The sequence below is a fragment of the Cyprinus carpio genome, chromosome B13 (assembly GCF_018340385.1).
Source record: "Cyprinus carpio isolate SPL01 chromosome B13, ASM1834038v1, whole genome shotgun sequence".
Classification (NCBI taxonomy): Eukaryota; Metazoa; Chordata; class Actinopteri; order Cypriniformes; family Cyprinidae; genus Cyprinus; species Cyprinus carpio.
In genome coordinates this window covers 6,067,218-6,128,165 of record NC_056609.1, presented here as the reverse complement: position 1 = coordinate 6,128,165, position 60,948 = coordinate 6,067,218, and the positions used below count along the sequence as shown (strand labels likewise).

Genomic DNA, 60,948 nt, shown 5'->3' with positions numbered 1-60,948 from the left:
GTAGCTGTGACCTCTGCAAAACCTAGTATTTTAGCCAGCCCCTATTTCAATAAACAGAAGTTTTTTTTATTCTACCTCCAGAGCTAAATATTTAAAATTGACATACCAGTCCTTGGCACTGCTACAACTGTTCTGCACCTTAGTCCCTGTGCTTTTGAGCATAGCTGAAATATTTCCCATTCTTTAAATTCGTCAGCAAAAAACAAAAAACAAGGACACTTTAAAAAAAAAAAAAACCTACTTCCTCTCAGATAGCTCTGGAAATTTTCTATTAACTCAAAACACAACTCACAACAGGAAAACTAATTAATTTTTTTTTTATCAACAAAAAAAAACAATCAAACTTGAAAGGCTTCACATACATAAGGGAAACTTACTTAGAAGGTCCATGACTTCTCGTGTGACCAACCGCAACAGCTGCTCTTCCACCACCTCCTGAGTCACATGGTTTTCTTCATATGCCTCATCCTCCTCCTGAGCACTAAAATATGAATAACAAGAATAAAATAAAATAAAATATACCTGCAAGCAGCAATTAAGGGGCCAAGCACAACAGAGGCAAACCAGGGAGGTAAGCAAAAATGGCAGTGTGCATCCGACCAATTAAAACAAATACTATCACGTGTAACGTCCATTTGCTTATCACTTATCACTACCACCAAAATTATCTGGTGTGGTCGTTGTTGGGTGAGAGTGACACAAGATCCAGTTGGGCATCACGCAATCAACTTAATGATAATTTGAAACTATTCCTTTAATATCTAAACTTTCCTCTATCTGAGTGCCAAATTTCACAACTCTTAACTAGTGGCTGCCATATAGGCTTGGTTTAGCCCCTTAGTCACCGTCCCACCTTGGTGCTCTTTTGTTGTTGTCCTATCTTTTAGTAATCATCATAAATTATATATAATTTGAAAGCTTAGAAAGCCCAAGATTCATCATGTGAAAACCATTTTGAAATCGGACACTGCATTACCATGGAAATGGTACTTTAAATTCTTATGGCGGTCTCCTCCCCCTTAGTGGGCAGTGTCAAGTGTCATATTACAAAAAGCATTACGGTGTTTTAGAATCAAAACTTTTTATAATCTTGGCAACAAACATATCATTGGAAAGGTCTGAGTCTCAGGATTCCATATTTGGTGGTTTTGAGATAGAAGTAAAATTGACAGAGAAATCTAGAGAAAAATTCATTATACAAAATTCAAAGGTGTTTTGATGGCTCCCAGTGGCTGTTTGTGGTATGACACCCTAAATAAAATCTCACAGGAACCTCTTTTTTTTCATATCAACTTCAAATTTGGAACATAACTTATTTAGACACAAGGCTTTAATTTTATACCAATTTTAGAGTAAAACCTGTTATGTAAAATATTTATAATAAATAAAATAAAATAAAATTAATATAGCGCATTTTATTTACAGTACATTTAAACTTTTATAACTTTTTGATACTTTAATTTTTTGAAAAAAAAAAATAATAATAAATTCCACTTTTGCCAAAATCTGCTAATTTTCTTCTTTAAAAAGAGACCAACCTCAGGTCTATATTCCAAAGTGTTCATAAATTACAACAATTTAAGTTGGGATAGTGCACTTTAATGCCTATTGTAAAAAATGGGGGGTGACAGCTAAAGGGATAGACATAGAAGAAGAAATTAACAAATATATTAGATGGCTTTGCACCTTCTGTGCTTGGCACATAATTTATAATATATAGCTGCAGTTTTTTTGTTTGAGTTTGTGTTCAGTGCCGTATGGACAATCCAGCTGTTCTCCACCTCCTGCTGGAGCAATGGGGAGTGCTCCCTTGAGGACCATACACAGGATTTCTTGGACCTCGCCAACTGCACTCATTTGCCAGATGATTGCCCGATGACATTTTATTTCATCGGAATTAACACCACTACGAAGGTGAAATCCAGGGAAGGTCCTCGAGGGACCCTCGCTGCTTTTGTGGAATGGGTGCTGGTGAACTCACACACGTCTTCAACACCAGTGAGGAAGAACTGACCAGTCCCACTCACAAATCAGAGCCCAGCCAGCCTTCTACCAGCAAGACAGAGCTATAGCTTGAGTTCACAGCAGACGCAAACAATACAAACAATACAAAGAATAATACAACACAAACAATACAAAGCCAATAAAATAAGAGACAAAGTAATCACATAAATCCCATAAAAAAGTAAATTTTAAGGGACGATTTCAAAAACACAGGGATTCTGTATTCCCAATCTCAGAGGGTAGGGAATTCCTCAATTTAGGAGCCACTGAAGGGAAAGCCTGATCACCCATGGTTTTTAGCAGAGTTGTATGAAGTGTCAAGAAACCCTAAAACACATTTTTTTGGGATGTTAACACAAATGTACAGGTTGCACATCAGTGAAAACAATCATAACACTAATTATGTCTATTAAATATATATTATGGTAAAAGATTTTTTGTAGCAATTTTGTTATATGCGTTGATTTGCAGTGGTGATTGGCTGCCGTGGCTGGAGAGTTCGCATCTACGTCAGAAATTTTCGGAGCTTTGCTCAGTATTATTCATGAGAATGAAGTCTTATGATCCAATCACTGAGCTGTATTTTGCATGAGGCTGTATTACAGCGGAGAATTCAAATCTCATTAAAAAAAAAAAAAACCTTCCGCGCTGTCGTTTCACCTTAAACACAACTGTAACAATATTTATTTTTGACAACATGTGAAGCACGCAAGAGAGAGCAGTTTCAGAGCAAATGTGTTTCATTCATATTTCATATTCTCTCATGCTCCAAACATGAACCAGCACCACATACGCGCACATATCACGTCTTCTTCAAATGAAATATGCATGAATAGGGGCGCTGATACAGCTATTCGTCTGATTATGAACGTGATGACACACGATAGGTTATTGTGATACACAGCAAACAATGATATATAGACTGAAAATTCAAAGAAGAGTACACAAAGTGACTGCCTTTATTCTTTCTGTTTTAAAGATATTTTAATATTCATTTGTCTGTATAATGAGTGTTGTAGTTCTGTTTTATTGGTTGTTTTCTCCCCTCTTCCCACCGGGTGAGGTGAAGCAATGATCGTCATTTCAGTCTTGTCACAGTTTAGACAGAGAAAATTTTCAGACATCCATTTTTTAATCTCAGTAAAACACTGAGAAAGAAAAGACACAGGCATATTGACATCAGGTTTTGAATGTATGTAGATCTGAGTTTCATTGGCATGAAAGTGAAAGTTAAGAGCAACTGTTCTTAAAAGTTGGCCCAGTGGAAAAATGTAAATACTAAAAAGTAAAGGGCCCAAAACTGATCCCTGGGGAACACCAGAGTGCACCACACCGACCTCAGGCCTGCAACTGCCCATCACAACAAACTGCTTGCGATCAGAGAGGTAGGACTTAAATCACTTCAATGCAGAATCAGAAACTCAAAAAAAAAGTATCTAAACGGGTGATTAAAATAGAGTGATCTATAGTGTCAAAAGAGGCAGTAAGATCAAGAAGAATCAGTATAGACAGATGGCCAGAATCAGAAGCCATTAACAAGTCATTAGTGACCTTAACTAACACTAGTTTCAGTGCTGTGGAGTTTACGGAATCCAGATTGAAGTGGCTCAAAAAGATCATTATAAGAAAGATGAGAAAGCAATTGAGAAGCCACTGTTTGTTCAAACATTTTGGCGAGGAATGGAAGATTAGAGATGGGATGAATATTATTCAGGTTATTAAAGAAAGTGTTGTTAGTTTTTGGTACAGCGGTGACAGCAGCGATTTTAAGTGCTGCTGGCACCACACAAGTGCACAGAGATTCATTGATGATACTCAAAACAACAGGACACAGAGAATCAAAACTTGATTTGAACAGACAAGATGGTACAGGATCAACTCTGAAAGTGATAGCTTTCATTTTCACAACCATATTACGGAGAGACTGGGAAACATATACAGCAAAGTTGGAGAGAGAAATTCCAGAAAAAGCAGAAATATTTAAGGAAGAAGCAGCCGAAGTATAGTATTGATAATGTGGTTACGTATATTATCAATTTTGGTACTAAAAATCTCCAAAAAATATATTAAAAAGGTTGAAGGAGTTGAAGCAGGAACATTAGAGAGGCTGTGATTTTTAAGCAGCCTGTTGATTGAGTGAAACAGTATGATGATGTCGTTGTAGGGAAAAAATCCTGGCCATTTGTGATTCTATTAGCATCAGTGATCTATACAGTATAAAATGACTGGATTGCTCACTGCGTTCTAAATTGCCTTAAGGCAGTGAAGCCACCAGAAGTGTTTAAGCCGCCATCTTTATTATTATTAGCATTATTTAATAATAATAATTCATTTTATTTAATGGCTCCTTTCTAAACACCCAAAGTCACATTTACAGCAAGCAAACTGGTAAAAACAGTAACTATAAATAAACAAGTCCTGCCAGCATTACAAAATTCAAAAGCACAACTGCATACATACATCATAAATACAATAAAGGCTTTATAAGAAAAAAATCATAAGAAAGCCTAGATAGAAAGATAAGTCTTAAGACGAGATTTAAAAGTATGAAGGCTGTTACTGTTACATATATTGGGGGGAAGAGAGTTCCATAGGTGAGGGGTGCAAAACTAAAAGTTCTTGCTCCTATGGTGCTTAAACGTAATACACGACGACACAAGAGATTGAGTGTGAATATCTGAGAGTGCGAGGAGTATAGATGTGGAGAAGGTCAGTAAGATACAGTGGAGCAAGGTTGTGAAGTGCCTTAAATGTGAGAAGCAAAAATTTTAAATGGTGTAAATGTTGAAGAACTGGAGAAATGTGCTTGATTGATGAAGTCTTAGAAAGAACACAAGCTGCCGAGTTCTTAACCAATAGGGGTTTATAAAGAAGTTTAGAAGGAAGACCAGTAAGGAGAGCATTACAATAGTCGATACGTGAGGTAACCAGTGAATGAATAAGAATTGCAGTATTATTCATTGTGAGAGAGGGATGGAGGCGATTAATATTACGCAGGTGAAAATATGCAGTATGCGTAATATTATTGACATGAGTTTCAAAAAAGTGTGCTATCCAGAATGACACCCAAATGCCTGACCTGCTGAGAAGGACAAATTGCATTATTATCGATAACCATAGTAAAACAATTAGATTTAGTCAAATAAAAATTTTGTACCAATAAGTAAGACCTCAGTTTTATTACTGTTGAGTTTTAGAAAGTTGGCTGAAAGCCAGTTATTATTTTTAGCTAAACATCTGTACAACAAAAAAATATCAACAAGAGGAAGGGTTTGGAAGACAATTAGAGCTGGGTGTTGTTTGGCATAGCAGTGAAAATGGATACCATATTTCCTGAAAATATGGCCAAGGGGAAGTAAAAAGATGATTAATAAGATCGGGGCCAAAACAGAACCCTGAGGGACACCAGTAGTAACTGTAGATGGTCTTGATTTAAAATTTTTAATTTGAAAATACTGAGTGCGAATGGTAAGATAAGACCTAAACCAGTACTAGGGGTGCCAGTGATCTCTATAGAAAATAACCTGTCCATTTGTATCTTGTGCGAGATCGTGGCAAAGGCTGCACTCAGATCAAGAAGAACAAGTATTGTTAATAAACCAGAATCAGCTGCCAATAACAAATCATTAGTAATTTTCACAAGAGCAGTCTCTGTAGTATGCTGGGGACGGAAACCGGATTGGATTTGCTCAAACAATTTATTATTGGAGAGATGATTGTGAACTTGAGCTGCAAAGCATTTTTCCAAGATTTTAGAAATGAATGGAAAATTAGAAATTGGTCAATATTTTTCTAAATTTAATGGATCAGTCCCTGATTTCTTTAGAATAGGGGTAATAATAACAGTTTTAAGAGAAGAAAGAACAGAACCAGAAACAAGTCAAGAGTGAATAATTTAGTAATTAATGAAGACAGCGATGGTTGACAGGCTTCAACTAAGCGAGTAGACAGTGGGTCAAGCTGATGTGGTAGTTTTAGATTTCCGAATGACACAATATCTCTGCAGCAGTTGGTAAAATAATAGTAAACGTAGAGTGCACAGTCACTTGGGAGACTTGATAACTGGAATCGTAATCTAATTTGCTTTAAAGTAATTGCTGTTCGATCTTTTTAATCTTAGACTCAAAGAAAGTCATAAAACCGTTGCAAAGTTCTGTTGAACACAAGCTTGATGGCAGAGTGTCGGATAGACAGAAAATATTTCAACACAGGCGGGAAAAAAAGAAATCTAGAGTTCCCTTCGCTAGCTCCAATTATATTAGAATAGTAGTCAGATTTTGCTTTAGACAATGCTTCTATATAATGATGGATATGAATCAGCGAGAGTTTCTTTATATACAGTAAGACCGGATTTAGCATATAAATGCTCTAGCCTATGGCCTTTAGATGTAAATCAGAGGTAAACCAGTAAGCAGAGAGAGTAAAAGAAACAGTCTGATGTTGACAGGTGCAAAAGATGCAAAGAACTCAGTTAATCCATTATTACATTAAGAAACCCAGAGCATCTGCAGTGGGAGAAATCAGCTTAAATTAGCACATCAATGTTCTTAATGTTGCTAAGGTTCGGAATGTGATAGAATGACAACGTGTTTAACTTGAACTGCCAACTGAGCACAAAAGGACATCAGAAAATGGTCTGATATAAGTCAGAAACAGTGCAATTATAAGGAGTTTTACCAGAACAACAAATTAGATCAAGGGTATGTCCTTTAGAGTAAGTAGGAAAGTTTGAAAGTTGCTGCAAACCAAAGCTGTCCAAACAAGATAAAAATTCACTTGTACTTGCGTTGCTGTCCCGTGACGAGTGGGGCGGGGCTGAAAGCCGTGGGGAACAGAGCGAGGCCGGTGGAGTAATTGGAAATGAGCGACACCTGCGCCCACTCACTGGTCTCGAGTCCCACAGAGGAGCTCCGGAAGGATAAAGGGAGGAGTTACGACAGCGAAGGACGAGAGAAGACCAGGCCTGGGTTTTATTTTGTGTTTTGGTTTTGTTTGTGTGTGGCAGTCGTCCGCGAGGGCCTGTCGTGCTGTTTTGTGTTTATTTTGTTATTAAAGTTTTATGTAAATGTTCGGCGGTTCCCGCCTCCTCCTTCCTGACATACAAATGTTGTATTGTTACACTGTCATTGTCAATATGAATATTAAAATCACCCAGCATATCTATGATCTGAGACATACAGTAGAACACAGGTCAGTTAAAAACTTTGGGTATTTTTTTGGGGGGGGGGGGGGGGTGTAGATAGTAGTGAGAATAGTAGGTATTGCCCCGTTTAAGGCACTGCTTTCAAAAGAAGACTGAAGACACGGTTAACCTAGATACTTTCCATTTCTCCTTATAGAGTATCACTAGATCCCCTCCCCGACCAGTAGCGCAGGATTTACAAAATGAAGGTATATCCCGGAGGAACAGACTGGTTAAGAGATGAAAGTAGTCATGTTTCTGCCAGGTATCAGTTAAACACAGGAAATCCAACTTACGGTCAGACAGCACATCATGCAACAGGGGTCCTTTATTAGAGAGCGAGCATATACTGAATAATCCAAAAAATAGATAATTTTTAGCATAGTAGCCAGCAGATTTGGCCAGATTGGAGAGTACATGTGACGAGTCAGCTGCCTCCCCGCTAATTATCATCATCACCCTGTCCTTTAATTGCTGCCTTTTACCAGGCTCCCGACAGAAGTGGGTCAATAGTCCATGCAGACCTCCATGCTGGACGAGGGATGGATGACCAGAATGACCGTTTTGGGCATGAATCATTGATGTTGTACGTCCGCTGGAATCCATGGTGAGTGTATTTCCGACATGGCTGGTAAACAATGCCTGGATGAAAACGTAAAGTTGACGGAGGCGAAGCTGGAGAAGTTCCTTCGCCGAGCATTGAAGCATCGACACCACAGGATGGTATAAAGCAGAGAGGATGACCCAAATATAGGTGATCTGAACAAGCAGCTCAGCAATTTTCATAGTTATTGTATTCTGTGCCAGAGGCACGGCACATGGAAAGTCAGAAATTAGTAGCTGGCAAACAAACTGAAAGCCACGAGAAGCATCACACAGGGAGGTATATAATAGGTCACCTTTAAATAATTTGTTTGTGAGAAAGTTGAGGCTACTTTTATTGCACTAATATTTTTTATAAGATTTTCAGTTTGCTGTATAAATGTCTATTTGTTTGTTTATAATTTATATTTCCCATCATTTATCATTTCATCATTTTCCATCATTCCTTTAAAAATAAACATTCCTCGCTTAATTTTGACTTATACTAAAAGGTGTTTTATTTATATTTAAAACATTATTTGTGTTGGTGTTACAAGTTTGAAAGTTGTATGAGGTAACATATGATACTTCATATTTATTAACATTAATACAATTTTATATTATTTAAATTTAAAATATTCAGCCAGTCTCCTTGTTTTTCTGACACATTTTAAATGATCACTTTTGGTGGGCAGTGTCACTGCAGCTCGCTTTATGAATGCTTGAGTGGATTTAACATATAATTAACATTATAACATTCTTTCCCAGGCCTGAAACTCATAGCAGTATATATTTAAATTAATTAATAAAAAAAATAAACTACTATACTACTAGACTAATTAAATAAATGGAGACATACATAACTAATATACACAAAAAAAAAAATGAAGATAGCAATAGAGCTTATATTCTGTATTGTGATGTACACCTGGGTGTAACAGATATCTGTGTTTTCAGCATGACCCAATGAATATTTATAGACCAGTTTCATCACAATAGGCTAATGCAGCGGTTCCCAAACTTTTTTTTCCTGCGCACCCCCTTCTATGTCCCAACCGGGTTGGCGCACCCCCAATCCCCACTAAGTAAAGATGTCAAACAAAATGTCTAGACATATGGCAAAATAAAACCCGTTTTTTGCCATGCATTGGTCATAGAGCTCATTGTTGCGGTGCCTCAGGTGCTGAAATATATTTATTGGCCAAGGATCACACGTACTCCGTCTGCAGTGCGTGTACAGTATGTGTATGCAGTTCAGAAGCAGCAGCGAGATCGCGTTATTGTAACGCGAAAGAACATTAAAATAATGCGCTACGAGCGCGAAAGACTTCCCCGCTTGCACGCAGATTTCCTTTGCTTTGTCACAAAACCCAGACACACGCCTGTGCGCAGATACACGCTGCTCTCTCATCCGGAGAGAGTGCGCGCAATAATTAAAACATGTCTCCTCTCACTCACTCACTCACAAACCCTCTTTATGCTCATGCGCTGAATTCATTCTTTTCGAACCTTTCGATTTCTCACCTTTCCTGTTCACATCTTTTACCGCGTGCCAGTGTGAACGCTCTGATCCCATTAACATGGGCTCGGAAAAAAATACGCATCACAGACAGAGTTGTGTGAAACCTGGAGTTAAGCATATGCCCAGTCTGTTCTGTTCTCGCACTAGGCGCGTTGCATTCTGATTAGATCGGATGGCATACTGCGGGAGGTCGGGACCGCGTAAAACTCATGCTATAAAGCGATTTAGAGAATTCGCGCATGCTCAAATCTTGATTTTATTACGATTTCGATTAATCGCACAGCCCTAGCCTACACACGATCCACAACATAATTAAGTAACAAAGTGCATAGGCTCATGGCAGATATGAAGCCCGTAATGCGTCTTTCGTAGACCCAACGCATGAATGAAACGGAATTTTTTTTTTTTTTTTTTTTGTGGCTTTTTCTGCAACTCCCTCCACCTTTGCTTTAAAAAAAATGTAATGGGTCTTTTGACTTAAATTGCCATGTTTCGTGTGCAGGTGACGACGGAGATAAGACGGCTTCAGACAGCTGTTTGCTAGAACTTCACTGCACAACACACACTGAGCCTGAGGCTTCTGGCAATCTGTATCGCCGATCCAAGTGAAGCCCAGACCTAGATAATTGTCATCATATTTCCTTCTTTTTTTCCCCGTCTGGTGTTCACCCTCATCACCTCTTTTTTTTGCCATCTCCTTACCTCCCTCACCCTCTCTTGATCCTCTCTCTCCTTCGGGACAAACAACTTTATCAAAAGACGTCCACTTGACAGTTTCCCCCTAATTTCAGCCAGTTTAAGCGTATTTATAATATATATATATATATAATATATATATATTATATATATATTATATAGGGAATGAATGAAACAAGTTGGCACACATATAGCCTAGCCTGCAGCGCATAAAAGAAGAGCAGTGCGTAGAAGACAGCAGCTGTCTTCTTTTTCTATCAAAATGAAAACTAATAAATTATAGTTTTTTTATTTAAAATTAAAGCGATTACAAAGGAAATGTTTACTGTTCATGTTTTTTTTAATGGTATGGAAAAATCCCACTTAAAAAAACAGACCGCCATTACACTTTTCCTCTCGCGCACCCCTTGGTGGCAGCTCGCGTACCCCTGGGGGTGCACGTACCACACTTTGGGAATCCCTGGGCTAATGCAATAAAAAGTTATTCGAATTTATGGAAATTTCATTATTATTGAATAGTGAATGGTTTATTACCAATAGGTGGCGCTGTTACCAAATTAATTTGGCATGGCCAGTGTGAGAGGACAATGGCACATACAAAGTTTGGTGTCGATATGTCAAAGCTTTGCAGAAATACAGCCTCAGATATAGCCTGGCATTTTTCCACCAAGTTCACTGATGCATTAAACAAATATCGTTTTGTGTATCAACACGAAATCCATTACTTTTTGCCAGCATGGTCTGAAGATGTTCCAGGTCAAATGTGGTGAAAATCAGACCAATGGTCTTGGAGGATTTAGAAAAAGTAGGTCTTCAACATTAATCAAAATGGCAGACAGGAAGATCGGCCAATGTTGGCATAATAGGTATTGACGATATCTGCATGATCCAAGGACTCTATCAACATCAGTCTCATTACAATAGGCTAACGTAACCAAAAGTTATTATAATTTTTAGAAATTTCATTATAACTTTTGACCACAAGATGGCTCTGCCCCCAACCTTTTTGATTACCATTAGGGCACGGTGTCAAAGAAGCATACCAAGTTTCGTAATGATGCTTCAATGCGTTCGTAAAATTTGTGCATTTGCAGTTAGCCTCAGGTCATGCTTGTTATAACAGACACTAAATTTGTTCTCAATGGACCTTTATCACAGCGAAACTGATTACTGGAAGTGCCCGTAGAAGCAGTGTATCAATTCTTCCTGTTATGTATATTTTTCAGGTGAGTCACACCAAACATGCAAAAGACAAAACACTCAAAAATCCTAATGCCATCTCTACACTGGATGCATCAAAACGCATTTTCTATATCCGTTTGTCAACTTGTTGGTAGCACAAATGGGTGGAGCGCGGCAGCCATTAAAGCGCCACCCGGCAGCCACATTTATGTAGCACTCACGCTCAGATACTGAACCACTGATTATAATCTGGATCTGTGTGCTTTGACGCAACGTGGTCGCAATGTTCACGCCTGGTGTAGTAGTGTTAGTTAGTGCCACTAGTTTACACCAATACTACCGCTTAGACTTGTGCCGGTATTCGGTAATGCGATATATCGCGGTAATGAATATGCACGGTATTTTATCTAAGGTTAACTAGAGGTCTTATTGTAAAGTGATACACATATGTCTCTAAAAATCTCTTTCACACTAAAATGTGTAAAATGTTTAACTTTAAATATATTTTTTGTATTGCTTTATTGTATTTAAATGTTCAGTTATTTTTGAAGAAAAAAAAAGTTATTTAACCTGTTATACTGTATTATGACCACTTTTTTTAAAAACTTAATTTCAATACCGTGATAATACCGCATACCGTGGTAAAACATGATCAATTAATCGCAACATGAAAATTTAATACCGCCATATCCCTACTACCGCTTCTAAACTATCATTTCCATAGCTTTAGCGCAGCTGCCAGACATCCTGTGAAAAACAATAGCAAACATTTAGACACGATAACGCACAGTATGCTTTTTCTTGTTTAGAAAAATTTATATGAATGCTTTTTGTTTGCTGATTGGCTGTGGTTGGTTTGAATGCCAAATTTCAAGATTCAACTCTTAAAAATATAGCCTAATTTATATTTGTGTGCCTTTTTTGCTGCTTGGGAACTAATGAAATAGATAAATCAGGACAACACTAAAATATTAACGATTTTGAAAATGAGTAGCATACAGGTATGTATCCTATCTTCATCTACTTAGTTTTATTTTATACTCTTTTAAGTATTTGTAAGCAAACATTTAAATATTCTCACAAAATCATGAAATATAGTAATGGAGGGTTTACTTTTTTTTTCCATTTGACATGTATAAATGTGGTATATTTACTGACCACAATTACCATGTCCACTATCTCAGAAAAAAAAATCAGGAAATTCAATATTATTCTCAAAACTGGTATCTTCTAAAATTAAGAGATCAATATTATTATTTTTCCATGAGAGCTAATTGAAAACATCCAAACATATCACAAACAGTAAAAAGGAGTGTTCAAGAGTTCCAAGAACCAGAGTATGTGTAGCGGCAACAATTTCTCCTTTGCACTCCAAGCATTCAATAATCACTCCGTTCCAGCTCCGTTCTGGGTTCACTATTTCCCGCTCCTCACTCAACTGATCAGAAATGCCGCTCCACGGCTAAAGTATTTCAGTGTTTTGAAATTCTGTTCTATTAAATGAAGAATAAATACACAATACTAGAAGATTAGTTTAATATTAAATTACTGCTTACACTCACTTGCATGTGGAGCAAATATGACATGAATATGAAGAATATGCTGTAACTTTTCCATCTTTAAGCTGATAAATCACAGCACAGTGTGTTGACAATTTTTTGCAACTTGAAACTGTTTCTGTGTGCACAATCTGTACGTTGTTGCACGAGCTTGTGTGTTATGTGCGTGCATGCAGTTTGTAATTAACTTCCTGTACAATAAAACGTTTAAAACATGAATTCATTGAAACAAACAATTGAGTATCCACAATGCTACAACAAACTTTACATGCTTGAGAATATAACTCCCAACACTTGTCCACCGCCATCATTATAACCTTCACCTTCTTTCTGATTTGAGTGATCCACAGATCTGTCAAAATAGCTAATGATGTTTAATGCTTGAGTTCTTGATAAAATGCAGTTGTATTATGGACTGTTGGCATTAATTGTGCTTGATTTTCAATGGAGCGGTAATAGAGTGCTCTTGGAGCGACTGAAAACTACAATGCTCTGACTTTCAAATCCAATACTCGCACCAGTCAAAAATCACGCCACTACACTCACTCTGCCAGGAACAGAAGAACAAACTAAAATCTCTACTGTAAATATGCCCCTGTGGATATATTTTGTAAACAGGAATTTTTATCAAGTCTTTTTAAATTTGGGCAACATCATCACCAAATCTGTAGCAATGAAAATCACCAACATGCTTAAAAACTCTGTAAATAAATGTTACTGCACTTATTTTCAAATAATTTATTTTAAAATGTATTTCACTGTCATTTCATTTTTTTTTTCATCAATTTAATGGATCCTTGAATTAAAGTAATTTCTTAAAAAAAAAAAGTAATGACCCCATAAATTTGAATGCTACTGTAAATATAATAACAGTCCTCATTATAAACACAAAATAATAATCAATTTCAATAGTCAGTGAAGACAATAAGATTATGTTTTATTTGATGGGGGCAGTGAAAGACCTGAATACTGGGTAGGGGGGCACTGGCCTACAAAAGGTTGAGAACCACTGACCTAGTTGAATAAAAGCCTGTTAAAATGAGCATCTGCAGGATGATTTCAAAATCTGGACATTTTTTGGAGACAGTTAAAAGAGTTATTCTGATGATTACTGTGCACAGAATTTTCCAAACTCAACAGAACTTGTAGTTTTAATCCAACATAACGTTATCGATTTCACCACACTGTGTCAGCGCTTGTTTAAATAGTGACTGCGATGCTGTATTGTGTGCGAGACCTGATGAATAAGATCAGAATTAACATTGATTAATTTGTATTAAATTTTAGTAATTTTTCATTGACCGTTATTTCACTGTTTGTAATACGTATGCCAACAATCTTAATTAATATTCAAGTAATCAGTATGAGAAAAACATTGTTAATGAGAAGACGAACTTGACTTAAGCAGGTTAGTTGGGAAATAAATGTATTTATTCAGAATGCACATTTGGAAGGGAAATATATTAATAGGAACATTTCAGCAGGTTATACGAGATGTAACCCTAAACATCCTCAGTTTTGAAATGCATACTCCATGTGAACATGCTCCTGTTTAATATATTTAGAAGGACCTTAATTCATCCCACCACATCTAATCCATGTTGTGTCAGGAAATCTTGAAAACTGAGGCAGTGTGTCGTTGTTTAGTATAAAAGCAGTCAGGTACGCTGCAGTAACATGGGTGAAAGAAAGGAAAAAGAGGATTCTCCCATTAGTTCTGACTGTGTTGCGATGGGGCCTGAAGTGGCGAAACACTGCTTCACTTACCAGATATAGGAAGTGCGATAAAGGTCCATACGCCAAACCATTGCAGATATAGCCTCATTCTTTTTGTGTGCTTTTCGTAGAATTAGTCTGCATGTTATTCAAGAACAGTTTGACTAAACTTCAATTCCATAACTTTCTGCCAGCATGGTATGAAGATGATCTAAGCCAATTTTGATGAAAATCAGACAAAGTCCGTCTAGTATGAGTTCGAAAAAGTGGGTTTTTCGAACAATTCAAAATAGCGAAAACCTTATGATTCTTAAACTTTGGACTTCATTCGACTCGGAATGAGCCAAGGATTAGAAGAAAATTAGTTTTCCTTCTATGCCTTATGGTTCAAAGTTATTAACATAAACATTACTGCCAAATTACAACTTTCCCACAAGCGGTTCCAATGGGCTGCCATAGACTCAAGAGCAGAAGAAAAAATAGAAGAATAATAATAATAACGCCAACGGATACAATAGGTGCTTTCGCACCTTTGGTGCTCTGCCCCTGATAAAATGGTTAACATGCGCAGCATAGGCAGTTTCTATTTATAACACGTTTTCCGCGTTGAGCAATGCAGAGAATCACAGACATATCTGTTGATTTCAGGAATGCAATGGCCAATCAGAGGTGTTTAAGTTAGAATCCACTCACTGCTCAAAAGTTTTTGAGCAGTGCTGAAAATTGCACGCTTATGAATCTTCTCATTTTAACACACAAAGTGTAGACATTATGGAAGATTCATTGTGCATATATTCATTGTAAACCTTGCACGCAGCACTCCATGCTTACTTTTCTGCTAAAAATGACAGTGAACAGTGGTTTGTGAATGTTGATGCTTAGTCTAAATAATTTTTGCTGGAGTGTTCATGTGAGAGATGCAGCAGTCTTTTGTCCCATCCCAAATGCTCTCATTGGTTGAGATGCGTGATGACGCCCATCCCAAGCCAGTACTGATCAACAGTGAGCAGTCAAAATCAAAACTAATAATAATAATAAACTGCGTAATGTGCTATAAAAGAATTGTCTGCGTTAATTAATGCATTAACTCGATAACGCATTAACTTGCTGAGCCCTAATATATATATATATATATATATATATATATATATATATATATATAGTATATATATACACACACACACACACACTGGATAAGGGCTGGTAATTAATTACATGACGTGGGTGATTAATTAATCTAATTAATTGCACATCAAATTTGGCTGAGAAATTCCTCTGTCGTATTCCTCCCAAAAGATAATTTAAAGTCATTGTTGTGTAAAGCATCAAACAGACATTACAAAAGTAGCTTCAGCAAGTGTTTTGTTTGAATAATAACAAATATTTTTGATACTTTTTTTAGAACGATAAGCTTTGTACAAATCTATGCATTTCAAAAATGCAGGGCATAGAGGAGCAACAATAATGTACATTATATGGAGAATAATGTTTTTTTTTTTTTTTTTTTTAACCTTAAACCACATAAACACATTGCATTACACCGAATACACAAAGTAGTCTTCTTTTTAGCCACGTCATATGACCCCTTTTATGGAATGATACTCTAAATAATAAACTAAAACTGCCAGTAGGTGGTGGTAAATGCCTTAATGATTAAGTCATAGAGTTATTTATTCATTCATTTTATTCGTTCAAATGGCTGATTCATTCAGGAATTAAGTGAATGGTTCTTTATGAATGGTCCATTGAATTATTAGTCTTGTTCGACTTGAAGTGGATCATCACCATCAGACTGATCGGTGTGTGACATCAAAGTACGGCAAGAGTTATAGAGAGCAGAGACTCTGCATGCTTTTGAATCGCTCTCAGCGGTACTTTGATGTCATACATCGATTGGTCTGTGCAGTGCCGCTTCAAATCCGACGCACCTATGGCCAATGGTTCAACGTGCCAAATGGTTTACCCAATTTATTCCAAGCATTAAGAAATTAAATGCTGCTGTGTAGGCCCTTTTGGGATGGGCCTAAGACTGCAGCAGTGCACACATGAAGTGCTCACGACTTCATAAGTGGAAAATAGGAAGTTTCCGATAGCATGTGAAGACAGCAGAGAAGCGTTCTCGCTCAGCACAGTGAAGTGCACCATTTTGTTAACTCGCCCGCATTCACCCATCAAGTGTTGTTCTGTGCCGCACTCTGTTGCGTTGGGTCCCCTGAACTCTGAACTCTACTCAAAAGGTGCCTGTTATAATGTTATGATTGAGGCTCTGGACTCTTAGCATAACTTGTTTTTCTATAACAAACTATAAAATATTTTCTATAAAAACGTTAATGCCCTGGCAGTGGCAAATAGCTTTGGTTTTATATTTAATTAAATTACATAAATTAAATAATATAAGATTAAAAATAAAATAAATAAACTAACATCAATTAAAAAAAATAATACTGCAAAAAAAAAAACAAAAAAAAATCCATCACTTTTTTTATTTAAAGCAGTGGTCGCCAACCCATCGATCGCGATCGACTGGTAGATCTTTATCACTGTCCTAGTAGATCCTGAAAATAACAGTAAAACAAGTACAAAAAGCATTAGATTTCACCATTCTCCGTACTGTATTTTTTGTACTTATTTTTCTGTTATTTTCAGGATCTACTTAGACAGTGATAACGAAAAATTTCCTCCAAAAAAAAAAAAAAAAAAAAACGAAATTGGAGGGGGACAATAAACAAAGCGCAAATTTTTGAAGGTGACACAAAAATACAGCTAAAATTGTACTTGTGAGGATATGTATACACATATGTAAGCCTTACTACTATAATTGCAGCAGGGAGACCGTGGCAAATTAGACAACTTAAAGCTGTTGTGGTCGCGCCGCGAAAGTGCTCGTGTATCTGTCACATAAAGATTTTTTGTTTCATGCAAATGTTTTATGTAACAAAAAAAAGGCTCAAGTCAGACCATTCTGTTCTTGCTTTAAATCCTGAAATTGTACAATCTAATTCAAATCAAAAACACATGCTTATGCAACGTGTGTAGCATCATCTTTTACGAGATATGAAGCAGTGGTTATATTGCCTCTATTTTCAAATGCCTACAGATATTTTAGTTTAATGCCAGTTTGCTTGTTATAAAGCAAATAGCCAATAAATAAATTTGCTTTAAAAATAAAAAAATAAAAAATTCAGCAACCAGTATCAGAATCAACCAATTTCCTAATTAAAATAAAAATAAAAAATCTGATCTGAATCGGCCATGATTGGTGCATCACAAATTAAAACACTAAATAAAAGGGCCTCAAATTAGAAGTACAATCTGGGATGTCTTTTCCTATCAATTCTTCAACACACCGAACCCCCAACTGCTCCCCGGGCTCTGATGTGTGCACTTGGATGGGTTAAATGCAGAGCAGACCTGCCAACCTTGGAAATTTTTTTTGAGTACCATCAGTATGGCAGGCGTGCGGGCTGGGGGTGTTTGGTGGGTGGAGTGGGGGTAAACAGTTTACGTTTTTTTTTTTTTTTTTTTTTTTTTTTTTTACTGTTTACCATAACTGTGCAGTTAATTTTTGATATTTAGTTTTTTTTTTTATGCCATTAAAAAAAAATAAAAAAATACTCCAGTACACATCTGTAAAAGGCTGGGTGACATGAGCAAAAATATATATCTCTGTATGTTTTGGCTGATTTGCGGTATACGGCAGCCTATATATCTCGGTATTTTGTATTTGGATTAAGCATATATTATGTGCAAAAAAAAAAGGGTTAAAATCACCATTCAGTAACATTGCAATCTAAAACAAAAATAATCATTTTAAAGCAGAAGTTAGTTAATAAACCAAAAATTAAAATAACAAAAAACACAGACTAATTGAGTAAAAAGGCTATTTTGATTACCCCTTACTTTTTACAGTTAGTGCTATCATACAAATACACTTGCTTGTAGGTTTAAAATTCTACATACAGTAGGTGGCCAACCAAAACGGTGGTTCTACCGCCGCCACGTCTGCAAAGTGCAAGTTATCAAACAAGCGCATCAAAGCACATTTTCGCAAATAGACGTCAGTTTTGCCTCGCTGATGTGTTACATTTGACGGCTGCAGTCAGGGAAAATGAAAGAAAAACACTGTAGTTAAAATATTTAATATTCACAGATGAAAGTTTGGTACTTATGAAGTTATGTGCATTTCTTAGAACAAATTCAAGCAGGATAAATGTCAAGCCTATGCCTGAGCTTATATTTTCTCTAAGCTACATGGTATTAAACCATACTTTAGATTTGACACATTTAATAGGTGTGCAGTATTATTTATATAATATGAATTATGTGTTATATTATTCAAAAGAAATTGTGGTTTACTTTGCATCGGAGCCTTAAAAGTGGTAGCCTATTTTAGTGAGCTGGGCTACATGGATTAATATGCAAAATGTCAATATTCTCATATATAAGGCCTATATTTTAATTTATATTTTAAAATTCCTTTAATAAAACAACATGCATTTTTTTTTTATTCGTTACCTGTCATTTATTTTGACAGATAACTTCTTGGGGAAAAATATATTTGCCTGCACACTGATTAAGAAATTGTTGCATGTTTTATGAATTATTTCCTTTATTTTAGTAAAACATGAGGCACTCTATAATTTCGCTCCCATTATTTAGGCCTAATTAAAACAAGAAACGAATAAACCTGCACAATTTAGCTAAATCATTGAAACTAAAGAATGGACGGATTAATAAATCGTCCTCATGTTTAAACTCAAGATCTCTCATTATAATCAACAAAATACACACAATGTAAAAAAGAGCTTCATTAATTGACAACTTCAGTGATTTTAAAAGGGGCCTTCTTTACTTGCTTTCATATAATTTAAGTAAAAAAATAAAATTGCAGCCGCATTTAAATGCAGGTGTGTAAAATGTCAGAGTGCAAGATTTGCTCTGCGCGCATGATGCTGAGTGCAACGTGCAGCATTTATTCTTATTTGTTTTATCTTCATTGCAAATCTTGTTTGGTTTTATTTTGGATAATTGCATGTAAAAAAAATAATTTACGTTGTAATGCATATGCAAAATGTGAATTAATATTCATATTCAAGTGTTTGTGCGAAAATTATTAATGCTCATTCATGACAGGGAGGCGCCCTCTCGATCACTTGAATTTTTTCCTGATAATGAATTAACTTATAATTGGGGTGTCTCACATACATGATAAATATATCTACAGAAAGCTTGAAATGTCTTTTAAACGAATCAATTCAAAACAAAAGCATTATGTAATCTGTGGAGGTTTCATTTCTCTCTAAAGGCGCGTCCATGTGGAGAGAATCAGCACTGTGAATTTCCTCTTGCAGACGACAAGAAAACATATGTTTATTAATAAATAATTAAAATGTCTCCTTTTTCACAATTATTAGGCTACTTCTGCCTGTGCTTTGTGGCAAACTTAATGCATGCGCTTCAGCGTGGAATATATTAAGGCTCATTATGGATTATAGATGTAAATTTTTAATAAACCTGCGATTAGTTGAATAATGACAAATGAACTACTAGTAACTAGAAAAATCTTACGTGGGGGGCAGACCTATTAAATACCCTCTAGACATCTCTGTTAAAGTTTTAAAGCATTTTATATGCGTTTGCATAAATTCTGCTTTGCGTTTGCATAAATTCTGTCTGTAATGGAGAGATATACCTTAACATTGATTTTTCCTCTGAAACACAAAAACAAAAATTGAAATAAAATTGATATTTTATGTTTGAGAAACAGCCAACCCTTCTCTGCAGATATTCTTGCTTCTGGTTTGTGCATTGTAAATACAACAAAAACAAACAAACTATATATTATAATGTCTCCAAAAACTCCAAAATTTTTTTAGTCACGTCTGTAAAGCATGTGTATTTCCCAAATCTAAAATAGCCTATAAAACATGTTCATAGACGGATACTTTACTGATGTCTGGACTCTGTTTGGGATTTAGAAAAACATAAAGAGATGTTCAATATATTGGTTATGAATAGGCTACATTTTTATGTTTCATAGTCTAAAAATATTGTTTAGACGAAACAAAATAAAATTAATGCAACAGTTTGCATCTTTTTTTTTTGAGTTAAGGCAACTTCCTCTGAAATTTAATATAATAACTAATAATAACTAATAAACTATATTGCGCTATACAGTAATCAACATTTGAAGTGGATCAAAACCTTCGTTCAAATTTGTCCTAAAACCAAAATGACGAGTCCTATCTAAACCTGCTCAGCAACTTTGAAACCCTCATAAAACACTGTGCATATGAAAGACCAAGAGATTCACACATTTATATCAACCCCGACAAGCTATACAGAACTACCCCCCAACCCCCTCCAGCTGAACTGAATTTGGTCTGTTTTTGGGCTGTGAGGAACGGTGTGTTGCCATGTTACTGGGTTGAAACATGCCTGCACTCACAGCAGCTGTACTTCTTTTTATTCCTTATTTTCTCGCTAGTAGCCGCATTTCCACTGTCGGGCCAGTGCGAGCCAGGGCTTAAAACGGGCCGGGCGGGGCTAATAGCCTCGGGCCAGTAGCACGAGGCCAGAATAGTGCAGCGTTTCCACAGTCGGGCCAGAAGCTCCGCTGCGCGTCACTAAAACCCGCCCTTTACACGCCTCTCAGGAACAACGTCATGCAACCCCATCAACAAAGAGAAGTTATCAGAAAACTAATGAGAAATAAGTCACTGGAACTAGCGCGATCACAAAACGAACACGATAACAGCGCCCTTTTGTTTGCATGCTTTGTTAAATATTTAAATTCAAAAGCATCAATGTTTTACTATAAGTGATACATTGATCATAATGATTCAATTATCAGGACTCAAAATTAATCACACAGAAATAAATGTATTTCTATTTTTTATTTTTAACGCTTATGAAAATGAGCCTGCTTATTCAGTCGAGTCTGTTTCTGTTTATTTGTAGCCACAGTAGCCTATATACGTCACATTTAGAATGAATGATAATAACTCTATTTTTATAAAAGCTCCCAAACAAAAAACATTATTATATTTTGATGTCATGCTATGCAGAGCTAAACTCTCGAGACGAGACTTATGACAGATAAAATATGTTACTAAATAAATACACAATTGTGATACAGAATAAGATGCTGATGTCTGATTTCTCCAAGTGGTTGCATTTACCATTTATTCATGTATGACATGACATCAAAGCAACGAGAGATCAACGAGATCTCGTGCCTCGCGGTATACCAAAGCGCACTTCAGAGCGCATCTTTTCCAAAGGCCGGCTTCATTGTGAACAAAGTCGAGAAGCTCCCTTCTTCCCAACAATGTGGACAAGCTGGTGTTCCTCTCACATAATATTAAAAAAAATAAAATCGAACTGAAAGCTTAGGTAAGAATGCTTAATTTCCTTTTTGTAGTGTTTTTCTGTTTGCTATCTGTTAGGCTATATTAAAAAAAACCCGGGTATTTTTATAACGGGTAAGCTATAGGCTGGTTTTTTCTTCTGTAAGAAAAATTAGTCTGATGTTTGCAATTTGTTGTTTCAGGTCAAGACTCATCCGTCGTCTTAATGGCAGTTTGCGGCTTTGCTCTGATATTTTTGATTTGTATTAGTGTTCTTTAAATTATTTGTTCCACATTTTGTCTTAAATATAGTTGTTCTAAACAATTTAATCAAATACTTAGGTTGTTGATTTGTTTGCCGCCTTTCTTTTTTTATTCTAAGTTTTGGCGTTGTGCGATGTGCCATGTGCATTTATTAAATTTTTTTGTTAATTTTCCTTAACTGTATACTTTAAACGCTTTACTATTCTGTTTTAAGCGCTTCATTTTCATTTTGAACGCGCTAATATCATGCTTTAGCATTTTCTGTCATATAGAAGTGTTAAAACTTCAACTTGGACTATACCTTTCCTTGTATATACGCAAGTTTTTATATTAATATCATAAATGAACGATTATTCGACTAATCGCTAAAATGCAGGAGTGCTAGTCGACTAGGAATATCTTTTAGTCGGGGGCAGCCCTATAAAATAGGCTTTGTAGTTCATGCGAGTTTCAGTATCGACGGGAAAAAAAATCATAATTAGCAATATGCCAAAGTGGGCCGCTGCTGGCGCCGTATGGCACGGTGAACGACTGTTTCCAATGAATATGTGCGCGTGAGGCTCCAGGTGATCAAACAGCTTGAAACAGAAAATACTCAATTTTTGGATCACACAGTAAAGGCACAATTCAAAAATGCTAAGTCTTAGCAGTTTGAAAGATCAAGAATAATAACAGAGTTAATAATAATTATTGCTAAATGCTGGACCATTTTCTTTTCGCTCTGCATATGAAACCTGAAGATTTTTTTTAAACCAAGAATGAACCGAAATGAAAACATTTAATGCTTTAATGCTTTTAATCTGTGTGTGTATACAGTATACATACATACATACATACATACATATATACATACATATATACATATACATATATATATATATATATATATATATATATAATATATATATATATATATATATGTAGGCCTTATATTTAATGACTGTTTATGTGCTCTTAAATAACTGCATTATTAACATTATTTTGATGGACACTGTTACAGTTCATTTTAATGACACGTTTCTAAATGAAGATCACTGCAGACCAAGGCTGCAGACAGCGCACCTTGTTTGTTTTCTTTATATTGTAAATGCACAAAGTTTTGTTGTTATTATGTGTGTATACAAATAAAAGTAGACCCTTTACAGATTCGATTGATGTATTTCTCTTATCTGTACGATCAAAACTGAAAGTGTAATTTAAGTTATTTTCGGGGTTATCAGGAGAAGATGCCTCAACATGTGTATATGCTTGAATCAACTCCAGAGGGTTAACAGTAACGCTGCCAATCAGTAGGTGTAATCGCCTACTGTGATGTCAAGTGCTCTTTATAAGATTAATCTGTAAACACATTCATGGATTTATTCTGTATTCTACACAGCTCTGTCCCTTCTCTGATAAGCGCTCAGATGATTTCATGGTTTTATGTACCTAATTTTAGAAAATAATATTAATAGCAATAACACTCAAAATTACTTTATATTGTAATTATACATAACTCCGTGTCAGCTTTGCGGTTTCTTATATGGTATGTTTCTAATTTGTTTTGTAATGCTTTTATGTTCATAATCATTAAATACTATTAAAAAGAACAAAAATAAACAGACATTAACACGTTCATAATTTTATGTATTTATTATTTTTAGTATCTTGACACTGTCCCCGAACAGTGTTTTGAGCTCATATAAAAATATTAAGTGGTAGAGCGCCCTCAGCCGACCGTTAATTTTACATATTTTAATTATATACCAAATTATCATCATTTTTTGTAAGTTAACAACGATGCCACAGTTATTGCCTAAATAAACACATTTTAATATAAATAATTGTATGAAATAACCGTTAAAACAGAAATAATAAAGATGTAAACGGCATCTTTCATTCAAACTCGCTCTCGCTTCCAACTCATCGGTTCTCCGCATTGGATTGCTGGAAAATAGTGCTTCAGCGAGTATACATCAGTTGTACCCTCAAAATCAGAATGAATTGTGGGTAAAAAGTAGTGGACGAATGTAGGGAATGAAGTCCTTCACTCAGAATTCGGACATCACTACAAAATGGCTGACACCCGATATAGTGCATTATATAGTAGATAGGGAGAGGTTTCGGACACAGCTCTAGGTTTTTTTTTTTTGTGCTAACATGATGTATACCTAGTGCAGCTTTAGGTTTCCAGGTAAAGCACGATATTACAGTTTTACTGAAATAGTTCTGATAATTCGCTGTGAACCCACTATATGAAGCTCCTCCCTCAGAAATAGGCAATGGGCTCAGATTGGTTAGCTGGCCTAGTGTGCTGTGATTCGCTAAACCACCTAGTGCGTGGGCAGAAACTTCACACCCCTCACCTCAGTGGCATTTGCTCCGGTGTTTTATTTTAAACAATGGCGTCGTCAATATTGCTTTTCAATTTGAGCCCAACTGAGACCCAAAGAATATTAGTGAATAAGAGAATCACACAAAACCTGTGCAAGCACAGCTTTTACAGGATGTTTCAGAATGTTATATTTCTTTGTCTGTGTCATCTCATACTTTTAGATACGTTGCTATTTGTAAATGCTATTGCTTATGTTAGCTTCTAATATCAGTTCTATAATCAGGATTAAGAACTGCTGCTTTACAACATTGATTCTGAAACTTGTGAATGCATTAGTATCCTTAGAAGACAGAATCACGATTCATATATGAATAGATTTTTTCGAGCACACCTAGTTTTGATGGCAGGCAGCAACTCTTCTCTAAAGCAGTGCAACATAGCCTTGCCCCCTTTGTTATATGTTCCCGGGGGTGGGGTTTATGTAAATGTATACACAATAAATGTGAAAAGTTGTTTGTCAACTTGAAAACAATATATACATTTTCAACTATAAACAACACAGTATACATACAAATATTGATAGCATTATCATAAACACTAAAATGTCTTACCACAGACTGGTCCGTTGGTTGATGATCTGCCACCGAAAGTTCAGTCTCTGTTTTCAACAAAGTAAAAAAAATAGGAGATAACATTAGACAAATCCTGTACTGCAGTCAATAGTGACAACTGCATTCTACAACCAGACTTACTTCCAAAAAATTCAGGTAGTCACACCAGCATATACAACAATTCTATGCAGTGTGCACAGAACTGAACTGAACAACCAGTTATTAATGACATATCAGAGTAGTGTCTCTCTTTTGTTTGTGTGGTGCAAAAAATCATAAAGAACAAGGTATGTCTTAATATTAGCCTTTAGATGTCTTCACCAAACTTACCAAACATGTGAAGTTTGGTGCAGATTGGACATAGCATGTTTAAGTTACTGTAAAACAAGTCATTTCCTATTGCCAGCAGGGTGGCGCTATGACTATAACTGAATCTTGGCATGTAGATGTGTTCAGGCCAGGTCTCTCAGCAAACATGTTAAGTTTGGGGGCAGATTTAGACACTGCATGCTACATAAAGTTACATAAACTTCCTGTTTCACAGCTTTTTGATAGACTGCTAGGAGTCCATAACAGTGTTAAACATGTCACTTCCTGTTACCATTAGGTGGGGCTATGACTATAAGCGAATATGGGCATGTAGATGTGTTTCAGGACAGGACTCTTATTAAACTTGTTTAAATTTGGGACAGATTGGACACTGCATGCCGAGTTACATAAACTTCCTGTTTCACTGCATTAACAGCATGTTTTAGCGTGTTTCTAGCATGTTGCCTGCCTATTTAACACTTGTTAATGCTTTTTAATATGTTCCTAGGAGTCCATGACACTTCCTGTTGCCAGAAGGTAGCGCTGACTATAACAGAACATGGGCATCGACGTGTTCAGGACAGAACAACCATCAAACGTGTGAAGTTTGTCCGAAATCACTCACTCGTTCACTCATTCACTAATCCCTATATAGTGTATGGCAGTTGAGTGGACTATATCAGGAAGGAGTGAACAAATAAGTGAACGGATTCGGACGGTGACGTATACACTGCGCGTGAGACTTGGAGTGGTTGCAAAAACATTGTCTTATGTTATTTTATATTATATGTACCTAATTTTAGAAAACAATATTAATAGCAATAACACTCAAAATTACTTTATATTGTAATTATACATAACTCCGTGTCAGCTTTGCGGTTTCTTATATGGTATGTTTCTAATTTGTTTTGTAATGCTTTTATGTTCATAATCATTAAATACTATTAAAAAGAACAAAAATAAACAGACATTATCACGTTCATAATTTTATGTATTTATTATTTTTAGTATCTTGACACTGTCCCGAACAGTGTTTTTGAGCTCATATAAAATATTAAGTGGTAGAGCGCCCTCAGCCGACCGTTAATTTTACATATTTTAATTATATACCAAATTATCATCATTTTTGTAAGTTAACAACGATGCCACAGTTATTGCCTAAATAACACATTTTAATATAAATAATTGTATGAAATAACCGTTAAAACAGAAATAATAAAGATGTAAACGGCATCTCTCATTCAAACTCGCTCTCGCTTCCAACTCATCGGTTACCCCGCATTGGATTGCTGGAAATAGTGCTTCAGCGAGTATACATCAGTTGTACCCTCAAAATCAGAATGAATTGTGGGTAAAAAGTAGTGGACGAATGTAGGGAATGAAGTCCTTCACTCAGAATTCGGACATCACTACAAAATGGCTGACACCCGATATAGTGCATTATATAGTAGATAGGGAGAGGTTTCGGACACAGCTCTAGGTTTTGTGATGTAATGTTATAGGCTAGTGCAGCTTTAGGTTTCCATTGCGGTTTACCGAAATAGTTCTGATAATTCGCTGTGAACCCACTAACGTATTTTCTAGGAATGTGTCGATTAATGTAGACTGTCATTGTCTAATTACTTTGTGTAATAATAAAGAACGTAGTGTAGTGCACAGACTTTATAATTATTGTGAAAGTGCTGTTTATGTAGTTATAGGGTTAATGCAGGGAGTAAAAGGACCTGGTAGAGAGAGATGAGTTAGTTAGGCTGGTGCGCATGAGATACAGCTTTTCTGTGTTATAATTAAAGGTTTCAAGACACGGAGCGTCTTTTGTCTGTCATTCTTCAGACATTACAGTAGACATACTTTGGTTTTCCAACTGTATTGTTTACATTAGTTAGTCTCGTAGCACTTAGCTAACGAATCCACCATTATGATGTTTTTTAAAAGTTTACAGTTTAGCAGCTAAACTTTAGCTGGGGCACGATTCACTTGCATAGGTGTTAAAAATGTTTGTATGTCATTATTTTAAGAACAGATTGGAGCACTTTAATATTGTTTTATGAAAAAAGGTGCATGTCTACACTGCATTGATCCGGATCAAACACACACAAGGCTGCTGGCCCGGACGGCATTCCTGGACGTGTGCTAAGGGCATGTTCAGAGCAGCTTGCAGGGGTCTTCACAGACATTTTCAACCTGTCCCTCACCCAAGCAACTGTGCAAACATGCTTTAAGTCCACATCCACTGTGCCAGTACCAAAACACTCATCGCCAATGTGCCTGAATGACTATCGCCCCGTAGCACTCACACCCTCATTATGAAGTGCTTTGAGGACCCACACCTAGCACACCTCAAAGACTGCCTCCCACCCACACTGGACCCACACCAATTTGGCCTACTATAGAAATAGGAGCACAGAGGATGCAGTATGCCACAGTGCTGCACTCTGCACTCACACACACTGGACAATAACAACAACATATGTTAGGATGTTGTTTGTTGACTTCAGTTCAGCATTTAACACCGTCATTCCCTCCAAGCTGACCACAAAACCTTGGAGACCTGGGCATTAACACCTCCCTCTGCAACTGGATCATGGACTTTCTGACCACAGGCCTCAGCATGTTAGGTCAGGCCACACCTGCTCCACCACCATCAAACTTAGCACCGGCGTACCACAGGCTGTGTGCTGAGTCCATTCCTCTACTCCCTCTACACCCATGACTGCAAGCCTGTGCATGGATCCAACTCCATCATTAACTTTGCAGACGACACCACAGTGATTGGCCTCATCAGTGACAACTATGATACTGCCTACAGGGAAGAGGTACAGCACCTGGCCACATGGTGCGCTGACAATAAACCTGCTCCTTAACAGCAGTAAGACAAAGGAGCTCATTGTGGACTTCAGGAAGAAGAAAGGAAGCACGCATGACCCCATCCACATTAACGGGGATGGTTGTTGAACGTGTCTCCAGCTTCAAGTTCCTGGGAACGCACCATCTCGGCAGGACCTGTCCTGGACCACAAAAAACCTCCAGCCTGGGTCAAGAAGGCTCACCAGCGCCTCTTCTTCCTCAGAACACTGAAGAAGAACCAACTAGTCTTCAGCCATAGTGGTGAACTTTTACCGGTGTGCGATCAAGAGCATCCTGACCAGTTGTATTATGAAAACGCTGTCTACGTCGAGCTCGCAGCATTCTTAAGGACCTCCTCTCACCCTGACCATGGACCTGTTTAACCACCTTCCCTCCGGGAGGCACTTTAGGAGCCTCCGGACAAAGACCAGCAGATCTAGGAATAGCTTTTTCCCTACAGCTGTCTCCTTGTTGAACTCTGCCCTCTGACACCCCCACACCATACACACAGACTCTTCCCCACTTCATCACTACACATCTGACCGATTTATTATTTATTTATTTACAACAAGCAAAAAAACAGTAACTCGCTATTACTTGCACTACTGTCTGTTCATCCAGACACACTGGAATAATCCATTTTGCACACTGAAATATTTTCTATGCACTTTACTGACCATTGCAATAGTGTAAATTACGTTCATATGTTCATAGTTCTGCCTATAGTAGTGTACATACACTTTCACATAATCCATCTATATAGTATGTTCATAGTACACCTATCTGTATATCATGCTGATAGTATTTAAAATCTGTAAATTATGTCCATAATACTTATCTGTATAGTTATTGTACATATTGTAGACCTTGTATATTCTTGTATTTTTCTGCTGATGGCCCGCTAGCCCCCTGCAATACTGTGCGCCCCACAGAACCACTGCTTTAAAAAGGACTTTAAATAAATAAAAAAGAATATATATATATATATATATTACCTTATTTTTACCTTATACTGAAGACTTCGACCTTAAAATAATATATGTGTGTATGTGTATATATATAATATATATATATATATATATATATATATATATATATATATATATATATATATATATATATATATATACACACATACACCCATATATTATTTAAGGTCGAAGTCTTCAGTAATGCAATCACCGTAACACTTACTGCTTAAGTAATTTCAATATGCCGTTTTGAAGTACGTTCATATCATATACTCTTTCAAACATTTCCGCATGTAGCATGCCAGGGTGCACAACAAAACCCGCCCCAAATTGATGACAATCATGTCATCAAAGTACCATGAGAGCTATAAGAGAGCGGACGTCTCATGCTTTGTCCTCGATCAATCTTCAAGTCCAGTCGAACACACCTCTTTACTCTCACGTGTCACATAACCAAACGTAATTGAAAAATCACTTTTTTTTTCATATCGCGATATTATCACAAATGCATTTAATCATTCAGCCCTACCTTAGATGCCTTTAAACCTGTTGTAGGGGACTCCAACACAATATTAGGACACTTAAAAAAAAACACATGACCTGCTCTTTAAAGCAAAAAAAAAAATTAAATTCTGAACCTGGACTTTTTTCTAGGGGTTGCGGGTGCAGACACATACACAGGGTTATTTGGCAAACAAAAAAAAGAAATTTATTGCCTTGAAACTAACTAGTAACGTATCTGCCATTGCCATTAGCCCTTGACAGTCTCAGACGACAGATTATGGTGGATATATTTGAAAATGGCAATACCAAGAAAGGTTACTCACTACAATATGGTGCAAACACATGTACCATTTAGGATGCTTTTGATATCAAGTTTTGCTGGTTAGCTTTGTCCTTTTCAGAGTACAAGATTGACCTACAATCTAAACATGAAATTTAAATACTAGGAAATTAATATAAAATAGGAAATACCACAAAGCCAGTTTAACTACAGAAATCTACAGTTCAGTTCAATTAACACAGCAAAAACATAATATGGTCCAAGAACTGGTAAACTTAAACAAGGTTCATACAGATACTGCAAAATAAAAATCCAGGACTTTCAAGGATTTGCACTACTTTTTTGGTTTTCAAGGACTAAAATCAGATCTCACTTATCAAGCAATATTGTTATTATCTTTCAAATTATAATAAATAAACTAAGAAAAGAAAATGGTACAAATAAAGTGCAGCACATGCAATGACCATGGCAACTTTAACATTTGAAAGGATACTATGCCAAATTTATCGCTTTTTCAGACAGATTTTTTCTTCATGAATATATGATTGACCTGAAGATTGAAAGCTATGTCATACATGTGGAAATTATGAGCATTATCACACTCATAGACACTAGGGGTGTGACAATACACTTAGCTCACAAGGTGAGACAAAATGCAGATACTTTGTTCACTAGAACAAGACAATGTTTCAATACTTTAAGAAATTTTAAAATGACAATATATTTTGCTTTTAACCACAAAAAGTAAAACAATGCAGTTGTATTTTGAAACATTTTAACTAATCTAGAGCTTAACTAATTATTATTTTGCTAATCAAGTAACCTACTGATTATTTTGACAAGCGAGTAATCTGATATTTATTAAAAATACAAATAGAACTAAGTGGAAAAACAGGCTTTAATATGACTATATTTATACATAAAGTAACGATGAGGCAACAATAATTGGCCTAAAATAAAGTATCAAAACCAAGTACATGATTTTATTGAACAACACTGCTAAATACATACCTGCAGAAGGCGCCAACGGCCTGGTGATGTTTCATGTGATTCAACGACGTTTAAATCCATTTAATTTTAATATTTGGCCACAATGCAAAGTCAGAAACTTTTTTATTTGAAATTATGATGTACTATAAATCGCATATTTAAAAATATGATGATGTATTCTCCTGTGTTGGCATAGGTTTATATGATTTACATTATAAATCAAGTGAGTTTTCCCAGATGAACGCTGTGCAGGAAGAGATAAGCCCTTTCACACATACATTCTTCATGGATAAATTACTGTTAAGAGGTTACGTGTGAACAGGACCTTTTCAAAAATCCTGGTAAATTTATTCTGGCAATCATATCGTTCATATGGAGATGACCGTGATAACTCTGAGCTGTTTACAAAGCTCCGCTGCTTTTTTTAATAGCTTTTCTATATAGATATGACCTTAGATGGAAAGCTTGAGTTGGGAAGCTTACACAATCTATTTTATTAACACAACAGTAACCTGCAAAATCAAATTTTTATGTAGCAAAGGTATATAATGTACTCTTATTAAAGGTACCATTATTCTTCTATAGTCTTATATGGAACTGACCAACAACCTCAGTGAATATGAGCACATACTGCACATTTATAAGCAAATAGCACTTTTTTTTCTTCATTCACACACACACACACAAAAAAAGCAGAGCCAAACTCTGTGCTCTGCTGCCATTCGACTATTATAATGGTGATTTGACGTTGTTTTTGTTTTTTTTTTTTTTACACAAGTGGTTTGTTCACCACAGTATATTATAACTATACATTTTGTCAGATTTATTGTGCGCCTATTTCATTGAGCTCTCTGTTTGGTGGTGCATCTTTTTTTTTTGCTGTAGTGTGTTAAGTAGGAAATATCAGTTTACATTTCAAACATTCATTTTGCCATTAACTGTAATAATCCAGTGCGATTTTTTGTTTTGCACGAGTCTGACAACAGCCAGTGCTCCACCACAGATATCTGATCTATCATCATCCAGTCTGTCTGCAATGACATTATTATACATTTCTTCTAGCTTTCTTAAGCTAGCATATTTTTCTTTGTTTATCTATGAATCAAATTTGGGAAATCTGTATTAAGATTACACAATTTAACAACACATATTACACAGTGTAGTAGTAAATGTATGACTGAGTATTTAAGGGATTCAAAAAAAAAAAAAAAAAAAAAAAAAAAAAAACAAAAAAAAAAAAAAAAAAACATGCTCTGGTTTGTTTAAACACATACTTCCGATATCTTATATTGATGTTAAGGTACCTGCAGCAGATAGGTAAACCGTGGGCCCAGCAAAGGATTGATTGAGGCTGTCATATAATCACGGATGACAGGACATCACCAGCTGCTTCATGAACAGACGGTGGAAAGACATTAAGGAAAACACAAAAACTGCACATCATTCATGAGTCAGAGTCCAACCACACGAATCCAAATCTAATGACAGTGATGTCACTTCCATAATCATAAACCAAGGTGAATATAAAGCTTTATAATAAGGGGTACCTAATCATCATGTAACTAATTACCCAAATTAAACTTACTTTAACATAAACTAATAATTAGTGAACGCATGGAACTAATCCGAATGAATAAAGATGGCTTCGAATGCCTGAATAACGGACTTCATGTGAGTACAATGTTTGATAGTTACTTTTTGAGCGCACCTTTTTTTAACAACCAAAAAGTATTGAGGAATTACAGACGTTTTCTCTTTGATAAGCATGAGGAGTGGATCCAGCGAGAGCTTGTGACGGGGCTACGTGGAATTAAAACTTTTTTGTCAGAGGAGTCGCGGCAGTAGAGGTGGATGGCGCAACTATAACGACATGGTAAATAATCCCCTTGCCCCACCTCTAAAGCGATACTAAACTGCAGTGGAAATGCAAACTGAGCCGAGCCGAGTCGCTACCACGCAGTGGGAAAAGCGCCACTAGTTTCCCGGGAGGTCTCCCATACAGGTACTGACCAGGCTCAACCATGCTTAGATTCAGTTGTGGCCAACCAGGTCTTGATGTACCTAGTGGTGCCACCATAAAAAACAGTTGTATAACAAATAGTTGTAATTCCTATTGATTAAATGCAGGCATTTTTATCCAATAAAATTTATGGGTGCTTTGGTAAGACTGAAAGTAACAATTATAGTAGTTTTTTCTAATGTATTGTATTTCTACAATATTGCATAGTAATTAACTACTTGATCGTTTTTTGCAGAACTCTTTATATGAGCAAAAACAACCTTATGTCCACCCATAGGTAAAGTGAATTATTTTAATAATCTCCTAACAAGGTCACAGGTGAAGGTCGGGTAATTTATATGTGGTAAATGAACAACCAATTCATATAGTCAAATTGCAAGAAATGTGCATGAATTAAGATCTGAGTGACTGACAAGGGCCAGTTTGTTGGTGGCCAGACACGACTATGTTAGAGCATGTTTCTGATAGATATGGGCATATTGATCCTCAAAGTATCGCATATATCGCTACTGATTGTACGTATCGAAAAATGTCGATACTAAAAAATATTAATACTAAGGCATTGTTGACCAGTGAAAAAAAAATTGTGTACAATATGCATTGAATTGGACAAATAACCTATGTTAATAAGCGAATAACTGTGTAGGATAGAACTATTTTCCTGCTCATCTGAACACAAGCTAACTAATCAATCAGAATCAAGACAGAACCAATCAATCCCAGAGAGCGTTCACTTAGTTCTGACAGTGCATTCAAACAGGGCTGCATTTCCCAAAAGTATCATAAGAAAGCACTGATGCCTTTGGGAGCAGCAGCCCAAAAAAATCAGAGGGAAAGAAAAACATATGTTTGAGTTATTTCACAATATACAAATTGAAATTTTAGCCTAAAATAATTTGTGCTATTAACATTTATTTCAAATTGACATGTTAAAAGTTCATACTGATCATGTTCTATTCTGTAAATCGAATAATATAATCATACACCGTCACGAATAAAAAGGTTGCATTTACGCATGCAACAGCCTGTCATGGTTTTTACTAAGTGACCATAATCAACTATATAGTATTTGTAGATTTCCATGGTTACCACTACCCGTAAACATATTTTAACCATGTGTAAACAAGAATAATAACATATTAAGTTGCAATTAAGTGGCGCACTGAAAATGCATGTCAAATATAAAGTTAAGTGGGTATCATTACCCATTTGCTCATAGTAAATTTAAAAATGTAATACATTTCATACCTTAAAAGTTTCAGTTTATAAGAATCCGTATCAATAATGACGATACTTGAGTTTAAAAGTATCGTAACTGTATCAAAAATAAAGTACGTGGTAGCACCCATCCCTACTGTCTGAAACAGCGAGACTTGGGGGTGCTTCTTGTGAGAACCTACCAGCAGTGGTCCAAAGTAGGACAACACAACAGATTGGGGACAGTGGATATTCTGTATAAAACCTTACTAGAACAGGTGGTCCTATGGTTTTGGTCCAACAGGTATATATGCAGAACTCTACATACAAACATACATAAAACAATTCTTGTGTTATATAAAGCTGGGTATAGACCTTAGTCATGGTAGTTGCCACAACATACTCTTTTACAGTTGGGTGATAGCACATAGGCGTCCATTAGTAGTGTTTATATCTGCCTTTGAATTTCCCATACAGGTTTGGAAACAAAGTAAGGGTGAATTAAATGATGACAACTTTAATTTTGGAATGAAGGCTTATAAGCCAGGCTGGGGGACTTTAAAGGAGAGTCTCGTGAGAATCAACACAAAAATATACTGATAATCAAATTATGTGTGGTAGTTTGCAATTAGTATTCTCCACATTTGATAGGGAGAATCACTATAATAGTTGCAACTATACGTGCCACCAATTATATGTTTATGATGCAGCCGACCCTAACCCTGAATGTAGTTAAGGTGGTCATTTATTTAGTGATGAATCCATATAAACCTATTCAATATTTAAGGTAGTTGTTTATTCTTCGTGATTAGTTCATGCCATCACTAAAGCATTATCTCATTTTGAGTAATAATAAGATCTGGGTTCAGAAGGAGAGGTACTCTTATATGAAGTTGTTACCAACAAGATGTCACCAACTAAGTGGTTTACAAATAGTTACAAGAAAAAATATTATATTTAAAGCGATATGAACTAAGGGGCGGAGGCTGGTGGTCTGGAACACTTTCTAGATGGGGTAAATGCCAGAAACAAACAAGCTTGCTATGGCAAGCCTTCTATTGCATAAAAGTCTGCCTGCAGGCAGGGATTGCCCCAAGGGGGTCCCCCCCACCCAGAAACAGCTTGGTTATTGGTAAAAAAAAAAGGACACAAAAGACAAAGCGGTAAATAGAATCAGGATTTTTTTTATTATTATTAAACAAAAACAAACGAAGACACAAAAACCAATTATTAAACTTGAGTGCGCCAACCAGTTATACATAGAGTAGAGCGAGAAGAAGCCCTGCAATGCGTTCAAGCCCAATGTTTGCTGTATGCTGAAGAGTCGTAGGCATCTAAAAGTGGTTTGGTTGAGGAATTCCATGTAGGAAACAACAGGAGTTATTTCTTTAAGAAATAACAAGAATCTGGTGTTTTGAAAGCCGCAATGTTGATTTAACTGCACTGACACCATCGATGAGAACAATTTTGAACTGAATTTAGCTCGATAATGACCCTCCTGCCTTCCGCAAGCTGCTTAAAAAGCTGAATTTTGGATTTGTTTATATATTGGAGAAATCTGCAACAGCACCCTTAGTGTTCCCGGTTAGGTGTCTGTGAAGGTGCTTCGACATCCCTATATTGTTTTAAAGCACTACAGAAATACATTAGACTCGATTTGACTTACCAGTCACAGCAAACCTAAATTAGGGTGTTCAATCAAAAGGACAGGGAAACAAATTAAGCAACCTACCCTCAAGCAAAAATTCCTTCTCCATAATCCATAAGAGCATAGACCCTTGTAAAAGTTTTTGCCAAGGCCGTTGAAGGTTCTCGTGGTCCAGAAAAAGCGATTGTGAGTTCCTGAAAGGATTAAGAATGTCAAATTATTTCCAAACTTTTTCCAGATAGTGTAAAAAACAATAGGTACATAAGAACAGCACAGCATATCCCCGTACACTATCTATGATTTTTTTTTTCACCATATAATACTCCCCTATCAAATGTCCTGTTTTTTCCTAGGAAAGGAATTTACCTGATGTAGAGCAAAAGGTTAGGCAGCAAAGTCCTGCAGGGGCTCCGCACAAGGGTTTCTGTAGATAGGGGGGCCCCATCAGAGGTTTGTGCTGACCACAAAGCCTCCCTGCTTTTGCCTCCTCAGGATTAGCAGGCCAACGAGCACGCTTTACACCCCAGTATGGTGGTTCACACAAAACTAATCTGCCATTAAAGACAAAGCAAACTGATGAGATTAACAACAAAATCCAACAGCTATGCAAGACACATTTAGACTGCATGCATTCATTTGTAGAAGTGGTGACACCTACCCGTGACCTGTTGATACCCATAACTGACTCCTCTGTTGTCCGAGCATCACACTGATCACCTGAGGGGGAAGGCAGCACCCAACATAGCCCAAGAAAGGTAAGCAGGTCCAATAACACACTACACAATACAAAATTAAAGGAATGTTCAGACATCAGACAGCCTCAGATGCCCATGTACATAAAACTAGATATCAGTGAGTTTCATATAATTATCATGTTAAATATCTGTTTAAATTCAGTAAACCACCTGTCTGGCAACAATAAATCCATTCATACCTCTTCATCTCCTCTGACAGCCCACTGTGCAGTAACCGCTGCCATGATTTCTTTTAGAAAGTCTTTTCTGCTTGTTATAGTCCCCTTTAAACTGATTGCTGATTTTAACTATCAAGGCTTCCATAAGAGCACACTTCTCCATTTGGTGTCAGCAGCAGCTCATTGGCGAACACCTTTTCACATGCTCATACATCAGGTCCGAAGCAATGGCTACAATGCAAGAAAATAATCTATTAGCATTAGCATCCTAGAAGGGATGCTAATATAACCTGTTTCTTTAGGACCATAACAAAAAATTAAATATCTATGTTTTGCACTGTAAAGAAACTGTATTATAGATGCCCATGATTCAACATACCAGCATAAAAATCTGAATAATCTCGACATATCCCTAATGTAGTGTAAAAAGAACAGGCATGTCTTCTGAGATTCTTAACAGCTCGCGTTCGAGGTGCCTGAATACATGCACAAGAACATCAACAAGACTTTGATTAGATTTGATTTAGTGAATGACATGCATTTATAATTATGGGCAACCTTACCTTGCATTCTCAATCCCAATTCAAATGGTGATTGAAGAAGGATATCCTAAATGCAAGTGAAAAAAAAGATATTTTTTGATGATGATAGGATTTTTAGCACATCTATCATGCACTAAATTAATGACATACATGCTACTGATAAGTGTAAAAATAAATAAATAAAATCCCTCAAGTGCGTCAACAAGTTTCAGGTTTCTTTTTATAAAATACAATAGCAGAGTGAGAACAGAAAATCCAGAGAAGGAGAGAAGCCAGATTTAAACATGTTAGAGCATCATACTGATTGACTGATACTAGAAGATCTAGAAAGATTTAGAGAAGCAATGTATAGCTGCAACAGCTTAAAAAAATAAAAAAGAGAGAAATCATGTTTAAATTTTATTTGACAACCCTAAATCAGTGGTTAGACAGTATTTTAGATGGACTTAGGTGCAGACACATTAGCAAAACTTAAAAAAAATAAAATAAAAATAACCCTTTTTAAATAGTGTAGTGATGTATTTGAGCACTTCTCTCACAAAGAAGTCACTTTCCTGATCAATCTGCTTTCCGTTATTCAGCAGGGCAAAATGAAAATAAATTTAAAAAAATTAAAAAGGCAAAAAAGAAATATATTAATCTAAATGAATACTTAAATGACCTCACACACACAAAACTCCCATTGAGTGTACTCCAATTGGAATGACAAAATTTTGTCTGCAAAAGTTCACTGAGCAACAGTACATGTGACTGGACATTTATTCACATTTTCATATGACAGATTATACATCTCACCTTAAAGGAGTACTTGAGGCAGGAAGCGTGGTTGGTGTGTGACGAAGGGAAAGAGAGTGGATATGAATGGTAAGAAAGACCAGGACCACAGAATTGCAGAGGATCACTTGTCTCATAGTGTACAACCATCTGCAGCCAGCTCCCTTACCCTCATCTATGGGGATTTTTCTACAACCAATGGGAGGAGGAAAAAAAAAAAAAAACATCTCAATGACTTTCACCTCTTTAAAATCCCTCCACTGCTTGTACCATGAGATCAACCTGGCTGACCATAATGAACTGGTCTTACCATCCTTTTCATTGAATTTTTGAAGAGCTGTCCAACCAAACACTTTCTGTGAAGAATGTCATGGCATCCCATTGACCCGCTGACGGAGACAGAGCAGAACAGACACCCTTCTCTGTTTTTTAGCTTCAGTAGATAACAATACTAATAAGCAGTGTTAAAATGAAACATTCCAGGGTTAAACAAGTCCCAGAACACAAATTTACATGCATTATGTTGAATTACCATCTGTCCCCCCCCCGTTTATTTGTCTGTGGTAGCCAAGCATTGGGAAAGTTTAGTTTTGTATTGCATGAATGTTTTTCAATTGTGAACATATCAATGCTTTAAGTCCATGAATAAAATGAATAACAGACATATTTACAACAAAACAACATTAAGGTTTTATTATTGTGAATGACAATCTGTTCAGCAGTTCAGCATGGGAGTCAAACTTAAATCTTGTTCCACAAGGAGTCAAAGCATAATTCCCAAATTATAAAAATGCAACCACCACACGAAATTGTGTAGGACAAGTGATGGATACCCAGTTCTGCATTATAATGGTAAAATCGTTATGGCAGTCTTGTTATATGAAGAGGTAAATTCTGCAGTTTTTACTGGTACAAGGAAACTATATTATGCAATATAAACTTGTATTTAATACTATTGGTTTATTGTAATTATTAATTGCAACTGTTTTTAATTGTAATTATGGACTCTTATGGTCTATTACTTTTCGACCTTGCAAAACTTTTTCTTCTTTTTGTTCCTGCTCTTGAGAGTATGGCACGACAGCCCATAGAACCAATTGCAGAAAAGTTATGAAATCTGGTACACAGAGATGAAGGACAGTCTCCCGTTTAAAATTAAACATAACACTGAGTCGAAGATGCTATCCATTATTACCCATGTCATGTTTGACAACGTTGGACATATTGATTAAAACACAACTGTGTATTGTTACAAAACGTTCCAAAACAAAAAGTGTTATGGATTTCAGATCAACGATTTCATTAATTCATTTTGCATGCCGTGATGCCAAACTGCATCTGAGGGTCTATTCAAAGCGTTGAGATTCTACTGACACCAAACTTAGAGCATGTCATTGTTTAGTACCTCACACTGCATTACACTCAATCTGTTAACAGCACTGCCTACTGGTTCAAAAGCAATAAAACCAGTTAATTATATTATACCAGTATATTTATTGATTTTTCAGCCATTCTGACTAAAATTGCATTAAAATGACTTTAGTAACTAATTTTTTGCAGTTGGTCTGATGCTTGCCTGCCTTGCTTGCTTCTGTAAGTGTGCTTGGCCTCTTAATTTCTGCTAGCAGCTATATGCAGGTTTATACTAGGATATGTAGAGATTATCAAAGACTAGTTTTGTCCCAAAGTTTAGATTTATTTCATTTATGTAATTTTAATTTAATTTATTTATTTTGATAGTGTCAGTTTTTTGCATTATGAATTACAGTCAAACCAGAAGACAGTAGGGAAGATAACAATATTATCAATACACGTGATATTGTAATAGCAATAGTCTCAATATTATCATGGTCAACATGGTTTGAAATGATAGGTCTTCCGGGCAAAAAGTGTAGTTTTTAAAATATAGTTTTTAAACTAGTGCTGTCAAACAATTAATCATGATTAATTGATTCCAAAATAAAACTTTTTGTTTACATAATATGTGTGTGTATTGTGTATATATAAATACAGACACGCATACAGTATATATATTTTGAAAATATTTACATATATTTCATATAATTTATATTATATGATTAGATATGAACATACATTTTTTCTGAAATGTATACCATGAATGTGTGAGTATTTACATTATACATACTAAATAGACACACTGCACATATATATATTACGTAAAAAAAAAAAAAAAAAAATAAGTTAAACAAAAAATTTTCACTGCTTATTCTAACATAAAAGGTCTTTAAAGTGTTTTGGGTCATTATGCTTTTGCACAGTATCTGTCAATAAACCAAAACAAAAGCACAATATGTCTTAAGCCCTTCATCAAGCCTGTTTTCCGCAGCGCATTTCAAAGTGAAACGTGCACACATTGTTCAGGTGATCAGCTCATGATCCGCTGTTTTCCACACCTCCAGAACAGCTTCACAGTGAATGAATGCAGTGAACTCCATTACTGCATGTGCTGCCAGTTTATATTCATTTTTATTTATTTGACAGTGCAGCTGTTTTACGATATATGGCTAATACTGTCATTGTTGTTATTGTTTTTATTATAATATGCTAATTCTAATATTCCTAAAACACCAGTGTTTAATGTATTTAGACTGAAAACAGTATTCCACAAATAAAAAGAGGGTTGAGTCCCCCCCCTTTAAAGTTTTTGGTACATAGCCAAATTCACTGACATTTTTTCTAACTTATGTTTTCTTAGATAAGAACATGGGATGGAGCTCTTAATTTTTGAACTCATAAAGTGCATTAGATAGAATAATTTAAATTAAAAATGTACCAAAAAAAATAAATAATCCAAATTCTTCATGTCTTTAAAAAAAAATGCAATAAATTGATAGCATATTCTTTAAAAAAAAAAAACGCATATTATATATTATTCTTCTTTATCTTATCGTGAGATTTTGATATCATTACATCCCTAGAGCAACACAGAGATTTTTTTTGTTACCCATAATCTAATTTAAACCTCAAAATTCAATTAAAAAAAACCAACAAAAATAAACAGGAATATATATATATATATATATATTTTTTTTTTTTTTTTGTTTTTTTGTTTTTACGGTAATTTCCAATTAATTTCCTGCGCTGTTCATTTTGAACCATAAAATAACATAAATGTGACTATATATTAGTTTATTACTATTTAAAGCTTTTTTCCAAATAGAGTCCACAATTAGTTTTTTATTTTCACATAGCAAGTGCTGTAAAAGTCACCAAATTTCATTCAAATTCCAATGAAGTTATGATTTTTAAAAATCCTAAAATTTTGGGGGGTGGTAAATGACCAAAACACCAGAGGGTTAAATAAAGTTTGGTATCTGGGCATTTTTTTGAGGTTTATTAAGAATTATCTGCTTTGTGTCTGTACACAACCATTATTTGGTCAAACATTATGTAATCTTTGCATTGAAAAATCTGTGTTTCCAATATACTGAAGGGTATTTATCATAATACCATAGAATGAGATAAATATAGAATGAGAAAAATCGCAGCACAATTCCAAAAACTGCACAAACGTTTGGCAGATGAAAGATTACCTACCATGATAAAGTCTATTAATAGTACTCACATGTTTGTAGTTTCCAGTATCTATTGGTGTGCAGATCTGATACTGCACCCATTCCCTTGCAATACGGACGGCCTCAAATGGGACAATTTTACAAGCCAGACGAACTGCTTCTCCCTGCTGAGCCCTGAAAGCTGTTTATGGGAAAAAAATAAATAAATAAATAAATTGTTCAGGGGTTAGCCAACCCATTGTAAATGCAGTTTTATTTATTTTTTGAAATAATTTCGTTCTTTGCCTTTTTTTTCTGTAATTTGTTTGATGTTTGAATAACCATTGAAATTAAAGCATTTTAATGAGTAACTTCATGTCACTAATCAAATCAGCTGGGTTTGATTATACAATGTGTAGATTATATGATTTTTTATTAATTTATTATTTCCAAATTAAGTTTTTTTCAGTTTAAATTTTTCTGGATTCCATTTTTTTGCTTTTTTTTATTTGCTAATTTTTAATGGTTAAATTATTATTAATCAAAAAGCATATCTAATTAATTAAAATCATGAAACTTAACATCAATTTAATAAACTTTTACACAAAAATGACGTTTTTGATATTTTCCCTGCATATGTTTTATTGTTACCAAATTTCTGTTTTAGCATGTCCTAATTATTCGAATGCATAAAAAACTAATTTATTAAAGTTCATTCTTAAAATAGCCTTTTGAAATGTTTTTTTTTTTTTCTCAGAAATTCTGTGTTGTGTATTTAAATTTTCTCTGGTTATCAAATGAAAGCATAAAACATTCATTTCATTAATCTTTAATTACTGGGAAAAAAAAAAAAAAAACTTTTTTTTTTTAATTAAAGCATGGCATAAATTTGGTGTGATTACTACATTTTAATAATTTTAGTAGTAGTAGTAGTAGTAGTAGTAGTGATAATAATAATAATAGTAGTCGTAGTAGTATTTACTTTCTACCGTAATATATTTCGGCACAATGTCTTCAAGTTAAACCAAACTTTTATTTTGAAGATTGCCGTGAATACCTTTACATTTCTGTGTGTATATATGATATGATGCTAGTTTTACTCAAATGAATGGTGAAATGGTCGTGAATTGACTCTCAGAGCAGTTCTGAAGATGTTTTTCATTTATTTATGTCTCATTTAGTGAGACGACACTGAAACCATTGTAAGTCGCACACAGCTTCAGTATGCATGTATTAAACAAAAACTGCCGGTGTTCGCCATTTATTCACAGAGTAAGACACACAGAACATACAGGATTCATATTTAAATAGTATTTTAAGCTTAATATTCACAGACACTAGTCCATATCACGATTTGATTTAGTGTAATACTGTACTTTTGATTAATTCATTCAAAGTTTGAAAAATTCCATGACATTGCATGCTATACATTAAATTTCGTTTTTATGACTGGATTCTGCAATTCCGTCCGCGTTTCCCGCCGCTCACAGAAATCACTGGGCCCTAGACGTGTGCATTCGATTACCAAAATTACAACTGGACAAAATATTTAAAGAATAGTACCAAGAAATTTATGTTGGTAAAAAAAAAAACGTTTGTATTTGTCAGGTCAACAATTAAAAAAATAAAATATTTAAATAAATAATAAAAAATCTTTTTAAGCACACTGATGTAATAACATTAAATTAAGCTAATTAGTTACTAACTAATTATATCTCACAATTAAAGGAGCAGTTGAAATCTTCATCACTATCAAAGTCCACTCTAGAGAATTCACAACCTGGACAATCATTCTTGGAGGGAAATCCAGTCTGTAAACAGCAAACAGAGCAGTTAAGTATGATATGAAGCATTATTCAAGTCTGCTCTGTCTGGTATACACGACACTTACTTTAACAAGATTGATCCTTGCTGCTCTTAAATATTTTATCGCCATCTGGCCAACTACAGGATCCTTTGATAAAATTTCATGTCGGAATAGGTTTCCCCAGGTCATTTGCGTGGACGACCTCAGAAACTGTTTTAAAATATATAGAAATATTAATAAATATGGAATGCATAGTAGACCAAATTTAGCAAAAAATTAGTAGCTATAATGCCACTCACCCTGGCTAGGATGTGTAGTGAAGGCAAAAAGAGCTTCCATGTATTTATCCAGATTAACAGGAACTTGTACTTCAATATCGGAACCCTAAAGAGAATATAAAAATATTTTAGTATTTTTCATGAGAGAGAAAAAGATTGCTTCAAAACAGTGATGCATATGCTTTAACCTCACCACTAAAGAGCAGATTTGGCTACCCAGGGCACAGAGAACTTGACACAGCCTCTTCAAAAAAGTGTATCTTCTTTCCACAATGCCGCCTGATGATCTGAATTGTAAAGGCGAGAGGGACAGTTGTAGTTTTAACTAACAGAAGTAAACTCAGTTATTCTAAACTAAGCTTTGCCGTTTCAGGAGAAAATGAGAAACTCGCTGGTTACAGAGAGCTGCACCACCTGCTGACCTATATTAAAAAAAATAAAATAAATAAATAAAGAGCAGTGTGTAGTTATATAAATAGTAAACAGTCATTTAGAGCAGGGTTCCTCAAATTCGGCTCTGGATGGACACAGAGTTTAGTGCCAACCCTGAAAAAAGATCAAGCTTTTGCCCAAAAGCCGCTCTAAACTTACTTGTTTGCTTTCTGCCCTATCAGGCAATGATTGCCAGGCAGCACAGACTCCCAAAACTGATTTAGGAGAGGCTTCTAAAAAATATAATGATCTACAATGAAATAGAAAATGGTTTTGATGATAACCAAGTTAAAATTTAACTATTACAAAATTTATTTATTGCTAGAAAGTTATCAAAACTGGAAAAAAAGTTAAACAAAAACATTTACACACAACTGAATACCTGTCACAAGTTTCAGATGCCACTTTTATTTAATTCATTCATTCATTCATTCTCAACCGTCACAGAATGACATGCACAGGAAAGTGGGACATTACAGGTAGTGAAAGATACATCTATGCTGCCTTCAAAAAAATGATCCATACTGTATTATACTGTACATCACAGGATGTGACACAATCATGGATTTGGACATGCTTTGTTGCCTTCCTAATGTCCTACATGAAAACGTAAGCCTTTTTCATTTTTTCTTTTTGACGCAGCCAAGGACTTCAGAGTTTACTAAAAAAAATTTTAGTGAGTTTTGATCTGGGATTGAGCTAAAACCTAGAAGACAGTGCCCTTCCAGATTTAGGAACCCTGATTTTAGAGCAAGACGTTTTACTCACTGTGCAGCAGACAGGATGTAGTTCATGGCAAACTTCGTCAAAAAGTACCATGAATGGCTTCCTCTCCTCTAACTTTCCCTGTGGAAAGTACAGAACAGGTTGGTTGTCTATTTTGCACCATTAATGTTATTAAAAGAAACTTGCCAGTCAAGCTTTATATGATTTTTACGGCCTATTTAAATGAGCCTTCAATAAGTTCAGTTTATCCTGTTAAAGCTGATTCTGTCACATTTTACTACAAGAACAAATGCAATGATGGATTTGATGCTTTTTATTTGCTGATTAACTAAATGTCTTAATAAATAATGCAGCCAACAATTGAAAATTAGATTTTTGAGTTTCCCTATACATGACAAACTCCGAGGTTAACACAACATGCACAATAAAATAATTTTAAAAAGGGAGAGAAATAAAACAGCAGGATGAATGAATTGAAAAAACAGACATCATAATTTTCTCACAACTGTCTGTATCTGTGTGATTTCCATTCAGTCATGCTAACATTGTTTTTTTTTATATATGAGGCACTCTCAATCATTGATTCAAACCACATAAAACAAATCAGCGTTGATGAAGTTGATTAGGATCCTGCACAAGGCTCAAATATATGCCCTAGCCCGGCCCTTGTCTGACAGCTTATTCAGAATTCTTGGCTCGAGTCTGACCCGAGTCCTTCTTATTTTCCTCTTCTTCCAAAAAACCCTACACTACTGTTTCAGCTATTAAAATGGTTCAGTTTTGTATATGAAAAAGTGATTATAATTGTTTAGTTTTTCATCAAGTCAATTTAGAAAAAGCATTTTTTGTTCATTAAGTTTTTTTTTTTTTAATATGACCAAGTAATGACCAAGCGACCAGCACCAGACAGTGAGTTGATCATAGCCTATGTTTGATCAATTAAGCCTCTCAAATCATCACGACTTGCCTAAAATAAAATCTATAGATAGAAAAACAGTTTAACCTACATAAATGCATTTCACAATCACTTGCATTTTTTTTCCTTACAGTAAAACACGTAGTAGAAATATGCAGTAATTTTTTGCTCATAAAGGTAAGGAGTAATACAGCACCCGGAACTGAAAGTGTCTACTTTACTTGTATGCACTCACAATATCAACAAAACGTTGTGCTTTTGTGAAATAAATAAAACAAACAGGAGTGCTTCACAAAACTGACCTGAAACTCTATAGAAATATATTCATTGAAAGCTTTAAATTACTATTATAAAACAAAATCATTCAAAAAACAAAAACTCTTTCAATTTGTAATCTGTAAATATGCATTTCTCTCTAAAGGCGCATCCAAGTGGAGATGGCGAGTCAGGATCGCCAACTTCATCTTTGCGAAACTGACTCAATAAATAATTTAAATATCTCCTACGGGCTGAAATCCAGGTCTCTAAAGTACATATTCAAGATTGAAAAAAAAGAAAAGAAAAACATACAAACTGCTGGTGCAAAATGGCCTCTTCTGACGACATTTTTAATTTCTTAAAGTTACCTCTCCATCAGTGGTGTAGGGATGGGCATGTATGGGATGAAATTAGACAAAATGATTTATAGATGCACGCAAAATTATCCATGTACTGCATAACTTTAAAACAAATGCCTTTCAAAATTTGCAAATGTGCGTCACTACACTGGAACAAATGCTTTTCAACCGCTGTCTGCAGAGTTTAGAATTATATTTATATGCAGCATTTTGTTCAAATAGAGACATATTTGTGAATACAAATGTTATAGTTTGTATTAAATTATCATAATTTTTGCATGTAGCGATTACAATGTGCATTTGTGGATCAGGCGACGTGTGTTTGATTCATTTGAATTTTGAGACTTTCGTTCCGCCCTTTTAGCCTTGCCCAATACACACACACACACAGCTCGCAATCCACACGCAGCTGAGCCAAAAGAAAATCAGTGACCACTAGATTGCACTAGCCCCACTCACTTGCGCATTCCATTGTCTACAGTTTTTTGAATGTTACATTGTGTTTTCCTTTGTTTCTTTTTGGTTTGGCTATTCTCCTCTGCCTGTAGAAATACAAAAAAATGTTTTATTGAACTTGTTCTAACTTAACTTGTCTTAAGATACAGAATAGCTTATATTAATTTTGCCAAACAAGAACTTCCTGACAATAGCCTACCAGGTTTTTTTTTTTTTCTTTTCTCTGTAATTCAACGGCACATTGTCAGTTATTCCTTCCTTATATTATTATTGTTATTATTATTATTAAAAGGGCTATTATAGTCGCACATTTAAGCCATCAGTGATCACACGTTTGGCTTAAATGAGCTGAACACCTTCTTCGCTCGCTTTGAGGCACAAAACAGCTCCAATGCACAGAAGACTCCACCTCCTCCCGGTGACCAGTTTGATGACGCCTGACCCCGGACAGCGTGAGGAGATCCTTCAGCAGGATCAATGCACGCAAAAGCTCCGGGTCCTGACAACATTCCTGGGCATGTACTGAGAGACTGTGCAGCAGAACTCACTGATGTCTTCACAGACATTTTCAACATCTCACTTAGTCAGGCTGTTGTTCCCACATGTTTCAAAACTACCACCATCATTCCAGTCCCAAAGAAGCCATCTCCAGCATGCTTCAATGACTACCGTCCTGTTGCACTTAATCCCCCCATCCTCATGAAGTGCTTTGAACGGCTAGTCATGCAACACATCAAGTCTGCCCTCCCCCCCCTCCCCTGACCCATTCCAGTTTGCATATCAGTCCAACCGCTCGACCGATGATGCCATCTCAACTACCCTCCACTCAGCACTCACACATCTACAGAAAAAAAAGACTCATACGTCAGAATGCTGTTCATAGACTTCAGTTCAGCATTCAACACAATCATCCCTCAACAGCTCATTCACAAAACTGATCGAGCTGGGGCTCAACACTTCACTGTGCAAATGGCTGTTGGACTTTCTGACTGGAAGACCTCAGGCAGTACGGGTCGGCAGCAACACATCCAGCACCATCACACTGAACACTGGGGCAACCCCAAGGATGTGTGCTGAGCCCCCTCCTCTTCACTCTGCTGACCCACGACTGCACACCATCACTCAACTCCAACCTCTTCATTAAGTTTGTGGATGACACAACTGTGGTGGGTGTCATTAGCAACAGAGATGAGACAAACTACAGGAGCGAGGTGAGCCACCTGGCCGGGTGGGGCAGTGACAACAATCTCTCTCTGAACGTGGAAAAGACAAAGGAGATTGTTGTTGACCTCAGGAGAGCGCACACTCAGCATGTTCCTCTGACCATCAACGGTGCGACTGTGGAGAGAGTGAGCAACACCAAGTTCCTGGGTGTGCACATCACAGAGGACCTCTCCTGGACCGACAACACCGCAGAACTGGCCAAGAAATCACAACAGCGTCTCTACATCCACCGCAAACTGAGGAGAGCCAGAGCCCCACCCCCCATCAAGTACACCTTCTACAGAGGCACCATCGAGAGCATTCTGACTAGCTGCATCACTGTGTGGTATAACGCCCGCAATGCGTCCTGCCGGAAGACTCTGCAACGCATAGTGAGAGTAGCTGAGAAGATCATTGGTGTCTCACTCCCCTCCCTCCAGGAAATTTATGGAACCCGTCTCACTCGCAAAGCCCTCTGCATCGCAAGTGATCCCACTCACCCGTCACACAGCTTCTTCTATCAGGTTGTCAGGAAGCTGAACTCGCTCTCCGAACTTGCCCCCCCCCCCGTCCCTCTTCTGCCCCCAGGCACCACTGAACTATGAACCCCCCCTAACCCCACCCCCCCCCACCCCCACCAGATCCCCACATCCCACATCCCCAGGTCCTTCCACCCCCCTGTTTGTTTACTGGTTTGCACTCTGTCTGCCATGTGCCTTGCGCTGCTTTATTTAACTTTAATTTTTATTTTTTATTATATGTCTTTTTTACATTCCCTTATTGTATAGTTATATCTTATATTTTATATTGATCTAGATTTTTAGGCTCTACTGTTAGTGTTATCTGTATGCACCGGGGGTCTGAGAGTAACACAATTTTGATTCTCTGTATGTATGTACTGTACATGTGGAAGAATTGACAATACAGCAGACTTGACTTGACTTTAATAACGATATATTATGTGTGACATGTAACAGTAGTCATGCCACGTCACAACAGGGTGAGTCTGTCTACACTGGACGTAAGAAAACGACCACTGAAAATCATTTTAACTTTGGGCTAGCACATCATAAAAAGAACGAGGCATCAGTTTACTGTTGGTGTTCTGCTCCAATTTTATCACTTCTATAAGTTTGGTGCCACCTAGTGGCAGTTCTACGCAAAGTGAGCTCAGAGTCAAGCACATTTCTCATGCAGTCAGTTTCTCGATTTTTGGATGCAATTTGTTTTGTGTTAGTAAACGCATAATCTGTAAGTTAATTCTTTGTTACATAATGCTTGATTATATATATTTGCACATATTTGTGATAAGTTCTTTCAAAGCTTTGATTTGATGTAATTTTAGTAATAGCCTCTAGCTGTTAGCCTACCCCTTATTTCATATGGCATTCAATGTGCTAATTTTATTCTACTTTGACAAGACAACTTCTCTATGCGAGTCTGTTCACTAACGGAAGTGCTAAAATAATGTTCTGTTAATAGATGTTCAAACCTCATTTAGTTTATTTTTTGAGTTTCAAAACCCATATATGTACATATACAACGTATATATATACGTATATATATACATATATATATATATATACACACATACGAATATATATATATATATATATATATATATATATATATATATATATTATATATATATATATATGGGTTGTTGACAAAAAGCTCGATTTGGACGGTAATGTTTGTCTCATGTGGACGTTTGTAAAAATAAATGTACATATCACCTCAGTGATAAAACTCATGGATTACGATGGCGATCTATTCACAGAGGAGGAGTGAGTTCTGTGATCCTACGAACCTGGGAACACCCTGCTCATGTGACCAGTCACATAATTGTCTGCTGTAAATAAAATGAATTTTATTTACAAATATATTCTTATTATTGAGTAAAATGCATTCTTATTATTCCAAGCATATTTTATAATATATAATCCTATTTACTATTTGATTTAAATCTCCTGTTTAAAAAGATGCGCTATAGTTGTATATAATTATACACGATATAGTTATATAAACTATATGGCTGTTTATAATACACATTTTAAAACTGTATTGCATGTTTGCGTGCGTTTCTTCTCTTTTTGCTCCCAGTCACTGTGAGCAGTTATGAAGTATTATTCTTTTTAAATACTTTCCAGCATTTCAAAAAAATAAAATATGTATGCAAATTACAATGAAGTACAACAGTTAATGTACCTTACGGTGTTTGGGAGTGCTCAAAAATGGCTTAAGCACAGAATTTTGAATCGAATTCTTGTAAACTCAGAGATGTATGATTTCGACGGCAGTTTAAATTACCGCACAACCTTGGTGTTTGTCAAAAAACAGTAGGTAATTCGGCCGGAGATTTTTACGGGGGGGTGGTGAGAGAAAAACACCAACATCATGGATTCGGATGGCAATAAATCACCGACTACCCCCCTGTAAATGGGTGAAAATCACTTACGTCCCACTGAGAAACAATTACTGTGCAAACAGGGCTAAAGACCATTTTTGAAGAAGAAAATGCATATATTTATGCAGTGTGAAGTCTGATCTTTGAGAAAATATGAAGGGTCACTAAGTTCGTCAATTCTTTTATAGGTTTTTTTTTTTAAATACATTTTTACTGAATTGTACCATAAATTTACCCTATGGTGTAACATAGCTAAATGTAATTAAAAATAAATAAGTAAAAAAAAAACTCTTAATAATATAAAAATAAGTATATCAAATTCCAGAGCATGCCCTTTTTACATAGCTCTAAATAGCTGACTTCCTGTTGGGCGGAGCCTATGACATGCAATACGAAAGTTGTTCGGCACAATGAGATCTATATGTGTACTGAGTTTCATATGAATATGTGCAAGTATGTGTGAGCTATACATCAAAATTTCTGACTGTGTTCCAGGGGGCGCCGTAGTTTTTGAGCCCCTGTGCAACGCCCGGGGTCTCAGCCTCTGCAGCCTCCTAATGGCCACAGATTCTAAGTTGTGTGCAAATTTTCAAGAGTTTTTGAGCATGTTAAGGGCCCCCAAAAGCCCCCAAAACTTTGACAGAAAATAAGAATACTTAACCCTAAATAGCCACTTCCTGTTGGGCGGAGCCTATGACATGCAATACGAAAGTTTTTCGATGATGAGCTCTATATGTGTACCGAGTTTCATACGTCTATGTGCAAGTATGTATGATATATGGCCCTCCATATTCCCAGGGGGCGCTGTAGAGCCCCTGTGCCACGCCCGTGTATCAGTCTGCCCGGCCCTAATGGCCGCAGGTTCCAATGTGTGTGCCAATTTTCAAGACTTTTTAAGCATGTTAAGGGCCCCAAAAGCCCCCGAGACGTTGGAAAAAAATAATAAGAATAAGAATAAGAATAAGAATAATAATAATAAATATAGCTGCAAGCAGCGATGGCGGGCTCAAGCCATCAGTGCAAACGCCACCCCGGTGGCATCAGGAAAACTGTGCCCAGCGAGCACATGCATTTACAGTAACTCTATGGCAGTCTGGTTTTAAGGATTCGGCAATTAAAGGGTTAATCCAAACCATCAAGACTATGACACACACAGAGAACAATACATAATACTTTAGTAACACTTTTTTTAAAGGTTTCAGTTATTAAGATCAACTAACATGAACAATAATTATATTGCATGTCAATGTCAGTTAATAGTCAAAACTTAAAAAAATTATTATATATGTTAAACAATTAGTTAATGCACTGTGAACGAAAATCAACAAACATTAATAAATTCTGTGAAATATATTTTTCATGTTCATATTACTAATGTTTACAAAATTAGACCTTATTATAAAGTGTTACTAAACCATTATATTGAATTACACTGTTGCACAATTATTAGGCATGTTGATATTTCGGATGTTTTTTTTTTTCCAAGCACATTTTACAAATTCCCACGACATCAACGTAACATACGCTACCATTATTTTGTCATTTAAATCAATTATGAGAGTGATATATAATTGGTCCATAACGGCTGGACGAGAAAAAAATCCTTACATTCAGGTGTGCAGAATTATTAGGCTTTTTTTTTACAGATGAAATGAGCCAAAAAAGAGTTTTAACTCGGACGTGAAAAGTCAAAAAAATTATTAAATCCCCATGCAGATTATTCAAAACTATGCAATAATAGAAAAATTGCAAAAGTTCGACATGACCATTGGACAAAAAAATGCTGACTGGGACAGTGGATGTTTGAAAAAAAAACCAAGGTGGAGACAAGGACCCAAATTAACTGTAAAAGACTGCAAGAAATTACAGCGAATCTTTCCGCATAGACAGAATGGAATAAACAATGTGCTCCACCCCAGCACATCCTTACTGCCAGCTTCTGGACACAGGGTCAGGGAACCTTTTTTTGACCAAAAAGCAAAATTTTTATTTTTTGGTTAAGAGCCAATTTTCCAAAACGGGCATAATATAATATGTGCTGGAAAAATATCATCTGAATATCAAGTGCCTAATAATGAATGCACGCCGTGCAAGGTAATTTTTAATGTCGTTATTGCATGTCTGATAAGCATCGTGAATATTTTTGCCAGCATTCAGCTTGGTCCGTCAACCTATTGATTTTGCCGCGTTTTACTGTTACATCATGAGTTTTGTAAATTCAGCTAAATGTCATGTCCACAGTCTGTATTTAACTCGTTGACATTATTATGAGTAGTGTTACAAACCTAGATAATTATCATATTCATAATATATATATATATATATATATATATATATATATATATTATATATATCGATATAATTGCATAGATTATAATAATGACAATATCATTTCAAACTCATTTACGTACGACTATTACAGTATTGAAATATATATATATATTCTATGATAGACTATATATCTATAACTCTCGTCCTATAATACTATATATATATATATATATTGAACCACACGCACACCACACACAGCTACTATTAGGTGTGTATTGATGCATCGATAGTGGGATCGATGCATCGATCAGCACATAAAAAAACCCTACCTACAAACCTTTGTAACAATCACAATAACGAATTACCTCTATATTTAGTTTTAAACAGTGATGTCTCCATGGCAGTTATTTACATTTTGATATATTAGGGGTGTATTGATTCCTCGATATGGATCCGACTGCCATCGATAGCACACGTTAACAATATCGAGACCTGTTATATAAATAGGCAGCTTATTTGGCACTGTCTACATTTTTCACATAATGCCGTCAACGGCTGGGCCTTCTCGTTCAAACTCACCGATTATGACTCGGTATAAGGCACAAGGTGGCAGCATATAAACGCTCGGGCTGGATTGTTCAGCGGAACAGTCGAGCGCTGTGTGAAGACGTTTTCACCGCACACATCTGAAGCGCGTGTGCATGCACAAGACAGCCGCACGCGCGAATACTAAACAGCGAGCTCTTCCGCTTTTTTTGTGCATGGATCAATAAATACATATAATTACATTCTAAATGCGCGTTTTGGGGGAAATTCCTAGTTAAACACACAGTCGGTTAAGGCATATGTCTTAACGTTAACAGTCAGAAATAAAAGGCATGTGTTATATTAAACCCGTGGATTTGTCCTTAAAGTGAAAGATAATACATAAATCTAATGCTGTCAAAGCAAAATACAAGTGCTCACTGCTTCTGAACCCCCCCCCCCTAAATAACCTTTGTAAACATCAAAACCGATTAACACATACACATCAGCGCACACACCTTCTTCACAGGGCAATGGCAGAGTCATCAGAGTGACTCAGCCCCCTCCTTTTTCTCACACCAGAGAGACTGGCCTGAGAGTGAGATCCAGATGACTGACAGTTTTTTAATTTTCTGTTATCCATAGGCATTGAAAAGTCTGTGAAACTATGCATATTTGCTCAAATGACTTATCCTCTATAATTATAAAATTGTGAAGTGGTTTTGGAAGCGTGCACTTTAGAGACTACTAAGAACAATTAGTGTTTACTTTGTTGTACTGTTATTTTCAATAATCTGCTACGGCAAAAAACCGTTCCAGCTATCCAAAATCCATGTCGCAAATTTAAGTTCCTCACTGTTTTGGCATCATGTAGACAAAGTTTGGTGTGTATACTGTAATTCTCCCTCTGAGCAGTATGACATTAATTCACAGCTATCTATTTCCAAAAATCCATATTCAAAATCAATATATAACTGAGCTTCCTGTTCATCGTAGATGAGACTGTGGCATTAGAAGTTTGTCCGTTCTTGATAAGAACATTTATGTCTGAGAGTTTGGGTCTGTAGCTAAAACTAACCCCCCTCTAATTTGACAAAAGGTGTGCGGCTATAGACGTGGTCCTCCACGCCCCCTTTCCTGAAGCTTTTGCCATTGTCTAGCTATAATTAATACTGATAGGTTCTGAGTTTAGGTAATGAGCCTGTTATCGCCTCAAATCACCAGAAAAAAGAATTTCAAGTTTGACACGTTGCCATGCGGGCACAACACTATATTAGATCCAATAGCCCCACAAGAAGATTACATCGGCCGTGTTGTGTTGTATGATTATGATGAAGTTGAAGCAAATCGAGTAAAAACAAGATGCTGAATTCAAAGCATTTTGAAAATGACACACTTCCTGCTGCCAGTTGGTGGCGCTGTAACTGACTCCTAATAGTCACATATATGCGTCGGCATCATACATCGAACAAACCAATGAAGTTTGATCAAACTCAGGTAGTGTATGTTGATGTTATTAGACATTTCTTGTTTCTCATTTCTCGCCCATAATTTCAACGCTTGTGGCAAAACGGGTGGAGTTCCTCAGAGGAGTATATCGAATTCCAGAGCATGTGTTTGTCATAAAACCCCTGGGGCCAGCCAAATCTCCGTTTGGGCTGAGCTTATGATATGAAGTGCGAATTTTGCCTGATTTGACAGAGATCTACATGTGTACCGGAGTTTCATATGTATACGTGCAAGTATTCATGGTATATGGCCCTCAGTATTCCAGAGGGGGCGCTGTAGAGCCCCGCTGTGCCACGCCCGTGTAGACAGTCTCTGTCCCTGCCCTAATGGCCACAGATGCCAAGGTGTGGCCAATCTTGTCTAATACTTTTTAAGCATGTTATGGGCCTCACAAGCCCCGAACCCTTGAAAAAAATCTAGAGAATAAAGAAGAAAAAAAAAAAAATTAATCCTAAGAGGAAACACTAGGGCTCTTCGCACCTCCAGGCGTGAGCCCTAATAAATTGATTGTAACATAATGCATCAATATTCATAAACACATTTAGTTTATTTGGGTGTTTAAACAGGATAGTCCGTGAAATCAGACAGCAACAGACAGGGGGTGGCTGAGGGAGACTTAATTCTTCTTAAGAAAATTACTCAATTTATCATTTATCATCACACAATACAATATAAACAGGAATGTACAATCGTTGTTCACTTTACAGTTTATCAAATTGAACCCGTTACACTGCTTACCACTTAACCAACCTGCTTAAAACCTGCACGTACTACCAATAAACCTGTCCCTAACTCTACCCATATGCACACCATTAAACAGCAGCCAAGTATTGTTTCATTTAAAAAAGTCCTTTTAATCATGCACAAGACCTGATAAAATCATCTGTAGATTTTCAAGATGTGCATGATCATACGAATTAGAAGTTTAATGATTTTTTTTTGCATTTAATTTACATGAAATGTTAATTATTAGGTAATGTTTAATACATTTATCAGTAAATATTAACAAACACATTATTACACATTTCTAGAAATTAGAATATATATTAACTAATGAGTCATTAAGCATTACATAATGTTTGTTAATGATTTATTAATGAGATTTGATAAGTGACATCAAGCATTGCCAAAATGAATTGTGGGTCCGTTGCTCACAGCAGAAGTTACAAACTTTTCAACTTTTCAAGCGCCAACACAGGCATCAGCCAATCAGATCGCCTTATGCAAATACCCCGGTGCAAACGCTAGCCAGTGGTGTTCATGCAACACCAGAAAACTAATGTGATTGGCTGTTGTCACTATGACGGTCGCATCAGCACCATGCTGCGGCACCCCGGGAGCAGTTGGGGGTTCGGTACCTTGCTTAAAGGCACCTCAGTCATGGTATCCCGAAACAAACGACATTTGACACAACACACCTGGATTGCTCTACAAATTTGCTATATCTGCTCCGGATGCCTGCAGGGCATCGCTTCACACGTTCGCTGCCCATCGGCTTCTTCCACAGCGGTGAGCAGAGCTGGAGCTTATTCTACACGGCTTCTTCTCTTTGCGTAGAGTCGCGATAGATGATCCTCACGTTGAAGGAGAATGGATCTGATGAATGGTGCTACGGCCGACTTATATACGGTCGCTACACACCACTGTTTTTAACGAAGCAGAGCTAAGTTAAGTCCCAGTCCTTTTCACCTGCACATACTGGACTAGGCACGGAAGATACCAGTCCTTTGGTTCTGTTAGTAAACCTTGGACTCGATGTCTGACAGGCTGGAATCCTGTCAACCTCCACAAACATAATGTACCATGACATCATAAATTGAAATACAAAACCTACCGAAAACACACTGACTCATGACTGCTCATAACTGAATTACCAACCACCTGCCACTGAGCCAGTGTAGAGCATGGCAAACGATCCCTCTTAATGACGTAAATGAAAATTAAACAAACTGTTGAAACCTGTCAAAGACCTGTCACTTGTTCTAACTAATTGTGCCTTCTGTCCATTTGAAATCCTGCATTAACTTTTCATTAGAGGTTTTGGTTATATATATTTTTCTTTGTAAAAACATACCCACATGTGCTCTTTAACTTCCAAAAGATCATAGAGATGTGATAATTTGTGAATTACAAATATTAATTATCCGTAACCTGTAAAGGCAGCCCATTGTCTAATTTAAGAACTTATTGTTCGCCTGAGGGCACTAAAGACCATTGTCATCTCTGGGTTCAAAATGCTTAGTATACTGTAGACCTTGATTAAACTGGTTTCAGGGCATGTTTTTAAGGGTTGGCGCTTATTGTGGACGGACAGTGGGCGTTCAGGACATAATTTGACCCCCCTGAGGCCTGTGCACAAAGCCGTGTTCGTTTTTACCCAGTCAGGTTTTGGCTGTAGTTTAGTCAACGCCTTAGTTTTTTTCAGGTTCCAGAAGGTGGTTGGTTTTGAGCCGGTTTCGTCACCATGGAATGTAGGGTAACGCTGTTACCTGCTCCAGAGCAGGTTTTTTCTGGTTTTGAAGATCAGAACCCAACCTGGACCAACCCTCGTTAGCAAAGTAGACATATATCTGATGTATGAAGCCCCCCCATGTATCTCTTGCCCAAATTAAAGCAGCTTTACAGTCACATAATTTTAGAGACAAATTGCCCACTGTGCACTACCTAGTTATTATATTTATATTCATATTATTATATTGTTTTATAATTCATATAATTATTCATATAATTATATAATTATATAATTAATATCGATACATATAGATAATTTTATATATAATATAATAACTTGGTATCACTTTATAATACCGTTCATTGGTAAGTCATTATAAGTGGTTTGTTCATGATGAACTAATCATTTACAAAACATAGATGATTAGCAAGTGACATGCTAATATTTTGATATATGTTTTTGTAAATGCGTTACAAGTCAGTTACAAGTGATTAGTAAATAATGAACTAATCAGTTACTGAAAACATGATATGTGTTCATAATGATTAATAATGATATGTAAATTATTTATTACTGTTTTGTATATTCCAGTATAAGTAATTTCGAGTAATAAAGAATGATTAACTAATCGTTCACAAAATTACTATACGTATCATAAATGTTCAATAAATTGTACTTTTTGAATGTTTTTGTAGATTCAGTTATAATTTATTTACAAGTGTATTATATAATGAATACTAATAATTACAAAACATGACTATATCCGTTTATAAATGATTTAGTTATAAGCCCCGCAACAAGTTACAAATCTGTCATAAGTTACTTTAAAAAATAATAGCTATTAATACAAAGGGCAAACGATCCTTTATGTTATTAAGTTCCTAGTTCTATATAGTATTAATCACTGAAATGTTCAATTACCATTATCTCAATAACAATTGTTAATCATGAACAGGATGATGATCAAAACTTAGTAACGCAATATAATCATATTTTTTGATGCACTCTTTAATGTTTAATTTGGTTGGGTTAAAAAAAACACCAAAATGCAATTATGCTAAAGCTATTTTTGTTAAGAATATAAATTTATTATTGTCAAATGAATAAAATTTTTAAAATGAACTCAAGTCCAGGGGATTGCAATGCGTAAGTCCTTTCATTCTCATGCGGACTTATGTTCTGTGGGGATCTAGTGATGTAACTGGTTTTTTACCTTCCACTGAAGCTCCATCAGGTGCAAGTGTTATAGACTCCATGTGTTTCAAGAAGACACTGTCTTACCCTCCACCATCAGTAACTTAGACTCACTAAAAGTGTTCAGCACCTGTTATAGTGATGTGTAAACGCATTATAATATTTACAACCCTTTCTGCATCCCCTATTTCTAAGTGTAAACACTATTCATCACTTGTACATGTGTGTACAACATTTTGTAGACCCTTTCTTACCTGTACACATTATTTGTTTATGTACACCCTCATTTATAACACTTTCTTTTCTTTCTGCATCCCCTAATCTAAAGTGTAAACTGTCCATCCCTTTAAAGTGTTACAATCATGTTGCAGATCTTTATAATGAATGTACAAACTGCAGTTTGCTCTATTTACCATGTATTTGCCATATGCAAAGTTTGTGGTATGTCCTTTTAGTTACTGATATACACTCTATACACTCCCTATATGATAAATTATATATTTTTTTATGCAAATATATGGACTATTATATAGATGATTTGAGCCCCTAACACATCCCTTATCAACGACGTTTTAGCCACTTCACAAAATAAAAAAGCATATAGATTATATTTGACAGTGTAGTATCTTAGTTAATATAACTATTGTATAACAAGCATTTAAGCTCCCTACTCCACCATATATCTTAAAACATAACCATTTTGACAATATACAAAGTGTACAGCAGATAAATTACGTTAGTCACAATAATTTTTTAAAACATTACAAAAAGCAGTATAAGAATCAGAATAAAACGACGCTTACATTACCATTGATCTGACAGCAAAACAATTTTGTGTGAGTTACAGATGAAATACGTGTTTAAATCGCTACAAACTTCTCCTGATCTACCGATTTCCAGATTTCCAAAGCGTCGAGCCGCTCTCGACTCAACACAATTTGGGCATTCCCGCAAACAATTATGGGTTCGCACATCACAAGTGACAGCCAATAAGAGCGAGTTTGACGTCAATGCCGCAAACCATGTCGTTTGTGTAAAAGCGCCATTTGAAAGTGTTAACGGATGAGAAAAACGCAGCTATGTACGTTATTAAGTATATGATTATATTACGAAACAAATCTTTTTTTCTCACACGGTGGTATCGTACGACTTCTGAAGACTGGATAAAATGCACAAAATAATGGACTACGTTTATGGTCGTTTACTTTATGGGTGAGCAGCGTCCGAAGGGAAATAAAAAATAAACAATTAAGTGCGAAAAATTGTTGACAGAGTTTCATTTATTTTTATTTAAAAAAATAAAGTTCAGCTTTGTAAAGTGTGAATAGATGGATCATGTAACGGAAGATCTGCAGCGATATTACCACTTTACAAGTGCTGAATAGTTTTTACACTTTAGATTAGGGCGCGAAAGTGTATAAAGACTTGTGTACTATACACATAATGTGTAAACAGGTAAGAATCTCAATGATATGTAACACATTTACAAGTGATGAATGTGACACTTTAGATTAGGGAGGCAGAAAGCTTTGTAATTATTTCATGCTTTTACACATCATCTATAACGGTGTTGAACACTTTGTAGTGTGTACTAAGTAACTGACTGGTGATGGTATAGACAGCTGTCTTCTCTGACACACCTGGCTGTGCACCTATTGAGCTTCGGGGAAGGTTCACTTCAGCACAAAGATCCACCACTCCACACAGAACACAAGTCTGTGCTAATTGGTGGAGTGAAAGGATTTTAACCCAAGCCACTGTAATCATCTACTAAGGCATTTATAAATATTTACTCAACTTCAAAACCAATGAATTACTCCTCTTAAAATAGGCTTTAACATAACTGATGCTTGTGCGTTTGAACACGACCACTAACAAATTGCCAATAATCATATAGCGTCATTTACTAATGGTTTATTTATCATTTGTTCATGATCCAATTGTTTTATTGAGAATAATTAATACAAAAACAATTTTGACATACATATCTTCATGATTTATAGTGATAAATATGTAACTAATAACTTATAAAAACACCATCTACTCAGGAGCCGTTTGATTTATTTCATGATTTTGGAACTTTTGTTAAGATAACTTACAACACTTTTTAATCGTTAGCATACCACTCATTACATCATTTATGAACATATAGTCATTTGTGTAAAATGATTTGTTCATCATTAACCAATAACTTATAAAGGGGACTTATAACTGAATTAATAAAACATTACTAAAATGTTAACTTTATTTATTAATCATTTAAGGACTGTATATCACTTTTGTAAATGATTAAGCTCATCATTAACTAATTATTTATAAATGACTTATAACAGACGTTATTCTAAAGTGTTCCTATAAACTTTTGCTGCAGCAGATTGCTTATTCGATTCCTGCCACTTGTAAATTTCAGTTAAATGTATACCAGTTTATTAATGACAAAATTCTCTTAATTCCTGGGGGCATCACAAAAGTGAATTTCGCTGACTCTCGCGAGAAGTGAATCCAACTGAACGTTGGGCTAATGCTCGCCACCTGACTTGGATTGGCGTTTGGCTGCACACAGTAAACTTTCATGTGCAGCACGTCAGATTCATCACAAACTCACAACAACAAATAAGTCTCTTCTACATTGCATATCTCGCAAATAAACTGCCGGTAGAAGGC

At 36.0% G+C, this 60,948-nt stretch overlaps 1 protein-coding gene and 1 long non-coding RNA gene across 2 annotated transcripts; both read right to left on the bottom strand.

The window, feature by feature from the left end:
• Nucleotides 1-356: 356 nt before the first annotated feature.
• Nucleotides 357-32,223, bottom strand: LOC122139384. Its single transcript, XR_006156235.1, has 3 exons — nt 32,187-32,223; nt 24,982-25,028; nt 357-481 (listed from the first exon to the last, which is right to left on the bottom strand). It is a non-coding gene; the product is annotated as an uncharacterized LOC122139384 (long non-coding RNA).
• Nucleotides 32,224-35,833: 3,610 nt separating this feature from the next.
• On the bottom strand, nt 35,834-44,854 carry LOC122139502 (exportin-5-like). The gene is made up of 8 exons (XM_042737667.1): nt 44,777-44,854; nt 43,969-43,998; nt 43,770-43,863; nt 43,599-43,682; nt 43,383-43,508; nt 43,212-43,302; nt 41,563-41,693; nt 35,834-35,941 (listed from the first exon to the last, which is right to left on the bottom strand). The coding sequence occupies exons 1-8, from the start codon at nt 44,800-44,802 to the stop codon at nt 35,834-35,836; spliced, it is 690 nt and encodes a 229-aa protein (XP_042593601.1). The 5' UTR covers nt 44,803-44,854.
• Nucleotides 44,855-60,948: the final 16,094 nt, after the last annotated feature.

What these genes read in the sequence shown, in the direction of transcription:
- LOC122139502 (XM_042737667.1), bottom strand. Translation starts at nt 44,802, where the DNA reads ATGAACTACATCCTGTCTGCTGCACA. An exon ending in GGTGCAGCTCTCTGTAACCA is followed by an intron (nt 43,864 to 43,968) that starts GCGAGTTTCTCA and finishes TTTACAATTCAG; the next exon opens with ATCATCAGGCGGCATTGTGG. An exon ending in ATACTGGAAACTACAAACAT is followed by an intron (nt 35,942 to 41,562) that starts GTGAGTACTATT and finishes TAATCCTTTCAG; the next exon opens with GAACTCACAATCGCTTTTTC.